The sequence below is a fragment of the Melospiza melodia genome, chromosome 22 (assembly GCF_035770615.1).
Source record: "Melospiza melodia melodia isolate bMelMel2 chromosome 22, bMelMel2.pri, whole genome shotgun sequence".
Classification (NCBI taxonomy): domain Eukaryota; kingdom Metazoa; phylum Chordata; class Aves; order Passeriformes; family Passerellidae; genus Melospiza; species Melospiza melodia.
The window spans coordinates 21,114-90,407 of NC_086215.1; positions in this window are offsets into that span (position 1 = coordinate 21,114).

The following is a 69,294-nucleotide window of genomic DNA, read 5'->3' on the forward strand; positions in this document are numbered from 1 at the left end:
TGGCTAGGAAAAACTGTGCCAGCACAGAAAACATCTCCCATCGTGTTCTAGAAGTTGCACGGATGTCTGCCAAGTGTTTGGCAGGAAGAAAAGAAAAGTTGTCCAAAACAGCTTCCAATCGAATGTTCCTGTGATTGGAAAAGTCAGGAGAGTGCAAAGGTACTGTTTTCTATCAGTTGGCAAGGTGCGCACACAATCCCAGTGTTGTACAGCTTGCTTCTTCACCTTCCCGAAGCTGCCGCTCTCGCCGGCTGCCGGAGCCCAAGAAGCGGCTTCTTCGCGCAAAGACGATTGTGCCGCTCACAGTGCTCTCCTTAGCGCGGCTTCTGCCGAAAGACGCCCGGCAGCGGCTCTTACCTCCGGAGAGCATCCTACCTTCCTCTTTAGCTCCTCTTCTCATCTACACCTCGGCAAAAAGCTTTTCCACTATGTCTGGCTAGGAAAAACTGTGCCAGCACAGAAAACATCTCCCCTCGTGTTCTAGAAGTTGCACGGATGTCTGCCAAGTGTTTGTCAGGAAGAAAAGAAAAGTTGTCCAAAACAGCTTCCAATCGAATGTTCCTGTGATTGGAAAAGTCAGGAGAGTGCAAAGGTACTGTTTTCTATCAGTTGGCAAGGTGCGCACACAATCCCAGTGTTGTACAGCTTGCTTCTTCACCTTCCCGAAGCTGCCGCTCTCGCCGGCTCCCGGAGCCCAAGAAGCGGCTTCTTCGCGCAAAGACGATTGTGCCGCTCACAGCGCTCTCCTTAGCGCGGCTTCTGCCGAAAGACGCCCGGCAGCGGCTCTTACCTCCGGAGAGCATCCTACCTTCCTCTTTAGCTCCTCTTCTCATCTACACCTCGGCAAAAAGCTTTTCCACTATGTCTGGCTAGGAAAAACTGTGCCAGCACAGAAAACATCTCCCATCGTGTTCTAGAAGTTGCACGGATGTCTGCCAAGTGTTTGGCAGGAAGAAAAGAAAAGTTGTCCAAAACAGCTTCCAATCGAATGTTCCTGTGATTGGAAAAGTCAGGAGAGTGCAAAGGTACTGTTTTCTATCAGTTGGCAAGGTGCGCACACAATCCCAGTGTTGTACAGCTTGCTTCTTCACCTTCCCGAAGCTGCCGCTCTCGCCGGCTCCCGGAGCCCAAGAAGCGGCTTCTTCGCGCAAAGACGATTGTGCCGCTCACAGCGCTCTCCTTAGCGCGGCTTCTGCCGAAAGACGCCCGGCAGCGGCTCTTACCTCCGGAGAGCATCCTACCTTCCTCTTTAGCTCCTCTTCTCATCTACACCTCGGCAACAAGCTTTTCCACTATGTCTGGCTAGGAAAAACTGTGCCAGCACAGAAAACATCTCCCATCGTGTTCTAGAAGTTGCACGGATGTCTGCCAAGTGTTTGGCAGGAAGAAAAGAAAAGTTGTCCAAAACAGCTTCCAATCGAATGTTCCTGTGATTGGAAAAGTCAGGAGAGTGCAAAGGTACTGTTTTCTATCAGTTGGCAAGGTGCGCACACAATCCCAGTGTTGTACAGCTTGCTTCTTCACCTTCCCGAAGCTGCCGCTCTCGCCGGCTCCCGGAGCCCAAGAAGCGGCTTCTTCGCGCAAAGACGATTGTGCCGCTCACAGCGCTCTCCTTAGCGCGGCTTCTGCCGAAAGACGCCCGGCAGCGGCTCTTACCTCCGGAGAGCATCCTACCTTCCTCTTTAGCTCCTCTTCTCATCTACACCTCGGCAACAAGCTTTTCCACTATGTCTGGCTAGGAAAAACTGTGCCAGCACAGAAAACATCTCCCCTCGTGTTCTAGAAGTTGCACGGATGTCTGCCAAGTGTTTGGCAGGAAGAAAAGAAAAGTTGTCCAAAACAGCTTCCAATCGAATGTTCCTGTGATTGGAAAAGTCAGGAGAGTGCAAAGGTACTGTTTTCTATCAGTTGGCAAGGTGCGCACACAATCCCAGTGTTGTACAGCTTGCTTCTTCACCTTCCCGAAGCTGCCGCTCTCGCCGGCTGCCGGAGCCCAAGAAGCGGCTTCTTCGCGCAAAGACGATTGTGCCGCTCACAGCGCTCTCCTTAGCGCGGCTTCTGCCGAAAGACGCCCGGCAGCGGCTCTTACCTCCGGAGAGCATCCTACCTTCCTCTTTAGCTCCTCTTCTCATCTACACCTCGGCAACAAGCTTTTCCACTATGTCTGGCTAGGAAAAACTGTGCCAGCACAGAAAACATCTCCCATCGTGTTCTAGAAGTTGCACGGATGTCTGCCAAGTGTTTGTCAGGAAGAAAAGAAAAGTTGTCCAAAACAGCTTCCAATCGAATGTTCCTGTGATTGGAAAAGTCAGGAGAGTGCAAAGGTACTGTTTTCTATCAGTTGGCAAGGTGCGCACACAATCCCAGTGTTGTACAGCTTGCTTCTTCACCTTCCCGAAGCTGCCGCTCTCGCCGGCTCCCGGAGCCCAAGAAGCGGCTTCTTCGCGCAAAGACGATTGTGCCGCTCACAGCGCTCTCCTTAGCGCGGCTTCTGCCGAAAGACGCCCGGCAGCGGCTCTTACCTCCGGAGAGCATCCTACCTTCCTCTTTAGCTCCTCTTCTCATCTACACCTCGGCAACAAGCTTTTCCACTATGTCTGGCTAGGAAAAACTGTGCCAGCACAGAAAACATCTCCCATCGTGTTCTAGAAGTTGCACGGATGTCTGCCAAGTGTTTGGCAGGAAGAAAAGAAAAGTTGTCCAAAACAGCTTCCAATCGAATGTTCCTGTGATTGGAAAAGTCAGGAGAGTGCAAAGGTACTGTTTTCTATCAGTTGGCAAGGTGCGCACACAATCCCAGTGTTGTACAGCTTGCTTCTTCACCTTCCCGAAGCTGCCGCTCTCGCCGGCTCCCGGAGCCCAAGAAGCGGCTTCTTCGCGCAAAGACGATTGTGCCGCTCACAGCGCTCTCCTTAGCGCGGCTTCTGCCGAAAGACGCCCGGCAGCGGCTCTTACCTCCGGAGAGCATCCTACCTTCCTCTTTAGCTCCTCTTCTCATCTACACCTCGGCAAAAAGCTTTTCCACTATGTCTGGCTAGGAAAAACTGTGCCAGCACAGAAAACATCTCCCCTCGTGTTCTAGAAGTTGCACGGATGTCTGCCAAGTGTTTGTCAGGAAGAAAAGAAAAGTTGTCCAAAACAGCTTCCAATCGAATGTTCCAGTGATTGGAAAAGTCAGGAGAGTGCAAAGGTACTGTTTTCTATCAGTTGGCAAGGTGCGCACACAATCCCAGTGTTGTACAGCTTGCTTCTTCACCTTCCCGAAGCTGCCGCTCTCGCCGGCTGCCGGAGCCCAAGAAGCGGCTTCTTCGCGCAAAGACGATTGTGCCGCTCACAGCGCTCTCCTTAGCGCGGCTTCTGCCGAAAGACGCCCGGCAGCGGCTCTTACCTCCGGAGAGCATCCTACCTTCCTCTTTAGCTCCTCTTCTCATCTACACCTCGGCAAAAAGCTTTTCCACTATGTCTGGCTAGGAAAAACTGTGCCAGCACAGAAAACATCTCCCCTCATGTTCTAGAAGTTGCACGGATGTCTGCCAAGTGTTTGGCAGGAAGAAAAGAAAAGTTGTCCAAAACAGCTTCCAATCGAATGTTCCTGTGATTGGAAAAGTCAGGAGAGTGCAAAGGTACTGTTTTCTATCAGTTGGCAAGGTGCGCACACAATCCCAGTGTTGTACAGCTTGCTTCTTCACCTTCCCGAAGCTGCCGCTCTCGCCGGCTGCCGGAGCCCAAGAAGCGGCTTCTTCGCGCAAAGACGATTGTGCCGCTCACAGCGCTCTCCTTAGCGCGGCTTCTGCCGAAAGACGCCCGGCAGCGGCTCTTACCTCCGGAGAGCATCCTACCTTCCTCTTTAGCTCCTCTTCTCATCTACACCTCGGCAACAAGCTTTTCCACTATGTCTGGCTAGGAAAAACTGTGCCAGCACAGAAAACATCTCCCATCGTGTTCTAGAAGTTGCACGGATGTCTGCCAAGTGTTTGGCAGGAAGAAAAGAAAAGTTGTCCAAAACAGCTTCCAATCGAATGTTCCTGTGATTGGAAAAGTCAGGAGAGTGCAAAGGTACTGTTTTCTATCAGTTGGCAAGGTGCGCACACAATCCCAGTGTTGTACAGCTTGCTTCTTCACCTTCCCGAAGCTGCCGCTCTCGCCGGCTCCCGGAGCCCAAGAAGCGGCTTCTTCGCGCAAAGACGATTGTGCCGCTCACAGCGCTCTCCTTAGCGCGGCTTCTGCCGAAAGACGCCCGGCAGCGGCTCTTACCTCCGGAGAGCATCCTACCTTCCTCTTTAGCTCCTCTTCTCATCTACACCTCGGCAACAAGCTTTTCCACTATGTCTGGCTAGGAAAAACTGTGCCAGCACAGAAAACATCTCCCATCGTGTTCTAGAAGTTGCACGGATGTCTGCCAAGTGTTTGGCAGGAAGAAAAGAAAAGTTGTCCAAAACAGCTTCCAATCGAATGTTCCTGTGATTGGAAAAGTCAGGAGAGTGCAAAGGTACTGTTTTCTATCAGTTGGCAAGGTGCGCACACAATCCCAGTGTTGTACAGCTTGCTTCTTCACCTTCCCGAAGCTGCCGCTCTCGCCGGCTGCCGGAGCCCAAGAAGCGGCTTCTTCGCGCAAAGACGATTGTGCCGCTCACAGCGCTCTCCTTAGCGCGGCTTCTGCCGAAAGACGCCCGGCAGCGGCTCTTACCTCCGGAGAGCATCCTACCTTCCTCTTTAGCTCCTCTTCTCATCTACACCTCGGCAAAAAGCTTTTCCACTATGTCTGGCTAGGAAAAACTGTGCCAGCACAGAAAACATCTCCCATCGTGTTCTAGAAGTTGCACGGATGTCTGCCAAGTGTTTGGCAGGAAGAAAAGAAAAGTTGTCCAAAACAGCTTCCAATCGAATGTTCCTGTGATTGGAAAAGTCAGGAGAGTGCAAAGGTACTGTTTTCTATCAGTTGGCAAGGTGCGCACACAATCCCAGTGTTGTACAGCTTGCTTCTTCACCTTCCCGAAGCTGCCGCTCTCGCCGGCTGCCGGAGCCCAAGAAGCGGCTTCTTCGCGCAAAGACGATTGTGCCGCTCACAGTGCTCTCCTTAGCGCGGCTTCTGCCGAAAGACGCCCGGCAGCGGCTCTTACCTCCGGAGAGCATCCTACCTTCCTCTTTAGCTCCTCTTCTCATCTACACCTCGGCAACAAGCTTTTCCACTATGTCTGGCTAGGAAAAACTGTGCCAGCACAGAAAACATCTCCCATCGTGTTCTAGAAGTTGCACGGATGTCTGCCAAGTGTTTGTCAGGAAGAAAAGAAAAGTTGTCCAAAACAGCTTCCAATCGAATGTTCCTGTGATTGGAAAAGTCAGGAGAGTGCAAAGGTACTGTTTTCTATCAGTTGGCAAGGTGCGCACACAATCCCAGTGTTGTACAGCTTGCTTCTTCACCTTCCCGAAGCTGCCGCTCTCGCCGGCTGCCGGAGCCCAAGAAGCGGCTTCTTCGCGCAAAGACGATTGTGCCGCTCACAGTGCTCTCCTTAGCGCGGCTTCTGCCGAAAGACGCCCGGCAGCGGCTCTTACCTCCGGAGAGCATCCTACCTTCCTCTTTAGCTCCTCTTCTCATCTACACCTCGGCAACAAGCTTTTCCACTATGTCTGGCTAGGAAAAACTGTGCCAGCACAGAAAACATCTCCCCTCGTGTTCTAGAAGTTGCACGGATGTCTGCCAAGTGTTTGGCAGGAAGAAAAGAAAAGTTGTCCAAAACAGCTTCCAATCGAATGTTCCTGTGATTGGAAAAGTCAGGAGAGTGCAAAGGTACTGTTTTCTATCAGTTGGCAAGGTGCGCACACAATCCCAGTGTTGTACAGCTTGCTTCTTCACCTTCCCGAAGCTGCCGCTCTCGCCGGCTGCCGGAGCCCAAGAAGCGGCTTCTTCGCGCAAAGACGATTGTGCCGCTCACAGCGCTCTCCTTAGCGCGGCTTCTGCCGAAAGACGCCCGGCAGCGGCTCTTACCTCCGGAGAGCATCCTACCTTCCTCTTTAGCTCCTCTTCTCATCTACACCTCGGCAACAAGCTTTTCCACTATGTCTGGCTAGGAAAAACTGTGCCAGCACAGAAAACATCTCCCATCGTGTTCTAGAAGTTGCACGGATGTCTGCCAAGTGTTTGGCAGGAAGAAAAGAAAAGTTGTCCAAAACAGCTTCCAATCGAATGTTCCTGTGATTGGAAAAGTCAGGAGAGTGCAAAGGTACTGTTTTCTATCAGTTGGCAAGGTGCGCACACAATCCCAGTGTTGTACAGCTTGCTTCTTCACCTTCCCGAAGCTGCCGCTCTCGCCGGCTGCCGGAGCCCAAGAAGCGGCTTCTTCGCGCAAAGACGATTGTGCCGCTCACAGCGCTCTCCTTAGCGCGGCTTCTGCCGAAAGACGCCCGGCAGCGGCTCTTACCTCCGGAGAGCATCCTACCTTCCTCTTTAGCTCCTCTTCTCATCTACACCTCGGCAAAAAGCTTTTCCACTATGTCTGGCTAGGAAAAACTGTGCCAGCACAGAAAACATCTCCCCTCGTGTTCTAGAAGTTGCACGGATGTCTGCCAAGTGTTTGGCAGGAAGAAAAGAAAAGTTGTCCAAAACAGCTTCCAATCGAATGTTCCTGTGATTGGAAAAGTCAGGAGAGTGCAAAGGTACTGTTTTCTATCAGTTGGCAAGGTGCGCACACAATCCCAGTGTTGTACAGCTTGCTTCTTCACCTTCCCGAAGCTGCCGCTCTCGCCGGCTGCCGGAGCCCAAGAAGCGGCTTCTTCGCGCAAAGACGATTGTGCCGCTCACAGCGCTCTCCTTAGCGCGGCTTCTGCCGAAAGACGCCCGGCAGCGGCTCTTACCTCCGGAGAGCATCCTACCTTCCTCTTTAGCTCCTCTTCTCATCTACACCTCGGCAACAAGCTTTTCCACTATGTCTGGCTAGGAAAAACTGTGCCAGCACAGAAAACATCTCCCCTCGTGTTCTAGAAGTTGCACGGATGTCTGCCAAGTGTTTGGCAGGAAGAAAAGAAAAGTTGTCCAAAACAGCTTCCAATCGAATGTTCCTGTGATTGGAAAAGTCAGGAGAGTGCAAAGGTACTGTTTTCTATCAGTTGGCAAGGTGCGCACACAATCCCAGTGTTGTACAGCTTGCTTCTTCACCTTCCCGAAGCTGCCGCTCTCGCCGGCTGCCGGAGCCCAAGAAGCGGCTTCTTCGCGCAAAGACGATTGTGCCGCTCACAGTGCTCTCCTTAGCGCGGCTTCTGCCGAAAGACGCCCGGCAGCGGCTCTTACCTCCGGAGAGCATCCTACCTTCCTCTTTAGCTCCTCTTCTCATCTACACCTCGGCAACAAGCTTTTCCACTATGTCTGGCTAGGAAAAACTGTGCCAGCACAGAAAACATCTCCCCTCGTGTTCTAGAAGTTGCACGGATGTCTGCCAAGTGTTTGTCAGGAAGAAAAGAAAAGTTGTCCAAAACAGCTTCCAATCGAATGTTCCTGTGATTGGAAAAGTCAGGAGAGTGCAAAGGTACTGTTTTCTATCAGTTGGCAAGGTGCGCACACAATCCCAGTGTTGTACAGCTTGCTTCTTCACCTTCCCGAAGCTGCCGCTCTCGCCGGCTGCCGGAGCCCAAGAAGCGGCTTCTTCGCGCAAAGACGATTGTGCCGCTCACAGCGCTCTCCTTAGCGCGGCTTCTGCCGAAAGACGCCCGGCAGCGGCTCTTACCTCCGGAGAGCATCCTACCTTCCTCTTTAGCTCCTCTTCTCATCTACACCTCGGCAAAAAGCTTTTCCACTATGTCTGGCTAGGAAAAACTGTGCCAGCACAGAAAACATCTCCCCTCGTGTTCTAGAAGTTGCACGGATGTCTGCCAAGTGTTTGGCAGGAAGAAAAGAAAAGTTGTCCAAAACAGCTTCCAATCGAATGTTCCTGTGATTGGAAAAGTCAGGAGAGTGCAAAGGTACTGTTTTCTATCAGTTGGCAAGGTGCGCACACAATCCCAGTGTTGTACAGCTTGCTTCTTCACCTTCCCGAAGCTGCCGCTCTCGCCGGCTGCCGGAGCCCAAGAAGCGGCTTCTTCGCGCAAAGACGATTGTGCCGCTCACAGCGCTCTCCTTAGCGCGGCTTCTGCCGAAAGACGCCCGGCAGCGGCTCTTACCTCCGGAGAGCATCCTACCTTCCTCTTTAGCTCCTCTTCTCATCTACACCTCGGCAAAAAGCTTTTCCACTATGTCTGGCTAGGAAAAACTGTGCCAGCACAGAAAACATCTCCCATCGTGTTCTAGAAGTTGCACGGATGTCTGCCAAGTGTTTGGCAGGAAGAAAAGAAAAGTTGTCCAAAACAGCTTCCAATCGAATGTTCCTGTGATTGGAAAAGTCAGGAGAGTGCAAAGGTACTGTTTTCTATCAGTTGGCAAGGTGCGCACACAATCCCAGTGTTGTACAGCTTGCTTCTTCACCTTCCCGAAGCTGCCGCTCTCGCCGGCTGCCGGAGCCCAAGAAGCGGCTTCTTCGCGCAAAGACGATTGTGCCTCTCACAGCGCTCTCCTTAGCGCGGCTTCTGCCGAAAGACGCCCGGCAGCGGCTCTTACCTCCGGAGAGCATCCTACCTTCCTCTTTAGCTCCTCTTCTCATCTACACCTCGGCAACAAGCTTTTCCACTATGTCTGGCTAGGAAAAACTGTGCCAGCACAGAAAACATCTCCCATCGTGTTCTAGAAGTTGCACGGATGTCTGCCAAGTGTTTGGCAGGAAGAAAAGAAAAGTTGTCCAAAACAGCTTCCAATCGAATGTTCCTGTGATTGGAAAAGTCAGGAGAGTGCAAAGGTACTGTTTTCTATCAGTTGGCAAGGTGCGCACACAATCCCAGTGTTGTACAGCTTGCTTCTTCACCTTCCCGAAGCTGCCGCTCTCGCCGGCTGCCGGAGCCCAAGAAGCGGCTTCTTCGCGCAAAGACGATTGTGCCGCTCACAGCGCTCTCCTTAGCGCGGCTTCTGCCGAAAGACGCCCGGCAGCGGCTCTTACCTCCGGAGAGCATCCTACCTTCCTCTTTAGCTCCTCTTCTCATCTACACCTCGGCAAAAAGCTTTTCCACTATGTCTGGCTAGGAAAAACTGTGCCAGCACAGAAAACATCTCCCCTCGTGTTCTAGAAGTTGCACGGATGTCTGCCAAGTGTTTGGCAGGAAGAAAAGAAAAGTTGTCCAAAACAGCTTCCAATCGAATGTTCCTGTGATTGGAAAAGTCAGGAGAGTGCAAAGGTACTGTTTTCTATCAGTTGGCAAGGTGCGCACACAATCCCAGTGTTGTACAGCTTGCTTCTTCACCTTCCCGAAGCTGCCGCTCTCGCCGGCTGCCGGAGCCCAAGAAGCGGCTTCTTCGCGCAAAGACGATTGTGCCGCTCACAGCGCTCTCCTTAGCGCGGCTTCTGCCGAAAGACGCCCGGCAGCGGCTCTTACCTCCGGAGAGCATCCTACCTTCCTCTTTAGCTCCTCTTCTCATCTACACCTCGGCAACAAGCTTTTCCACTATGTCTGGCTAGGAAAAACTGTGCCAGCACAGAAAACATCTCCCCTCGTGTTCTAGAAGTTGCACGGATGTCTGCCAAGTGTTTGTCAGGAAGAAAAGAAAAGTTGTCCAAAACAGCTTCCAATCGAATGTTCCTGTGATTGGAAAAGTCAGGAGAGTGCAAAGGTACTGTTTTCTATCAGTTGGCAAGGTGCGCACACAATCCCAGTGTTGTACAGCTTGCTTCTTCACCTTCCCGAAGCTGCCGCTCTCGCCGGCTGCCGGAGCCCAAGAAGCGGCTTCTTCGCGCAAAGACGATTGTGCCGCTCACAGTGCTCTCCTTAGCACGGCTTCTGCCGAAAGACGCCCGGCAGCGGCTCTTACCTCCGGAGAGCATCCTACCTTCCTCTTTAGCTCCTCTTCTCATCTACACCTCGGCAACAAGCTTTTCCACTATGTCTGGCTAGGAAAAACTGTGCCAGCACAGAAAACATCTCCCCTCGTGTTCTAGAAGTTGCACGGATGTCTGCCAAGTGTTTGTCAGGAAGAAAAGAAAAGTTGTCCAAAACAGCTTCCAATCGAATGTTCCTGTGATTGGAAAAGTCAGGAGAGTGCAAAGGTACTGTTTTCTATCAGTTGGCAAGGTGCGCACACAATCCCAGTGTTGTACAGCTTGCTTCTTCACCTTCCCGAAGCTGCCGCTCTCGCCGGCTGCCGGAGCCCAAGAAGCGGCTTCTTCGCGCAAAGACGATTGTGCCGCTCACAGCGCTCTCCTTAGCGCGGCTTCTGCCGAAAGACGCCCGGCAGCGGCTCTTACCTCCGGAGAGCATCCCACCTTCCTCTTTAGCTCCTCTTCTCATCTACACCTCGGCAAAAAGCTTTTCCACTATGTCTGGCTAGGAAAAACTGTGCCAGCACAGAAAACATCTCCCCTCGTGTTCTAGAAGTTGCACGGATGTCTGCCAAGTGTTTGGCAGGAAGAAAAGAAAAGTTGTCCAAAACAGCTTCCAATCGAATGTTCCTGTGATTGGAAAAGTCAGGAGAGTGCAAAGGTACTGTTTTCTATCAGTTGGCAAGGTGCGCACACAATCCCAGTGTTGTACAGCTTGCTTCTTCACCTTCCCGAAGCTGCCGCTCTCGCCGGCTCCCAGAGCCCAAGAAGCGGCTTCTTCGCGCAAAGACGATTGTGCCGCTCACAGCGCTCTCCTTAGCGCGGCTTCTGCCGAAAGACGCCCGGCAGCGGCTCTTACCTCCGGAGAGCATCCTACCTTCCTCTTTAGCTCCTCTTCTCATCTACACCTCGGCAACAAGCTTTTCCACTATGTCTGGCTAGGAAAAACTGTGCCAGCACAGAAAACATCTCCCATCGTGTTCTAGAAGTTGCACGGATGTCTGCCAAGTGTTTGGCAGGAAGAAAAGAAAAGTTGTCCAAAACAGCTTCCAATCGAATGTTCCTGTGATTGGAAAAGTCAGGAGAGTGCAAAGGTACTGTTTTCTATCAGTTGGCAAGGTGCGCACACAATCCCAGTGTTGTACAGCTTGCTTCTTCACCTTCCCGAAGCTGCCGCTCTCGCCGGCTGCCGGAGCCCAAGAAGCGGCTTCTTCGCGCAAAGACGATTGTGCCGCTCACAGCGCTCTCCTTAGCGCGGCTTCTGCCGAAAGACGCCCGGCAGCGGCTCTTACCTCCGGAGAGCATCCTACCTTCCTCTTTAGCTCCTCTTCTCATCTACACCTCGGCAAAAAGCTTTTCCACTATGTCTGGCTAGGAAAAACTGTGCCAGCACAGAAAACATCTCCCCTCGTGTTCTAGAAGTTGCACGGATGTCTGCCAAGTGTTTGGCAGGAAGAAAAGAAAAGTTGTCCAAAACAGCTTCCAATCGAATGTTCCTGTCATTGGAAAAGTCAGGAGAGTGCAAAGGTACTGTTTTCTATCAGTTGGCAAGGTGCGCACACAATCCCAGTGTTGTACAGCTTGCTTCTTCACCTTCCCGAAGCTGCCGCTCTCGCCGGCTGCCGGAGCCCAAGAAGCGGCTTCTTCGCGCAAAGACGATTGTGCCGCTCACAGCGCTCTCCTTAGCGCGGCTTCTGCCGAAAGACGCCCGGCAGCGGCTCTTACCTCCGGAGAGCATCCTACCTTCCTCTTTAGCTCCTCTTCTCATCTACACCTCGGCAACAAGCTTTTCCACTATGTCTGGCTAGGAAAAACTGTGCCAGCACAGAAAACATCTCCCCTCGTGTTCTAGAAGTTGCACGGATGTCTGCCAAGTGTTTGTCAGGAAGAAAAGAAAAGTTGTCCAAAACAGCTTCCAATCGAATGTTCCTGTGATTGGAAAAGTCAGGAGAGTGCAAAGGTACTGTTTTCTATCAGTTGGCAAGGTGCGCACACAATCCCAGTGTTGTACAGCTTGCTTCTTCACCTTCCCGAAGCTGCCGCTCTCGCCGGCTGCCGGAGCCCAAGAAGCGGCTTCTTCGCGCAAAGACGATTGTGCCGCTCACAGTGCTCTCCTTAGCGCGGCTTCTGCCGAAAGACGCCCGGCAGCGGCTCTTACCTCCGGAGAGCATCCTACCTTCCTCTTTAGCTCCTCTTCTCATCTACACCTCGGCAAAAAGCTTTTCCACTATGTCTGGCTAGGAAAAACTGTGCCAGCACAGAAAACATCTCCCCTCGTGTTCTAGAAGTTGCACGGATGTCTGCCAAGTGTTTGGCAGGAAGAAAAGAAAAGTTGTCCAAAACAGCTTCCAATCGAATGTTCCTGTGATTGGAAAAGTCAGGAGAGTGCAAAGGTACTGTTTTCTATCAGTTGGCAAGGTGCGCACACAATCCCAGTGTTGTACAGCTTGCTTCTTCACCTTCCCGAAGCTGCCGCTCTCGCCGGCTGCCGGAGCCCAAGAAGCGGCTTCTTCGCGCAAAGACGATTGTGCCGCTCACAGCGCTCTCCTTAGCGCGGCTTCTGCCGAAAGACGCCCGGCAGCGGCTCTTACCTCCGGAGAGCATCCTACCTTCCTCTTTAGCTCCTCTTCTCATCTACACCTCGGCAACAAGCTTTTCCACTATGTCTGGCTAGGAAAAACTGTGCCAGCACAGAAAACATCTCCCATCGTGTTCTAGAAGTTGCACGGATGTCTGCCAAGTGTTTGGCAGGAAGAAAAGAAAAGTTGTCCAAAACAGCTTCCAATCGAATGTTCCTGTGATTGGAAAAGTCAGGAGAGTGCAAAGGTACTGTTTTCTATCAGTTGGCAAGGTGCGCACACAATCCCAGTGTTGTACAGCTTGCTTCTTCACCTTCCCGAAGCTGCCGCTCTCGCCGGCTGCCGGAGCCCAAGAAGCGGCTTCTTCGCGCAAAGACGATTGTGCCGCTCACAGTGCTCTCCTTAGCGCGGCTTCTGCCGAAAGACGCCCGGCAGCGGCTCTTACCTCCGGAGAGCATCCTACCTTCCTCTTTAGCTCCTCTTCTCATCTACACCTCGGCAAAAAGCTTTTCCACTATGTCTGGCTAGGAAAAACTGTGCCAGCACAGAAAACATCTCCCCTCGTGTTCTAGAAGTTGCACGGATGTCTGCCAAGTGTTTGGCAGGAAGAAAAGAAAAGTTGTCCAAAACAGCTTCCAATCGAATGTTCCTGTGATTGGAAAAGTCAGGAGAGTGCAAAGGTACTGTTTTCTATCAGTTGGCAAGGTGCGCACACAATCCCAGTGTTGTACAGCTTGCTTCTTCACCTTCCCGAAGCTGCCGCTCTCGCCGGCTGCCGGAGCCCAAGAAGCGGCTTCTTCGCGCAAAGACGATTGTGCCGCTCACAGCGCTCTCCTTAGCGCGGCTTCTGCCGAAAGACGCCCGGCAGCGGCGCTTACCTCCGGAGAGCATCCTACCTTCCTCTTTAGCTCCTCTTCTCATCTACACCTCGGCAACAAGCTTTTCCACTATGTCTGGCTAGGAAAAACTGTGCCAGCACAGAAAACATCTCCCCTCGTGTTCTAGAAGTTGCACGGATGTCTGCCAAGTGTTTGGCAGGAAGAAAAGAAAAGTTGTCCAAAACAGCTTCCAATCGAATGTTCCTGTGATTGGAAAAGTCAGGAGAGTGCAAAGGTACTGTTTTCTATCAGTTGGCAAGGTGCGCACACAATCCCAGTGTTGTACAGCTTGCTTCTTCACCTTCCCGAAGCTGCCGCTCTCGCCGGCTCCCGGAGCCCAAGAAGCGGCTTCTTCGCGCAAAGACGATTGTGCCGCTCACAGCGCTCTCCTTAGCGCGGCTTCTGCCGAAAGACGCCCGGCAGCGGCTCTTACCTCCGGAGAGCATCCTACCTTCCTCTTTAGCTCCTCTTCTCATCTACACCTCGGCAAAAAGCTTTTCCACTATGTCTGGCTAGGAAAAACTGTGCCAGCACAGAAAACATCTCCCATCGTGTTCTAGAAGTTGCACGGATATCTGCCAAGTGTTTGGCAGGAAGAAAAGAAAAGTTGTCCAAAACAGCTTCCAATCGAATGTTCCTGTGATTGGAAAAGTCAGGAGAGTGCAAAGGTACTGTTTTCTATCAGTTGGCAAGGTGCGCACACAATCCCAGTGTTGTACAGCTTGCTTCTTCACCTTCCCGAAGCTGCCGCTCTCGCCGGCTGCCGGAGCCCAAGAAGCGGCTTCTTCGCGCAAAGACGATTGTGCCGCTCACAGCGCTCTCCTTAGCGCGGCTTCTGCCGAAAGACGCCCGGCAGCGGCTCTTACCTCCGGAGAGCATCCTACCTTCCTCTTTAGCTCCTCTTCTCATCTACACCTCGGCAACAAGCTTTTCCACTATGTCTGGCTAGGAAAAACTGTGCCAGCACAGAAAACATCTCCCATCGTGTTCTAGAAGTTGCACGGATGTCTGCCAAGTGTTTGGCAGGAAGAAAAGAAAAGTTGTCCAAAACAGCTTCCAATCGAATGTTCCTGTGATTGGAAAAGTCAGGAGAGTGCAAAGGTACTGTTTTCTATCAGTTGGCAAGGTGCGCACACAATCCCAGTGTTGTACAGCTTGCTTCTTCACCTTCCCGAAGCTGCCGCTCTCGCCGGCTGCCGGAGCCCAAGAAGCGGCTTCTTCGCGCAAAGACGATTGTGCCGCTCACAGTGCTCTCCTTAGCGCGGCTTCTGCCGAAAGACGCCCGGCAGCGGCTCTTACCTCCGGAGAGCATCCTACCTTCCTCTTTAGCTCCTCTTCTCATCTACACCTCGGCAACAAGCTTTTCCACTATGTCTGGCTAGGAAAAACTGTGCCAGCACAGAAAACATCTCCCATCGTGTTCTAGAAGTTGCACGGATGTCTGCCAAGTGTTTGGCAGGAAGAAAAGAAAAGTTGTCCAAAACAGCTTCCAATCGAATGTTCCTGTGATTGGAAAAGTCAGGAGAGTGCAAAGGTACTGTTTTCTATCAGTGGGCAAGGTGCGCACACAATCCCAGTGTTGTACAGCTTGCTTCTTCACCTTCCCGAAGCTGCCGCTCTCGCCGGCTCCCGGAGCCCAAGAAGCGGCTTCTTCGCGCAAAGACGATTGTGCCGCTCACAGTGCTCTCCTTAGCGCGGCTTCTGCCGAAAGACGCCCGGCAGCGGCTCTTACCTCCGGAGAGCATCCTACCTTCCTCTTTAGCTCCTCTTCTCATCTACACCTCGGCAAAAAGCTTTTCCACTATGTCTGGCTAGGAAAAACTGTGCCAGCACAGAAAACATCTCCCATCGTGTTCTAGAAGTTGCACGGATGTCTGCCAAGTGTTTGGCAGGAAGAAAAGAAAAGTTGTCCAAAACAGCTTCCAATTGAATGTTCCTGTGATTGGAAAAGTCAGGAGAGTGCAAAGGTACTGTTTTCTATCAGTTGGCAAGGTGCGCACACAATCCCAGTGTTGTACAGCTTGCTTCTTCACCTTCCCGAAGCTGCCGCTCTCGTCGGCTGCCGGAGCCCAAGAAGCGGCTTCTTCGCGCAAAGACGATTGTGCCGCTCACAGCGCTCTCCTTAGCGCGGCTTCTGCCGAAAGACGCCCGGCAGCGGCTCTTACCTCCGGAGAGCATCCTACCTTCCTCTTTAGCTCCTCTTCTCATCTACACCTCGGCAACAAGCTTTTCCACTATGTCTGGCTAGGAAAAACTGTGCCAGCACAGAAAACATCTCCCATCGTGTTCTAGAAGTTGCACGGATGTCTGCCAAGTGTTTGGCAGGAAGAAAAGAAAAGTTGTCCAAAACAGCTTCCAATCGAATGTTCCTGTGATTGGAAAAGTCAGGAGAGTGCAAAGGTACTGTTTTCTATCAGTGGGCAAGGTGCGCACACAATCCCAGTGTTGTACAGCTTGCTTCTTCACCTTCCCGAAGCTGCCGCTCTCGCCGGCTGCCGGAGCCCAAGAAGCGGCTTCTTCGCGCAAAGACGATTGTGCCGCTCACAGTGCTCTCCTTAGCGCGGCTTCTGCCGAAAGACGCCCGGCAGCGGCTCTTACCTCCGGAGAGCATCCTACCTTCCTCTTTAGCTCCTCTTCTCATCTACACCTCGGCAACAAGCTTTTCCACTATGTCTGGCTAGGAAAAACTGTGCCAGCACAGAAAACATCTCCCCTCGTGTTCTAGAAGTTGCACGGATGTCTGCCAAGTGTTTGGCAGGAAGAAAAGAAAAGTTGTCCAAAACAGCTTCCAATCGAATGTTCCTGTGATTGGAAAAGTCAGGAGAGTGCAAAGGTACTGTTTTCTATCAGTTGGCAAGGTGCGCACACAATCCCAGTGTTGTACAGCTTGCTTCTTCACCTTCCCGAAGCTGCCGCTCTCGCCGGCTGCCGGAGCCCAAGAAGCGGCTTCTTCGCGCAAAGACGATTGTGCCGCTCACAGTGCTCTCCTTAGCGCGGCTTCTGCCGAAAGACGCCCGGCAGCGGCTCTTACCTCCGGAGAGCATCCTACCTTCCTCTTTAGCTCCTCTTCTCATCTACACCTCGGCAACAAGCTTTTCCACTATGTCTGGCTAGGAAAAACTGTGCCAGCAGAGAAAACATATCCCATCGTGTTCTAAAAGTTGCACGGATGTCTGCCAAGTGTTTGGCAGGAAGAAAAGAAAAGTTGTCCAAAACAGCTTCCAATCGAATGTTCCTGTGATTGGAAAAGTCAGGAGAGTGCAAAGGTACTGTTTTCTATCAGTTGGCAAGGTGCGCACACAATCCCAGTGTTGTACAGCTTGCTTCTTCACCTTCCCGAAGCTGCCGCTCTCGCCGGCTGCCGGAGCCCAAGAAGCGGCTTCTTCGCGCAAAGACGATTGTGCCGCTCACAGCGCTCTCCTTAGCGCGGCTTCTGCCGAAAGACGCCCGGCAGCGGCTCTTACCTCCGGAGAGCATCCTACCTTCGTCTTTAGCTCCTCTTCTCATCTACACCTCGGCAACAAGCTTTTCCACTATGTCTGGCTAGGAAAAACTGTGCCAGCACAGAAAACATCTCCCATCGTGTTCTAGAAGTTGCACGGATGTCTGCCAAGTGTTTGTCAGGAAGAAAAGAAAAGTTGTCCAAAACAGCTTCCAATCGAATGTTCCTGTGATTGGAAAAGTCAGGAGAGTGCAAAGGTACTGTTTTCTATCAGTTGGCAAGGTGCGCACACAATCCCAGTGTTGTACAGCTTGCTTCTTCACCTTCCCGAAGCTGCCGCTCTCGCCGGCTGCCGGAGCCCAAGAAGCGGCTTCTTCGCGCAAAGACGATTGTGCCGCTCACAGTGCTCTCCTTAGCGCGGCTTCTGCCGAAAGACGCCCGGCAGCGGCTCTTACCTCCGGAGAGCATCCTACCTTCCTCTTTAGCTCCTCTTCTCATCTACACCTCGGCAACAAGCTTTTCCACTATGTCTGGCTAGGAAAAACTGTGCCAGCACAGAAAACATCTCCCATCGTGTTCTAGAAGTTGCACGGATGTCTGCCAAGTGTTTGGCAGGAAGAAAAGAAAAGTTGTCCAAAACAGCTTCCAATCGAATGTTCCTGTGATTGGAAAAGTCAGGAGAGTGCAAAGGTACTGTTTTCTATCAGTGGGCAAGGTGCGCACACAATCCCAGTGTTGTACAGCTTGCTTCTTCACCTTCCCGAAGCTGCCGCTCTCGCCGGCTCCCGGAGCCCAAGAAGCGGCTTCTTCGCGCAAAGACGATTGTGCCGCTCACAGTGCTCTCCTTAGCGCGGCTTCTGCCGAAAGACGCCCGGCAGCGGCTCTTACCTCCGGAGAGCATCCTACCTTCCTCTTTAGCTCCTCTTCTCATCTACACCTCGGCAACAAGCTTTTCCACTATGTCTGGCTAGGAAAAACTGTGCCAGCACAGAAAACATCTCCCCTCGTGTTCTAGAAGTTGCACGGATGTCTGCCAAGTGTTTGGCAGGAAGAAAAGAAAAGTTGTCCAAAACAGCTTCCAATCGAATGTTCCTGTGATTGGAAAAGTCAGGAGAGTGCAAAGGTACTGTTTTCTATCAGTTGGCAAGGTGCGCACACAATCCCAGTGTTGTACAGCTTGCTTCTTCACCTTCCCGAAGCTGCCGCTCTCGCCGGCTGCCGGAGCCCAAGAAGCGGCTTCTTCGCGCAAAGACGATTGTGCCGCTCACAGTGCTCTCCTTAGCGCGGCTTCTGCCGAAAGACGCCCGGCAGCGGCTCTTACCTCCGGAGAGCATCCTACCTTCCTCTTTAGCTCCTCTTCTCATCTACACCTCGGCAACAAGCTTTTCCACTATGTCTGGCTAGGAAAAACTGTGCCAGCACAGAAAACATATCCCATCGTGTTCTAAAAGTTGCACGGATGTCTGCCAAGTGTTTGGCAGGAAGAAAAGAAAAGTTGTCCAAAACAGCTTCCAATCGAATGTTCCTGTGATTGGAAAAGTCAGGAGAGTGCAAAGGTACTGTTTTCTATCAGTTGGCAAGGTGCGCACACAATCCCAGTGTTGTACAGCTTGCTTCTTCACCTTCCCGAAGCTGCCGCTCTCGCCGGCTCCCGGAGCCCAAGAAGCGGCTTCTTCGCGCAAAGACGATTGTGCCGCTCACAGTGCTCTCCTTAGCGCGGCTTCTGCCGAAAGACGCCCGGCAGCGGCTCTTACCTCCGGAGAGCATCCTACCTTCCTCTTTAGCTCCTCTTCTCATCTACACCTCGGCAACAAGCTTTTCCACTATGTCTGGCTAGGAAAAACTGTGCCAGCACAGAAAACATCTCCCATCGTGTTCTAGAAGTTGCACGGATGTCTGCCAAGTGTTTGGCAGGAAGAAAAGAAAAGTTGTCCAAAACAGCTTCCAATCGAATGTTCCTGTGATTGGAAAAGTCAGGAGAGTGCAAAGGTACTGTTTTCTATCAGTTGGCAAGGTGCGCACACAATCCCAGTGTTGTACAGCTTGCTTCTTCACCTTCCCGAAGCTGCCGCTCTCGCCGGCTGCCGGAGCCCAAGAAGCGGCTTCTTCGCGCAAAGACGATTGTGCCGCTCACAGTGCTCTCCTTAGCGCGGCTTCTGCCGAAAGACGCCCGGCAGCGGCTCTTACCTCCGGAGAGCATCCTACCTTCCTCTTTAGCTCCTCTTCTCATCTACACCTCGGCAAAAAGCTTTTCCACTATGTCTGGCTAGGAAAAACTGTGCCAGCACAGAAAACATCTCCCCTCGTGTTCTAGAAGTTGCACGGATGTCTGCCAAGTGTTTGGCAGGAAGAAAAGAAAAGTTGTCCAAAACAGCTTCCAATCGAATGTTCCTGTGATTGGAAAAGTCAGGAGAGTGCAAAGGTACTGTTTTCTATCAGTTGGCAAGGTGCGCACACAATCCCAGTGTTGTACAGCTTGCTTCTTCACCTTCCCGAAGCTGCCGCTCTCGCCGGCTCCCGGAGCCCAAGAAGCGGCTTCTTCGCGCAAAGACGATTGTGCCGCTCACAGCGCTCTCCTTAGCGCGGCTTCTGCCGAAAGACGCCCGGCAGCGGCTCTTACCTCCGGAGAGCATCCTACCTTCCTCTTTAGCTCCTCTTCTCATCTACACCTCGGCAACAAGCTTTTCCACTATGTCTGGCTAGGAAAAACTGTGCCAGCACAGAAAACATCTCCCCTCGTGTTCTAGAAGTTGCACGGATGTCTGCCAAGTGTTTGGCAGGAAGAAAAGAAAAGTTGTCCAAAACAGCTTCCAATCGAATGTTCCTGTGATTGGAAAAGTCAGGAGAGTGCAAAGGTACTGTTTTCTATCAGTTGGCAAGGTGCGCACACAATCCCAGTGTTGTACAGCTTGCTTCTTTACCTTCCCGAAGCTGCCGCTCTCGCCGGCTGCCGGAGCCCAAGAAGCGGCTTCTTCGCGCAAAGACGATTGTGCCGCTCACAGTGCTCTCCTTAGCGCGGCTTCTGCCGAAAGACGCCCGGCAGCGGCTCTTACCTCCGGAGAGCATCCTACCTTCCTCTTTAGCTCCTCTTCTCATCTACACCTCGGCAACAAGCTTTTCCACTATGTCTGGCTAGGAAAAACTGTGCCAGCACAGAAAACATCTCCCCTCGTGTTCTAGAATTTGCACGGATGTCTGCCAAGTGTTTGGCAGGAAGAAAAGAAAAGTTGTCCAAAACAGCTTCCAATCGAATGTTCCTGTGATTGGAAAAGTCAGGAGAGTGCAAAGGTACTGTTTTCTATCAGTTGGCAAGGTGCGCACACAATCCCAGTGTTGTACAGCTTGCTTCTTCACCTTCCTGAAGCTGCCGCTCTCGCCGGCTGCCGGAGCCCAAGAAGCGGCTTCTTCGCGCAAAGACGATTGTGCCGCTCACAGTGCTCTCCTTAGCGCGGCTTCTGCCGAAAGACGCCCGGCAGCGGCTCTTACCTCCGGAGAGCATCCTACCTTCCTCTTTAGCTCCTCTTCTCATCTACACCTCGGCAAAAAGCTTTTCCACTATGTCTGGCTAGGAAAAACTGTGCCAGCACAGAAAACATCTCCCCTCGTGTTCTAGAAGTTGCACGGATGTCTGCCAAGTGTTTGGCAGGAAGAAAAGAAAAGTTGTCCAAAACAGCTTCCAATCGAATGTTCCTGTGATTGGAAAAGTCAGGAGAGTGCAAAGGTACTGTTTTCTATCAGTTGGCAAGGTGCGCACACAATCCCAGTGTTGTACAGCTTGCTTCTTCACCTTCCCGAAGCTGCCGCTCTCGCCGGCTGCCGGAGCCCAAGAAGCGGCTTCTTCGCGCAAAGACGATTGTGCCGCTCACAGCGCTCTCCTTAGCGCGGCTTCTGCCGAAAGACGCCCGGCAGCGGCTCTTACCTCCGGAGAGCATCCTACCTTCCTCTTTAGCTCCTCTTCTCATCTACACCTCGGCAAAAAGCTTTTCCACTATGTCTGGCTAGGAAAAACTGTGCCAGCACAGAAAACATCTCCCATCGTGTTCTAGAAGTTGCACGGATGTCTGCCAAGTGTTTGGCAGGAAGAAAAGAAAAGTTGTCCAAAACAGCTTCCAATCGAATGTTCCTGTGATTGGAAAAGTCAGGAGAGTGCAAAGGTACTGTTTTCTATCAGTTGGCAAGGTGCGCACACAATCCCAGTGTTGTACAGCTTGCTTCTTCACCTTCCCGAAGCTGCCGCTCTCGCCGGCTGCCGGAGCCCAAGAAGCGGCTTCTTCGCGCAAAGACGATTGTGCCGCTCACAGCGCTCTCCTTAGCGCGGCTTCTGCCGAAAGACGCCCGGCAGCGGCTCTTACCTCCGGAGAGCATCCTACCTTCCTCTTTAGCTCCTCTTCTCATCTACACCTCGGCAACAAGCTTTTCCACTATGTCTGGCTAGGAAAAACTGTGCCAGCACAGAAAACATCTCCCATCGTGTTCTAGAAGTTGCACGGATGTCTGCCAAGTGTTTGGCAGGAAGAAAAGAAAAGTTGTCCAAAACAGCTTCCAATCGAATGTTCCTGTGATTGGAAAAGTCAGGAGAGTGCAAAGGTACTGTTTTCTATCAGTTGGCAAGGTGCGCACACAATCCCAGTGTTGTACAGCTTGCTTCTTCACCTTCCCGAAACTGCCGCTCTCGCCGGCTGCCGGAGCCCAAGAAGCGGCTTCTTCGCGCAAAGACGATTGTGCCGCTCACAGCGCTCTCCTTAGCGCGGCTTCTGCCGAAAGACGCCCGGCAGCGGCTCTTACCTCCGGAGAGCATCCTACCTTCCTCTTTAGCTCCTCTTCTCATCTACACCTCGGCAACAAGCTTTTCCACTATGTCTGGCTAGGAAAAACTGTGCCAGCACAGAAAACATCTCCCCTCGTGTTCTAGAAGTTGCACGGATGTCTGCCAAGTGTTTGGCAGGAAGAAAAGAAAAGTTGTCCAAAACAGCTTCCAATCGAATGTTCCTGTGATTGGAAAAGTCAGGAGAGTGCAAAGGTACTGTTTTCTATCAGTTGGCAAGGTGCGCACACAATCCCAGTGTTGTACAGCTTGCTTCTTCACCTTCCCGAAGCTGCCGCTCTCGCCGGCTGCCGGAGCCCAAGAAGCGGCTTCTTCGCGCAAAGACGATTGTGCCGCTCACAGCGCTCTCCTTAGCGCGGCTTCTGCCGAAAGACGCCCGGCAGCGGCTCTTACCTCCGGAGAGCATCCTACCTTCCTCTTTAGCTCCTCTTCTCATCTACACCTCGGCAAAAAGCTTTTCCACTATGTCTGGCTAGGAAAAACTGTGCCAGCACAGAAAACATCTCCCATCGTGTTCTAGAAGTTGCACGGATGTCTGCCAAGTGTTTGGCAGGAAGAAAAGAAAAGTTGTCCAAAACAGCTTCCAATCGAATGTTCCTGTGATTGGAAAAGTCAGGAGAGTGCAAAGGTACTGTTTTCTATCAGTTGGCAAGGTGCGCACACAATCCCAGTGTTGTACAGCTTGCTTCTTCACCTTCCCGAAGCTGCCGCTCTCGCTGGCTGCCGGAGCCCAAGAAGCGGCTTCTTCGCGCAAAGACGATTGTGCCGCTCACAGTGCTCTCCTTAGCGCGGCTTCTGCCGAAAGACGCCCGGCAGCGGCTCTTACCTCCGGAGAGCATCCTACCTTCCTCTTTAGCTCCTCTTCTCATCTACACCTCGGCAACAAGCTTTTCCACTATGTCTGGCTAGGAAAAACTGTGCCAGCACAGAAAACATCTCCCCTCGTGTTCTAGAAGTTGCACGGATGTCTGCCAAGTGTTTGGCAGGAAGAAAAGAAAAGTTGTCCAAAACAGCTTCCAATCGAATGTTCCTGTGATTGGAAAAGTCAGGAGAGTGCAAAGGTACTGTTTTCTATCAGTTGGCAAGGTGCGCACACAATCCCAGTGTTGTACAGCTTGCTTCTTCACCTTCCCGAAGCTGCCGCTCTCGCCGGCTGCCGGAGCCCAAGAAGCGGCTTCTTCGCGCAAAGACGATTGTGCCGCTCACAGTGCTCTCCTTAGTGCGGCTTCTGCCGAAAGACGCCCGGCAGCGGCTCTTACCTCCGGAGAGCATCCTACCTTCCTCTTTAGCTCCTCTTCTCATCTACACCTCGGCAACAAGCTTTTCCACTATGTCTGGCTAGGAAAAACTGTGCCAGCACAGAAAACATCTCCCATCGTGTTCTAGAAGTTGCACGGATGTCTGCCAAGTGTTTGGCAGGAAGAAAAGAAAAGTTGTCCAAAACAGCTTCCAATCGAATGTTCCTGTGATTGGAAAAGTCAGGAGAGTGCAAAGGTACTGTTTTCTATCAGTTGGCAAGGTGCGCACACAATCCCAGTGTTGTACAGCTTGCTTCTTCACCTTCCCGAAGCTGCCGCTCTCGCCGGCTGCCGGAGCCCAAGAAGCGGCTTCTTCGCGCAAAGACGATTGTGCCGCTCACAGTGCTCTCCTTAGCGCGGCTTCTGCCGAAAGACGCCCGGCAGCGGCTCTTACCTCCGGAGAGCATCCTACCTTCCTCTTTAGCTCCTCTTCTCATCTACACCTCGGCAAAAAGCTTTTCCACTATGTCTGGCTAGGAAAAACTGTGCCAGCACAGAAAACATCTCCCCTCGTGTTCTAGAAGTTGCACGGATGTCTGCCAAGTGTTTGGCAGGAAGAAAAGAAAAGTTGTCCAAAACAGCTTCCAATCGAATGTTCCTGTGATTGGAAAAGTCAGGAGAGTGCAAAGGTACTGTTTTCTATCAGTTGGCAAGGTGCGCACACAATCCCAGTGTTGTACAGCTTGCTTCTTCACCTTCCCGAAGCTGCCGCTCTCGCCGGCTGCCGGAGCCCAAGAAGCGGCTTCTTCGCGCAAAGACGATTGTGCCGCTCACAGCGCTCTCCTTAGTGCGGCTTCTGCCGAAAGACGCCCGGCAGCGGCTCTTACCTCCGGAGAGCATCCTACCTTCCTCTTTAGCTCCTCTTCTCATCTACACCTCGGCAAAAAGCTTTTCCACTATGTCTGGCTAGGAAAAACTGTGCCAGCACAGAAAACATCTCCCCTCGTGTTCTAGAAGTTGCACGGATGTCTGCCAAGTGTTTGGCAGGAAGAAAAGAAAAGTTGTCCAAAACAGCTTCCAATCGAATGTTCCTGTGATTGGAAAAGTCAGGAGAGTGCAAAGGTACTGTTTTCTATCAGTTGGCAAGGTGCGCACACAATCCCAGTGTTGTACAGCTTGCTTCTTTACCTTCCCGAAGCTGCCGCTCTCGCCGGCTGCCGGAGCCCAAGAAGCGGCTTCTTCGCGCAAAGACGATTGTGCCGCTCACAGTGCTCTCCTTAGCGCGGCTTCTGCCGAAAGACGCCCGGCAGCGGCTCTTACCTCCGGAGAGCATCCTACCTTCCTCTTTAGCTCCTCTTCTCATCTACACCTCGGCAACAAGCTTTTCCACTATGTCTGGCTAGGAAAAACTGTGCCAGCACAGAAAACATCTCCCATCGTGTTCTAGAAGTTGCACGGATGTCTGCCAAGTGTTTGTCAGGAAGAAAAGAAAAGTTGTCCAAAACAGCTTCCAATCGAATGTTCCTGTGATTGGAAAAGTCAGGAGAGTGCAAAGGTACTGTTTTCTATCAGTTGGCAAGGTGCGCACACAATCCCAGTGTTGTACAGCTTGCTTCTTCACCTTCCTGAAGCTGCCGCTCTCGCCGGCTGCCGGAGCCCAAGAAGCGGCTTCTTCGCGCAAAGACGATTGTGCCGCTCACAGCGCTCTCCTTAGCGCGGCTTCTGCCGAAAGACGCCCGGCAGCGGCTCTTACCTCCGGAGAGCATCCTACCTTCCTCTTTAGCTCCTCTTCTCATCTACACCTCGGCAACAAGCTTTTCCACTATGTCTGGCTAGGAAAAACTGTGCCAGCACAGAAAACATCTCCCCTCGTGTTCTAGAAGTTGCACGGATGTCTGCCAAGTGTTTGGCAGGAAGAAAAGAAAAGTTGTCCAAAACAGCTTCCAATCGAATGTTCCTGTGATTGGAAAAGTCAGGAGAGTGCAAAGGTACTGTTTTCTATCAGTTGGCAAGGTGCGCACACAATCCCAGTGTTGTACAGCTTGCTTCTTCACCTTCCCGAAGCTGCCGCTCTCGCCGGCTCCCGGAGCCCAAGAAGCGGCTTCTTCGCGCAAAGACGATTGTGCCGCTCACAGCGCTCTCCTTAGCGCGGCTTCTGCCGAAAGACGCCCGGCAGCGGCTCTTACCTCCGGAGAGCATCCTACCTTCCTCTTTAGCTCCTCTTCTCATCTACACCTCGGCAACAAGCTTTTCCACTATGTCTGGCTAGGAAAAACTGTGCCAGCACAGAAAACATCTCCCCTCGTGTTCTAGAAGTTGCACGGATGTCTGCCAAGTGTTTGGCAGGAAGAAAAGAAAAGTTGTCCAAAACAGCTTCCAATCGAATGTTCCTGTGATTGGAAAAGTCAGGAGAGTGCAAAGGTACTGTTTTCTATCAGTTGGCAAGGTGCGCACACAATCCCAGTGTTGTACAGCTTGCTTCTTCACCTTCCCGAAGCTGCCGCTCTCGCTGGCTGCCGGAGCCCAAGAAGCGGCTTCTTCGCGCAAAGATGATTGTGCCGCTCACAGCGCTCTCCTTAGCGCGGCTTCTGCCGAAAGACGCCCGGCAGCGGCTCTTACCTCCGGAGAGCATCCTACCTTCCTCTTTAGCTCCTCTTCTCATCTACACCTCGGCAAAAAGCTTTTCCACTATGTCTGGCTAGGAAAAACTGTGTCAGCACAGAAAACATCTCCCATCGTATTCTAGAAGTTGCACGGATGTCTGCCAAGTGTTTGGCAGGAAGAAAAGAAAAGTTGTCCAAAACAGCTTCCAATCGAATGTTCCTGTGATTGGAAAAGTCAGGAGAGTGCAAAGGTACTGTTTTCTATCAGTTGGCAAGGTGCGCACACAATCCCAGTGTTGTACAGCTTGCTTCTTCACCTTCCCGAAGCTGCCGCTCTCGCCGGCTCCCGGAGCCCAAGAAGCGGCTTCTTCGCGCAAAGACGATTGTGCCGCTCACAGCGCTTTCCTTAGCGCGGCTTCTGCCGAAAGACGCCCGGCAGCGGCTCTTACCTCCGGAGAGCATCCTACCTTCCTCTTTAGCTCCTCTTCTCATCTACACCTCGGCAACAAGCTTTTCCACTATGTCTGGCTAGGAAAAACTGTGCCAGCACAGAAAACATCTCCCATCGTGTTCTAGAAGTTGCACGGATGTCTGCCAAGTGTTTGTCAGGAAGAAAAGAAAAGTTGTCCAAAACAGCTTCCAATCGAATGTTCCTGTGATTGGAAAAGTCAGGAGAGTGCAAAGGTACTGTTTTCTATCAGTTGGCAAGGTGCGCACACAATCCCAGTGTTGTACAGCTTGCTTCTTCACCTTCCCGAAGCTGCCGCTCTCGCCGGCTGCCGGAGCCCAAGAAGCGGCTTCTTCGCCCAAAGACGATTGTGCCGCTCACAGTGCTCTCCTTAGCGCGGCTTCTGCCGAAAGACGCCCGGCAGCGGCTCTTACCTCCGGAGAGCATCCTACCTTCCTCTTTAGCTCCTCTTCTCATCTACACCTCGGCAACAAGCTTTTCCACTATGTCTGGCTAGGAAAAACTGTGCCAGCACAGAAAACATCTCCCCTCGTGTTCTAGAAGTTGCACGGATGTCTGCCAAGTGTTTGTCAGGAAGAAAAGAAAAGTTGTCCAAAACAGCTTCCAATCGAATGTTCCTGTGATTGGAAAAGTCAGGAGAGTGCAAAGGTACTGTTTTCTATCAGTTGGCAAGGTGCGCACACAATCCCAGTGTTGTACAGCTTGCTTCTTCACCTTCCCGAAGCTGCCGCTCTCGCCGGCTGCCGGAGCCCAAGAAGCGGCTTCTTCGCGCAAAGACGATTGTGCCGCTCACAGTGCTCTCCTTAGCGCGGCTTCTGCCGAAAGACGCCCGGCAGCGGCTCTTACCTCCGGAGAGCATCCTACCTTCCTCTTTAGCTCCTCTTCTCATCTACACCTCGGCAAAAAGCTTTTCCACTATGTCTGGCTAGGAAAAACTGTGCCAGCACAGAAAACATCTCCCCTCGTGTTCTAGAAGTTGCACGGATGTCTGCCAAGTGTTTGGCAGGAAGAAAAGAAAAGTTGTCCAAAACAGCTTCCAATCGAATGTTCCTGTGATTGGAAAAGTCAGGAGAGTGCAAAGGTACTGTTTTCTATCAGTTGGCAAGGTGCGCACACAATCCCAGTGTTGTACAGCTTGCTTCTTTACCTTCCCGAAGCTGCCGCTCTCGCCGGCTGCCGGAGCCCAAGAAGCGGCTTCTTCGCGCAAAGACGATTGTGCCGCTCACAGTGCTCTCCTTAGCGCGGCTTCTGCCGAAAGACGCCCGGCAGCGGCTCTTACCTCCGGAGAGCATCCTACCTTCCTCTTTAGCTCCTCTTCTCATCTACACCTCGGCAACAAGCTTTTCCACTATGTCTGGCTAGGAAAAACTGTGCCAGCACAGAAAACATCTCCCATCGTGTTCTAGAAGTTGCACGGATGTCTGCCAAGTGTTTGTCAGGAAGAAAAGAAAAGTTGTCCAAAACAGCTTCCAATCGAATGTTCCTGTGATTGGAAAAGTCAGGAGAGTGCAAAGGTACTGTTTTCTATCAGTTGGCAAGGTGCGCACACAATCCCAGTGTTGTACAGCTTGCTTCTTCACCTTCCTGAAGCTGCCGCTCTCGCCGGCTGCCGGAGCCCAAGAAGCGGCTTCTTCGCGCAAAGACGATTGTGCCGCTCACAGTGCTCTCCTTAGCGCGGCTTCTGCCGAAAGACGCCCGGCAGCGGCTCTTACCTCCGGAGAGCATCCTACCTTCCTCTTTAGCTCCTCTTCTCATCTACACCTCGGCAACAAGCTTTTCCACTATGTCTGGCTAGGAAAAACTGTGCCAGCACAGAAAACATCTCCCATCGTGTTCTAGAAGTTGCACGGATGTCTGCCAAGTGTTTGGCAGGAAGAAAAGAAAAGTTGTCCAAAACAGCTTCCAATCGAATGTTCCTGTGATTGGAAAAGTCAGGAGAGTGCAAAGGTACTGTTTTCTATCAGTTGGCAAGGTGCGCACACAATCCCAGTGTTGTACAGCTTGCTTCTTCACCTTCCCGAAGCTGCCGCTCTCGCCGGCTGCCGGAGCCCAAGAAGCGGCTTCTTCGCGCAAAGACGATTGTGCCGCTCACAGCGCTCTCCTTAGCGCGGCTTCTGCCGAAAGACGCCCGGCAGCGGCTCTTACCTCCGGAGAGCATCCTACCTTCCTCTTTAGCTCCTCTTCTCATCTACACCTCGGCAAAAAGCTTTTCCACTATGTCTGGCTAGGAAAAACTGTGCCAGCACAGAAAACATCTCCCCTCGTGTTCTAGAAGTTGCACGGATGTCTGCCAAGTGTTTGGCAGGAAGAAAAGAAAAGTTGTCCAAAACAGCTTCCAATCGAATGTTCCTGTGATTGGAAAAGTCAGGAGAGTGCAAAGGTACTGTTTTCTATCAGTTGGCAAGGTGCACACACAATCCCAGTGTTGTACAGCTTGCTTCTTCACCTTCCCGAAGCTGCCGCTCTCGCCGGCTGCCGGAGCCCAAGAAGCGGCTTCTTCGCGCAAAGACGATTGTGCCGCTCACAGCGCTCTCCTTAGCGCGGCTTCTGCCGAAAGACGCCCGGCAGCGGCTCTTACCTCCGGAGAGCATCCTACCTTCCTCTTTAGCTCCTCTTCTCATCTACACCTCGGCAACAAGCTTTTCCACTATGTCTGGCTAGGAAAAACTGTGCCAGCACAGAAAACATCTCCCATCGTGTTCTAGAAGTTGCACGGATGTCTGCCAAGTGTTTGTCAGGAAGAAAAGAAAAGTTGTCCAAAACAGCTTCCAATCGAATGTTCCTGTGATTGGAAAAGTCAGGAGAGTGCAAAGGTACTGTTTTCTATCAGTTGGCAAGGTGCGCACACAATCCCAGTGTTGTACAGCTTGCTTCTTCACCTTCCTGAAGCTGCCGCTCTCGCCGGCTGCCGGAGCCCAAGAAGCGGCTTCTTCGCGCAAAGACGATTGTGCCGCTCACAGTGCTCTCCTTAGCGCGGCTTCTGCCGAAAGACGCCCGGCAGCGGCTCTTACCTCCGGAGAGCATCCTACCTTCCTCTTTAGCTCCTCTTCTCATCTACACCTCGGCAACAAGCTTTTCCACTATGTCTGGCTAGGAAAAACTGTGCCAGCACAGAAAACATCTCCCCTCGTGTTCTAGAAGTTGCACGGATGTCTGCCAAGTGTTTGGCAGGAAGAAAAGAAAAGTTGTCCAAAACAGCTTCCAATCGAATGTTCCTGTGATTGGAAAAGTCAGGAGAGTGCAAAGGTACTGTTTTCTATCAGTTGGCAAGGTGCGCACACAATCCCAGTGTTGTACAGCTTGCTTCTTCACCTTCCCGAAGCTGCCGCTCTCGCCGGCTGCCGGAGCCCAAGAAGCGGCTACTTCGCGCAAAGACGATTGTGCCGCTCACAGCGCTCTCCTTAGCGCGGCTTCTGCCGAAAGACGCCCGGCAGCGGCTCTTACCTCCGGAGAGCATCCTACCTTCCTCTTTAGCTCCTCTTCTCATCTACACCTCGGCAAAAAGCTTTTCCACTATGTCTGGCTAGGAAAAACTGTGCCAGCACAGAAAACATCTCCCCTCGTGTTCTAGAAGTTGCACGGATGTCTGCCAAGTGTTTGTCAGGAAGAAAAGAAAAGTTGTCCAAAACAGCTTCCAATCGAATGTTCCTGTGATTGGAAAAGTCAGGAGAGTGCAAAGGTACTGTTTTCTATCAGTTGGCAAGGTGCACACACAATCCCAGTGTTGTACAGCTTGCTTCTTCACCTTCCCGAAGCTGCCGCTCTCGCCGGCTGCCGGAGCCCAAGAAGCGGCTTCTTCGCGCAAAGACGATTGTGCCGCTCACAGCGCTCTCCTTAGCGCGGCTTCTGCCGAAAGACGCCCGGCAGCGGCTCTTACCTCCGGAGAGCATCCTACCTTCCTCTTTAGCTCCTCTTCTCATCTACACCTCGGCAACAAGCTTTTCCACTATGTCTGGCTAGGAAAAACTGTGCCAGCACAGAAAACATCTCCCATCGTGTTCTAGAAGTTGCACGGATGTCTGCCAAGTGTTTGTCAGGAAGAAAAGAAAAGTTGTCCAAAACAGCTTCCAATCGAATGTTCCTGTGATTGGAAAAGTCAGGAGAGTGCAAAGGTACTGTTTTCTATCAGTTGGCAAGGTGCGCACACAATCCCAGTGTTGTACAGCTTGCTTCTTCACCTTCCTGAAGCTGCCGCTCTCGCCGGCTGCCGGAGCCCAAGAAGCGGCTTCTTCGCGCAAAGACGATTGTGCCGCTCACAGTGCTCTCCTTAGCGCGGCTTCTGCCGAAAGACGCCCGGCAGCGGCTCTTACCTCCGGAGAGCATCCTACCTTCGTCTTTAGCTCCTCTTCTCATCTACACCTCGGCAACAAGCTTTTCCACTATGTCTGGCTAGGAAAAACTGTGCCAGCACAGAAAACATCTCCCCTCATGTTCTAGAAGTTGCACGGATGTCTGCCAAGTGTTTGGCAGGAAGAAAAGAAGAGTTGTCCAAAACAGCTTCCAATCGAATGTTCCTGTGATTGGAAAAGTCAGGAGAGTGCAAAGGTACTGTTTTCTATCAGTTGGCAAGGTGCGCACACAATCCCAGTGTTGTACAGCTTGCTTCTTCACCTTCCCGAAGCTGCCGCTCTCGCCGGCTCCCGGAGCCCAAGAAGCGGCTTCTTCGCGCAAAGACGATTGTGCCGCTCACAGCGCTCTCCTTAGCGCGGCTTCTGCCGAAAGACGCCCGGCAGCGGCTCTTACCTCCGGAGAGCATCCTACCTTCCTCTTTAGCTCCTCTTCTCATCTACACCTCGGCAACAAGCTTTTCCACTATGTCTGGCTAGGAAAAACTGTGCCAGCACAGAAAACATCTCCCCTCGTGTTCTAGAAGTTGCACGGATGTCTGCCAAGTGTTTGGCAGGAAGAAAAGAAAAGTTGTCCAAAACAGCTTCCAATCGAATGTTCCTGTGATTGGAAAAGTCAGGAGAGTGCAAAGGTACTGTTTTCTATCAGTTGGCAAGGTGCGCACACAATCCCAGTGTTGTACAGCTTGCTTCTTCACCTTCCCGAAGCTGCCGCTCTCGCCGGCTGCCGGAGCCCAAGAAGCGGCTTCTTCGCGCAAAGACGATTGTGCCGCTCACAGTGCTCTCCTTAGCGCGGCTTCTGCCGAAAGACGCCCGGCAGCGGCTCTTACCTCCGGAGAGCATCCTACCTTCCTCTTTAGCTCCTCTTCTCATCTACACCTCGGCAACAAGCTTTTCCACTATGTCTGGCTAGGAGAAACTGTGCCAGCACAGAAAACATCTCCCATCGTGTTCTAGAAGTTGCACGGATGTCTGCCAAGTGTTTGGCAGGAAGAAAAGAAAAGTTGTCCAAAACAGCTTCCAATCGAATGTTCCTGTGATTGGAAAAGTCAGGAGAGTGCAAAGGTACTGTTTTCTATCAGTTGGCAAGGTGCGCACACAATCCCAGTGTTGTACAGCTTGCTTCTTCACCTTCCCGAAGCTGCCGCTGTCGCCGGCTCCCGGAGCCCAAGAAGCGGCTTCTTCGCGCAAAGACGATTGTGCCGCTCACAGCGCTCTCCTTAGCGCGGCTTCTGCCGAAAGACGCCCGGCAGCGGCTCTTACCTCCGGAGAGCATCCTACCTTCCTCTTTAGCTCCTCTTCTCATCTACACCTCGGCAACAAGCTTTTCCACTATGTCTGGCTAGGAAAAACTGTGCCAGCACAGAAAACATCTCCCATCGTGTTCTAGAAGTTGCACGGATGTCTGCCAAGTGTTTGGCAGGAAGAAAAGAAAAGTTGTCCAAAACAGCTTCCAATCGAATGTTCCTGTGATTGGAAAAGTCAGGAGAGTGCAAAGGTACTGTTTTCTATCAGTTGGCAAGGTGCGCACACAATCCCAGTGTTGTACAGCTTGCTTCTTCACCTTCCCGAAGCTGCCGCTCTCGCCGGCTCCCGGAGCCCAAGAAGCGGCTTCTTCGCGCAAAGACGATTGTGCCGCTCACAGTGCTCTCCTTAGCGCGGCTTCTGCCGAAAGACGCCCGGCAGCGGCTCTTACCTCCGGAGAGCATCCTACCTTCCTCTTTAGCTCCTCTTCTCATCTACACCTCGGCAAAAAGCTTTTCCACTATGTCTGGCTAGGAAAAACTGTGCCAGCACAGAAAACATCTCCCCTCGTGTTCTAGAAGTTGCACGGATGTCTGCCAAGTGTTTGGCAGGAAGAAAAGAAAAGTTGTCCAAAACAGCTTCCAATCGAATGTTCCTGTGATTGGAAAAGTCAGGAGAGTGCAAAGGTACTGTTTTCTATCAGTTGGCAAGGTGCGCACACAATCCCAGTGTTGTACAGCTTGCTTCTTCACCTTCCCGAAGCTGCCGCTCTCGCCGGCTCCCGGAGCCCAAGAAGCGGCTTCTTCGCGCAAAGACGATTGTGCCGCTCACAGCGCTCTCCTTAGCGCGGCTTCTGCCGAAAGACGCCCGGCAGCGGCTCTTACCTCCGGAGAGCATCCTACCTTCCTCTTTAGCTCCTCTTCTCATCTACACCTCGGCAAAAAGCTTTTCCACTATGTCTGGCTAGGAAAAACTGTGCCAGCACAGAAAACATCTCCCATCGTGTTCTAGAAGTTGCACGGATGTCTGCCAAGTGTTTGGCAGGAAGAAAAGAAAAGTTGTCCAAAACAGCTTCCAATCGAATGTTCCTGTGATTGGAAAAGTCAGGAGAGTGCAAAGGTACTGTTTTCTATCAGTTGGCAAGGTGCGCACACAATCCCAGTGTTGTACAGCTTGCTTCTTCACCTTCCCGAAGCTGCCGCTCTCGCCGGCTGCCGGAGCCCAAGAAGCGGCTTCTTCGCGCAAAGACGATTGTGCCGCTCACAGCGCTCTCCTTAGCGCGGCTTCTGCCGAAAGACGCCCGGCAGCGGCTCTTACCTCCGGAGAGCATCCTACCTTCCTCTTTAGCTCCTCTTCTCATCTACACCTCGGCAACAAGCTTTTCCACTATGTCTGGCTAGGAAAAACTGTGCCAGCACAGAAAACATCTCCCATCGTGTTCTAGAAGTTGCACGGATGTCTGCCAAGTGTTTGGCAGGAAGAAAAGAAAAGTTGTCCAAAACAGCTTCCAATCGAATGTTCCTGTGATTGGAAAAGTCAGGAGAGTGCAAAGGTACTGTTTTCTATCAGTTGGCAAGGTGCGCACACAATCCCAGTGTTGTACAGCTTGCTTCTTCACCTTCCCGAAGCTGCCGCTCTCGCCGGCTGCCGGAGCCCAAGAAGCGGCTTCTTCGCGCAAAGACGATTGTGCCGCTCACAGCGCTCTCCTTAGTGCGGCTTCTGCCGAAAGACGCCCGGCAGCGGCTCTTACCTCCGGAGAGCATCCTACCTTCCTCTTTAGCTCCTCTTCTCATCTACACCTCGGCAAAAAGCTTTTCCACTATGTCTGGCTAGGAAAAACTGTGCCAGCACAGAAAACATCTCCCATCGTGTTCTAGAAGTTGCACGGATGTCTGCCAAGTGTTTGTCAGGAAGAAAAGAAAAGTTGTCCAAAACAGCTTCCAATCGAATGTTCCTGTGATTGGAAAAGTCAGGAGAGTGCAAAGGTACTGTTTTCTATCAGTTGGCAAGGTGCACACACAATCCCAGTGTTGTACAGCTTGCTTCTTCACCTTCCCGAAGCTGCCGCTCTCGCCGGCTGCCGGAGCCCAAGAAGCGGCTTCTTCGCGCAAAGACGATTGTGCCGCTCACAGCGCTCTCCTTAGCGCGGCTTCTGCCGAAAGACGCCCGGCAGCGGCTCTTACCTCCGGAGAGCATCCTACCTTCCTCTTTAGCTCCTCTTCTCATCTACACCTCGGCAAAAAGCTTTTCCACTATGTCTGGCTAGGAAAAACTGTGCCAGCACAGAAAACATCTCCCATCGTGTTCTAGAAGTTGCACGGATGTCTGCCAAGTGTTTGGCAGGAAGAAAAGAAAAGTTGTCCAAAACAGCTTCCAATCGAATGTTCCTGTGATTGGAAAAGTCAGGAGAGTGCAAAGGTACTGTTTTCTATCAGTTGGCAAGGTGCGCACACAATCCCAGTGTTGTACAGCTTGCTTCTTCACCTTCCCGAAGCTGCCGCTCTCGCCGGCTGCCGGAGCCCAAGAAGCGGCTTCTTCGCGCAAAGACGATTGTGCCGCTCACAGTGCTCTCCTTAGCGCGGCTTCTGCCGAAAGACGCCCGGCAGCGGCTCTTACCTCCGGAGAGCATCCTACCTTCCTCTTTAGCTCCTCTTCTCATCTACACCTCGGCAACAAGCTTTTCCACTATGTCTGGCTAGGAAAAACTGTGCCAGCACAGAAAACATCTCCCCTCGTGTTCTAGAAGTTGCACGGATGTCTGCCAAGTGTTTGGCAGGAAGAAAAGAAAAGTTGTCCAAAACAGCTTCCAATCGAATGTTCCTGTGATTGGAAAAGTCAGGAGAGTGCAAAGGTACTGTTTTCTATCAGTTGGCAAGGTGCGCACACAATCCCAGTGTTGTACAGCTTGCTTCTTCACCTTCCCGAAGCTGCCGCTCTCGCCGGCTGCCGGAGCCCAAGAAGCGGCTTCTTCGCGCAAAGACGATTGTGCCGCTCACAGTGCTCTCCTTAGCGCGGCTTCTGCCGAAAGACGCCCGGCAGCGGCTCTTACCTCCGGAGAGCATCCTACCTTCCTCTTTAGCTCCTCTTCTCATCTACACCTCGGCAACAAGCTTTTCCACTATGTCTGGCTAGGAAAAACTGTGCCAGCACAGAAAACATCTCCCCTCGTGTTCTAGAAGTTGCACGGATGTCTGCCAAGTGTTTGGCAGGAAGAAAAGAAAAGTTGTCCAAAACAGCTTCCAATCGAATGTTCCTGTGATTGGAAAAGTCAGGAGAGTGCAAAGGTACTGTTTTCTATCAGTTGGCAAGGTGCGCACACAATCCCAGTGTTGTACAGCTTGCTTCTTCACCTTCCCGAAGCTGCCGCTCTCGCCGGCTGCCGGAGCCCAAGAAGCGGCTTCTTCGCGCAAAGATGATTGTGCCGCTCACAGCGCTCTCCTTAGCGCGGCTTCTGCCGAAAGACGCCCGGCAGCGGCTCTTACCTCCGGAGAGCATCCTACCTTCCTCTTTAGCTCCTCTTCTCATCTACACCTCGGCAAAAAGCTTTTCCACTATGTCTGGCTAGGAAAAACTGTGTCAGCACAGAAAACATCTCCCATCGTGTTCTAGAAGTTGCACGGATGTCTGCCAAGTGTTTGGCAGGAAGAAAAGAAAAGTTGTCCAAAACAGCTTCCAATCGAATGTTCCTGTGATTGGAAAAGTCAGGAGAGTGCAAAGGTACTGTTTTCTATCAGTTGGCAAGGTGCGCACACAATCCCAGTGTTGTACAGCTTGCTTCTTCACCTTCCCGAAGCTGCCGCTCTCGCCGGCTGCCGGAGCCCAAGAAGCGGCTTCTTCGCGCAAAGACGATTGTGCCGCTCACAGTGCTCTCCTTAGCGCGGCTTCTGCCGAAAGACGCCCGGCAGCGGCTCTTACCTCCGGAGAGCATCCTACCTTCCTCTTTAGCTCCTCTTCTCATCTACACCTCGGCAACAAGCTTTTCCACTATGTCTGGCTAGGAGAAACTGTGCCAGCACAGAAAACATCTCCCATCGTGTTCTAGAAGTTGCACGGATGTCTGCCAAGTGTTTGGCAGGAAGAAAAGAAAAGTTGTCCAAAACAGCTTCCAATCGAATGTTCCTGTGATTGGAAAAGTCAGGAGAGTGCAAAGGTACTGTTTTCTATCAGTTGGCAAGGTGCGCACACAATCCCAGTGTTGTACAGCTTGCTTCTTCACCTTCCCGAAGCTGCCGCTGTCGCCGGCTCCCGGAGCCCAAGAAGCGGCTTCTTCGCGCAAAGACGATTGTGCCGCTCACAGCGCTCTCCTTAGCGCGGCTTCTGCCGAAAGACGCCCGGCAGCGGCTCTTACCTCCGGAGAGCATCCTACCTTCCTCTTTAGCTCCTCTTCTCATCTACACCTCGGCAACAAGCTTTTCCACTATGTCTGGCTAGGAAAAACTGTGCCAGCACAGAAAACATCTCCCATCGTGTTCTAGAAGTTGCACGGATGTCTGCCAAGTGTTTGGCAGGAAGAAAAGAAAAGTTGTCCAAAACAGCTTCCAATCGAATGTTCCTGTGATTGGAAAAGTCAGGAGAGTGCAAAGGTACTGTTTTCTATCAGTTGGCAAGGTGCGCACACAATCCCAGTGTTGTACAGCTTGCTTCTTCACCTTCCCGAAGCTGCCGCTCTCGCCGGCTCCCGGAGCCCAAGAAGCGGCTTCTTCGCGCAAAGACGATTGTGCCGCTCACAGTGCTCTCCTTAGCGCGGCTTCTGCCGAAAGACGCCCGGCAGCGGCTCTTACCTCCGGAGAGCATCCTACCTTCCTCTTTAGCTCCTCTTCTCATCTACACCTCGGCAAAAAGCTTTTCCACTATGTCTGGCTAGGAAAAACTGTGCCAGCACAGAAAACATCTCCCCTCGTGTTCTAGAAGTTGCACGGATGTCTGCCAAGTGTTTGGCAGGAAGAAAAGAAAAGTTGTCCAAAACAGCTTCCAATCGAATGTTCCTGTGATTGGAAAAGTCAGGAGAGTGCAAAGGTACTGTTTTCTATCAGTTGGCAAGGTGCGCACACAATCCCAGTGTTGTACAGCTTGCTTCTTCACCTTCCCGAAGCTGCCGCTCTCGCCGGCTCCCGGAGCCCAAGAAGCGGCTTCTTCGTGCAAAGACGATTGTGCCGCTCACAGCGCTCTCCTTAGCGCGGCTTCTGCCGAAAGACGCCCGGCAGCGGCTCTTACCTCCGGAGAGCATCCTACCTTCCTCTTTAGCTCCTCTTCTCATCTACACCTCGGCAAAAAGCTTTTCCACTATGTCTGGCTAGGAAAAACTGTGCCAGCACAGAAAACATCTCCCATCGTGTTCTAGAAGTTGCACGGATGTCTGCCAAGTGTTTGGCAGGAAGAAAAGAAAAGTTGTCCAAAACAGCTTCCAATCGAATGTTCCTGTGATTGGAAAAGTCAGGAGAGTGCAAAGGTACTGTTTTCTATCAGTTGGCAAGGTGCGCACACAATCCCAGTGTTGTACAGCTTGCTTCTTCACCTTCCCGAAGCTGCCGCTCTCGCCGGCTGCCGGAGCCCAAGAAGCGGCTTCTTCGCGCAAAGACGATTGTGCCGCTCACAGCGCTCTCCTTAGCGCGGCTTCTGCCGAAAGACGCCCGGCAGCGGCTCTTACCTCCGGAGAGCATCCTACCTTCCTCTTTAGCTCCTCTTCTCATCTACACCTCGGCAACAAGCTTTTCCACTATGTCTGGCTAGGAAAAACTGTGCCAGCACAGAAAACATCTCCCATCGTGTTCTAGAAGTTGCACGGATGTCTGCCAAGTGTTTGGCAGGAAGAAAAGAAAAGTTGTCCAAAACAGCTTCCAATCGAATGTTCCTGTGATTGGAAAAGTCAGGAGAGTGCAAAGGTACTGTTTTCTATCAGTTGGCAAGGTGCGCACACAATCCCAGTGTTGTACAGCTTGCTTCTTCACCTTCCCGAAGCTGCCGCTCTCGCCGGCTGCCGGAGCCCAAGAAGCGGCTTCTTCGCGCAAAGACGATTGTGCCGCTCACAGCGCTCTCCTTAGTGCGGCTTCTGCCGAAAGACGCCCGGCAGCGGCTCTTACCTCCGGAGAGCATCCTACCTTCCTCTTTAGCTCCTCTTCTCATCTACACCTCGGCAAAAAGCTTTTCCACTATGTCTGGCTAGGAAAAACTGTGCCAGCACAGAAAACATCTCCCATCGTGTTCTAGAAGTTGCACGGATGTCTGCCAAGTGTTTGTCAGGAAGAAAAGAAAAGTTGTCCAAAACAGCTTCCAATCGAATGTTCCTGTGATTGGAAAAGTCAGGAGAGTGCAAAGGTACTGTTTTCTATCAGTTGGCAAGGTGCACACACAATCCCAGTGTTGTACAGCTTGCTTCTTCACCTTCCCGAAGCTGCCGCTCTCGCCGGCTGCCGGAGCCCAAGAAGCGGCTTCTTCGCGCAAAGACGATTGTGCCGCTCACAGCGCTCTCCTTAGCGCGGCTTCTGCCGAAAGACGCCCGGCAGCGGCTCTTACCTCCGGAGAGCATCCTACCTTCCTCTTTAGCTCCTCTTCTCATCTACACCTCGGCAAAAAGCTTTTCCACTATGTCTGGCTAGGAAAAACTGTGCCAGCACAGAAAACATCTCCCATCGTGTTCTAGAAGTTGCACGGATGTCTGCCAAGTGTTTGGCAGGAAGAAAAGAAAAGTTGTCCAAAACAGCTTCCAATCGAATGTTCCTGTGATTGGAAAAGTCAGGAGAGTGCAAAGGTACTGTTTTCTATCAGTTGGCAAGGTGCGCACACAATCCCAGTGTTGTACAGCTTGCTTCTTCACCTTCCCGAAGCTGCCGCTCTCGCCGGCTGCCGGAGCCCAAGAAGCGGCTTCTTCGCGCAAAGACGATTGTGCCGCTCACAGTGCTCTCCTTAGCGCGGCTTCTGCCGAAAGACGCCCGGCAGCGGCTCTTACCTCCGGAGAGCATCCTACCTTCCTCTTTAGCTCCTCTTCTCATCTACACCTCGGCAACAAGCTTTTCCACTATGTCTGGCTAGGAAAAACTGTGCCAGCACAGAAAACATCTCCCCTCGTGTTCTAGAAGTTGCACGGATGTCTGCCAAGTGTTTGGCAGGAAGAAAAGAAAAGTTGTCCAAAACAGCTTCCAATCGAATGTTCCTGTGATTGGAAAAGTCAGGAGAGTGCAAAGGTACTGTTTTCTATCAGTTGGCAAGGTGCGCACACAATCCCAGTGTTGTACAGCTTGCTTCTTCACCTTCCCGAAGCTGCCGCTCTCGCCGGCTGCCGGAGCCCAAGAAGCGGCTTCTTCGCGCAAAGACGATTGTGCCGCTCACAGTGCTCTCCTTAGCGCGGCTTCTGCCGAAAGACGCCCGGCAGCGGCTCTTACCTCCGGAGAGCATCCTACCTTCCTCTTTAGCTCCTCTTCTCATCTACACCTCGGCAACAAGCTTTTCCACTATGTCTGGCTAGGAAAAACTGTGCCAGCACAGAAAACATCTCCCCTCGTGTTCTAGAAGTTGCACGGATGTCTGCCAAGTGTTTGGCAGGAAGAAAAGAAAAGTTGTCCAAAACAGCTTCCAATCGAATGTTCCTGTGATTGGAAAAGTCAGGAGAGTGCAAAGGTACTGTTTTCTATCAGTTGGCAAGGTGCGCACACAATCCCAGTGTTGTACAGCTTGCTTCTTCACCTTCCCGAAGCTGCCGCTCTCGCCGGCTGCCGGAGCCCAAGAAGCGGCTTCTTCGCGCAAAGATGATTGTGCCGCTCACAGCGCTCTCCTTAGCGCGGCTTCTGCCGAAAGACGCCCGGCAGCGGCTCTTACCTCCGGAGAGCATCCTACCTTCCTCTTTAGCTCCTCTTCTCATCTACACCTCGGCAAAAAGCTTTTCCACTATGTCTGGCTAGGAAAAACTGTGTCAGCACAGAAAACATCTCCCCTCGTGTTCTAGAAGTTGCACGGATGTCTGCCAAGTGTTTGGCAGGAAGAAAAGAAAAGTTGTCCAAAACAGCTTCCAATCGAATGTTCCTGTGATTGGAAAAGTCAGGAGAGTGCAAAGGTACTGTTTTCTATCAGTTGGCAAGGTGCGCACACAATCCCAGTGTTGTACAGCTTGCTTCTTCACCTTCCCGAAGCTGCCGCTCTCGCCGGCTGCCGGAGCCCAAGAAGCGGCTTCTTCGCGCAAAGACGATTGTGCCGCTCACAGCGCTCTCCTTAGCGCGGCTTCTGCCGAAAGACGCCCGGCAGCGGCTCTTACCTCCGGAGAGCATCCCACCTTCCTCTTTAGCTCCTCTTCTCATCTACACCTCGGCAAAAAGCTTTTCCACTATGTCTGGCTAGGAGAAACTGTGCCAGCACAGAAAACATCTCCCATCGTGTTCTAGAAGTTGCACGGATGTCTGCCAAGTGTTTGTCAGGAAGAAAAGAAAAGTTGTCCAAAACAGCTTCCAATCGAATGTTCCTGTGATTGGAAAAGTCAGGAGAGTGCAAAGGTACTGTTTTCTATCAGTTGGCAAGGTGCGCACACAATCCCAGTGTTGTACAGCTTGCTTCTTCACCTTCCCGAAGCTGCCGCTCTCGCCGGCTGCCGGAGCCCAAGAAGCGGCTTCTTCGCGCAAAGACGATTGTGCCGCTCACAGCGCTCTCCTTAGCGCGGCTTCTGCCGAAAGACGCCCGGCAGCGGCTCTTACCTCCGGAGAGCATCCTACCTTCCTCTTTAGCTCCTCTTCTCATCTACACCTCGGCAACAAGCTTTTCCACTATGTCTGGCTAGGAAAAACTGTGCCAGCACAGAAAACATCTCCCCTCGTGTTCTAGAAGTTGCACGGATGTCTGCCAAGTGTTTGGCAGGAAGAAAAGAAAAGTTGTCCAAAACAGCTTCCAATCGAATGTTCCTGTGATTGGAAAAGTCAGGAGAGTGCAAAGGTACTGTTTTCTATCAGTTGGCAAGGTGCGCACACAATCCCAGTGTTGTACAGCTTGCTTCTTCACCTTCCCGAAGCTGCCGCTCTCGCCGGCTCCCGGAGCCCAAGAAGCGGCTTCTTCGCGCAAAGACGATTGTGCCGCTCACAGCGCTCTCCTTAGCGCGGCTTCTGCCGAAAGACGCCCGGCAGCGGCTCTTACCTCCGGAGAGCATCCTACCTTCCTCTTTAGCTCCTCTTCTCATCTACACCTCGGCAACAAGCTTTTCCACTATGTCTGGCTAGGAAAAACTGTGCCAGCACAGAAAACATCTCCCATCGTGTTCTAGAAGTTGCACGGATGTCTGCCAAGTGTTTGGCAGGAAGAAAAGAAAAGTTGTCCAAAACAGCTTCCAATCGAATGTTCCTGTGATTGGAAAAGTCAGGAGAGTGCAAAGGTACTGTTTTCTATCAGTTGGCAAGGTGCGCACACAATCCCAGTGTTGTACAGCTTGCTTCTTCACCTTCCCGAAGCTGCCGCTCTCGCCGGCTCCCGGAGCCCAAGAAGCGGCTTCTTCGCGCAAAGACGATTGTGCCGCTCACAGTGCTCTCCTTAGCGCGGCTTCTGCCGAAAGACGCCCGGCAGCGGCTCTTACCTCCGGAGAGCATCCTACCTTCCTCTTTAGCTCCTCTTCTCATCTACACCTCGGCAACAAGCTTTTCCACTATGTCTGGCTAGGAAAAACTGTGCCAGCACAGAAAACATCTCCCATCGTGTTCTAGAAGTTGCACGGATGTCTGCCAAGTGTTTGGCAGGAAGAAAAGAAAAGTTGTCCAAAACAGCTTCCAATCGAATGTTCCTGTGATTGGAAAAGTCAGGAGAGTGCAAAGGTACTGTTTTCTATCAGTTGGCAAGGTGCGCACACAATCCCAGTGTTGTACAGCTTGCTTCTTCACCTTCCCGAAGCTGCCGCTCTCGCCGGCTCCCGGAGCCCAAGAAGCGGCTTCTTCGCGCAAAGACGATTGTGCCGCTCACAGCGCTCTCCTTAGCGCGGCTTCTGCCGAAAGACGCCCGGCAGCGGCTCTTACCTCCGGAGAGCATCCTACCTTCCTCTTTAGCTCCTCTTCTCATCTACACCTCGGCAACAAGCTTTTCCACTATGTCTGGCTAGGAAAAACTGTGCCAGCACAGAAAACATCTCCCATCGTGTTCTAGAAGTTGCACGGATGTCTGCCAAGTGTTTGGCAGGAAGAAAAGAAAAGTTGTCCAAAACAGCTTCCAATCGAATGTTCCTGTGATTGGAAAAGTCAGGAGAGTGCAAAGGTACTGTTTTCTATCAGTTGGCAAGGTGCGCACACAATCCCAGTGTTGTACAGCTTGCTTCTTCACCTTCCCGAAGCTGCCGCTCTCGCCGGCTCCCGGAGCCCAAGAAGCGGCTTCTTCGCGCAAAGACGATTGTGCCGCTCACAGTGCTCTCCTTAGCGCGGCTTCTGCCGAAAGACGCCCGGCAGCGGCTCTTACCTCCGGAGAGCATCCTACCTTCCTCTTTAGCTCCTCTTCTCATCTACACCTCGGCAACAAGCTTTTCCACTATGTCTGGCTAGGAAAAACTGTGCCAGCACAGAAAACATCTCCCATCGTGTTCTAGAAGTTGCACGGATGTCTGCCAAGTGTTTGGCAGGAAGAAAAGAAAAGTTGTCCAAAACAGCTTCCAATCGAATGTTCCTGTGATTGGAAAAGTCAGGAGAGTGCAAAGGTACTGTTTTCTATCAGTTGGCAAGGTGCGCACACAATCCCAGTGTTGTACAGCTTGCTTCTTCACCTTCCCGAAGCTGCCGCTCTCGCCGGCTGCCGGAGCCCAAGAAGCGGCTTCTTCGCGCAAAGACGATTGTGCCGCTCACAGCGCTCTCCTTAGCGCGGCTTCTGCCGAAAGACGCCCGGCAGCGGCTCTTACCTCCGGAGAGCATCCTACCTTCCTCTTTAGCTCCTCTTCTCATCTACACCTCGGCAACAAGCTTTTCCACTATGTCTGGCTAGGAAAAACTGTGCCAGCACAGAAAACATCTCCCATCGTGTTCTAGAAGTTGCACGGATGTCTGCCAAGTGTTTGGCAGGAAGAAAAGAAAAGTTGTCCAAAACAGCTTCCAATCGAATGTTCCTGTGATTGGAAAAGTCAGGAGAGTGCAAAGGTACTGTTTTCTATCAGTTGGCAAGGTGCGCACACAATCCCAGTGTTGTACAGCTTGCTTCTTCACCTTCCCGAAGCTGCCGCTCTCGCCGGCTGCCGGAGCCCAAGAAGCGGCTTCTTCGCGCAAAGACGATTGTGCCGCTCACAGTGCTCTCCTTAGCGCGGCTTCTGCCGAAAGACGCCCGGCAGCGGCTCTTACCTCCGGAGAGCATCCTACCTTCCTCTTTAGCTCCTCTTCTCATCTACACCTCGGCAACAAGCTTTTCCACTATGTCTGGCTAGGAAAAACTGTGCCAGCACAGAAAACATCTCCCCTCGTGTTCTAGAAGTTGCACGGATGTCTGCCAAGTGTTTGGCAGGAAGAAAAGAAAAGTTGTCCAAAACAGCTTCCAATCGAATGTTCCTGTGATTGGAAAAGTCAGGAGAGTGCAAAGGTACTGTTTTCTATCAGTTGGCAAGGTGCGCACACAATCCCAGTGTTGTACAGCTTGCTTCTTCACCTTCCCGAAGCTGCCGCTCTCGCCGGCTGCCGGAGCCCAAGAAGCGGCTTCTTCGCGCAAAGACGATTGTGCCGCTCACAGCGCTCTCCTTAGCGCGGCTTCTGCCGAAAGACGCCCGGCAGCGGCTCTTACCTCCGGAGAGCATCCCACCTTCCTCTTTAGCTCCTCTTCTCATCTACACCTCGGCAAAAAGCTTTTCCACTATGTCTGGCTAGGAGAAACTGTGCCAGCACAGAAAACATCTCCCATCGTGTTCTAGAAGTTGCACGGATGTCTGCCAAGTGTTTGTCAGGAAGAAAAGAAAAGTTGTCCAAAACAGCTTCCAATCGAATGTTCCTGTGATTGGAAAAGTCAGGAGAGTGCAAAGGTACTGTTTTCTATCAGTTGGCAAGGTGCGCACACAATCCCAGTGTTGTACAGCTTGCTTCTTCACCTTCCCGAAGCTGCCGCTCTCGCCGGCTGCCGGAGCCCAAGAAGCGGCTTCTTCGCGCAAAGACGATTGTGCCGCTCACAGCGCTCTCCTTAGCGCGGCTTCTGCCGAAAGACGCCCGGCAGCGGCTCTTACCTCCGGAGAGCATCCTACCTTCCTCTTTAGCTCCTCTTCTCATCTACACCTCGGCAACAAGCTTTTCCACTATGTCTGGCTAGGAAAAACTGTGCCAGCACAGAAAACATCTCCCCTCGTGTTCTAGAAGTTGCACGGATGTCTGCCAAGTGTTTGGCAGGAAGAAAAGAAAAGTTGTCCAAAACAGCTTCCAATCGAATGTTCCTGTGATTGGAAAAGTCAGGAGAGTGCAAAGGTACTGTTTTCTATCAGTTGGCAAGGTGCGCACACAATCCCAGTGTTGTACAGCTTGCTTCTTCACCTTCCCGAAGCTGCCGCTCTCGCCGGCTCCCGGAGCCCAAGAAGCGGCTTCTTCGCGCAAAGACGATTGTGCCGCTCACAGCGCTCTCCTTAGCGCGGCTTCTGCCGAAAGACGCCCGGCAGCGGCTCTTACCTCCGGAGAGCATCCTACCTTCCTCTTTAGCTCCTCTTCTCATCTACACCTCGGCAACAAGCTTTTCCACTATGTCTGGCTAGGAAAAACTGTGCCAGCACAGAAAACATCTCCCATCGTGTTCTAGAAGTTGCACGGATGTCTGCCAAGTGTTTGGCAGGAAGAAAAGAAAAGTTGTCCAAAACAGCTTCCAATCGAATGTTCCTGTGATTGGAAAAGTCAGGAGAGTGCAAAGGTACTGTTTTCTATCAGTTGGCAAGGTGCGCACACAATCCCAGTGTTGTACAGCTTGCTTCTTCACCTTCCCGAAGCTGCCGCTCTCGCCGGCTCCCGGAGCCCAAGAAGCGGCTTCTTCGCGCAAAGACGATTGTGCCGCTCACAGTGCTCTCCTTAGCGCGGCTTCTGCCGAAAGACGCCCGGCAGCGGCTCTTACCTCCGGAGAGCATCCTACCTTCCTCTTTAGCTCCTCTTCTCATCTACACCTCGGCAACAAGCTTTTCCACTATGTCTGGCTAGGAAAAACTGTGCCAGCACAGAAAACATCTCCCATCGTGTTCTAGAAGTTGCACGGATGTCTGCCAAGTGTTTGGCAGGAAGAAAAGAAAAGTTGTCCAAAACAGCTTCCAATCGAATGTTCCTGTGATTGGAAAAGTCAGGAGAGTGCAAAGGTACTGTTTTCTATCAGTTGGCAAGGTGCGCACACAATCCCAGTGTTGTACAGCTTGCTTCTTCACCTTCCCGAAGCTGCCGCTCTCGCCGGCTCCCGGAGCCCAAGAAGCGGCTTCTTCGCGCAAAGACGATTGTGCCGCTCACAGCGCTCTCCTTAGCGCGGCTTCTGCCGAAAGACGCCCGGCAGCGGCTCTTACCTCCGGAGAGCATCCTACCTTCCTCTTTAGCTCCTCTTCTCATCTACACCTCGGCAACAAGCTTTTCCACTATGTCTGGCTAGGAAAAACTGTGCCAGCACAGAAAACATCTCCCATCGTGTTCTAGAAGTTGCACGGATGTCTGCCAAGTGTTTGGCAGGAAGAAAAGAAAAGTTGTCCAAAACAGCTTCCAATCGAATGTTCCTGTGATTGGAAAAGTCAGGAGAGTGCAAAGGTACTGTTTTCTATCAGTTGGCAAGGTGCGCACACAATCCCAGTGTTGTACAGCTTGCTTCTTCACCTTCCCGAAGCTGCCGCTCTCGCCGGCTCCCGGAGCCCAAGAAGCGGCTTCTTCGCGCAAAGACGATTGTGCCGCTCACAGTGCTCTCCTTAGCGCGGCTTCTGCCGAAAGACGCCCGGCAGCGGCTCTTACCTCCGGAGAGCATCCTACCTTCCTCTTTAGCTCCTCTTCTCATCTACACCTCGGCAACAAGCTTTTCCACTATGTCTGGCTAGGAAAAACTGTGCCAGCACAGAAAACATCTCCCATCGTGTTCTAGAAGTTGCACGGATGTCTGCCAAGTGTTTGGCAGGAAGAAAAGAAAAGTTGTCCAAAACAGCTTCCAATCGAATGTTCCTGTGATTGGAAAAGTCAGGAGAGTGCAAAGGTACTGTTTTCTATCAGTTGGCAAGGTGCGCACACAATCCCAGTGTTGTACAGCTTGCTTCTTCACCTTCCCGAAGCTGCCGCTCTCGCCGGCTGCCGGAGCCCAAGAAGCGGCTTCTTCGCGCAAAGACGATTGTGCCGCTCACAGCGCTCTCCTTAGCGCGGCTTCTGCCGAAAGACGCCCGGCAGCGGCTCTTACCTCCGGAGAGCATCCTACCTTCCTCTTTAGCTCCTCTTCTCATCTACACCTCGGCAACAAGCTTTTCCACTATGTCTGGCTAGGAAAAACTGTGCCAGCACAGAAAACATCTCCCATCGTGTTCTAGAAGTTGCACGGATGTCTGCCAAGTGTTTGGCAGGAAGAAAAGAAAAGTTGTCCAAAACAGCTTCCAATCGAATGTTCCTGTGATTGGAAAAGTCAGGAGAGTGCAAAGGTACTGTTTTCTATCAGTTGGCAAGGTGCGCACACAATCCCAGTGTTGTACAGCTTGCTTCTTCACCTTCCCGAAGCTGCCGCTCTCACCGGCTGCCGGAGCCCAAGAAGCGGCTTCTTCGCGCAAAGACGATTGTGCCGCTCACAGTGCTCTCCTTAGCGCGGCTTCTGCCGAAAGACGCCCGGCAGCGGCTCTTACCTCCGGAGAGCATCCTACCTTCCTCTTTAGCTCCTCTTCTCATCTACACCTCGGCAACAAGCTTTTCCACTATGTCTGGCTAGGAAAAACTGTGCCAGCACAGAAAACATCTCCCCTCGTGTTCTAGAAGTTGCACGGATGTCTGCCAAGTGTTTGGCAGGAAGAAAAGAAAAGTTGTCCAAAACAGCTTCCAATCGAATGTTCCTGTGATTGGAAAAGTCAGGAGAGTGCAAAGGTACTGTTTTCTATCAGTTGGCAAGGTGCGCACACAATCCCAGTGTTGTACAGCTTGCTTCTTCACCTTCCCGAAGCTGCCGCTCTCGCCGGCTGCCGGAGCCCAAGAAGCGGCTTCTTCGCGCAAAGACGATTGTGCCGCTCACAGCGCTCTCCTTAGCGCGGCTTCTGCCGAAAGACGCCCGGCAGCGGCTCTTACCTCCGGAGAGCATCCTACCTTCCTCTTTAGCTCCTCTTCTCATCTACACCTCGGCAACAAGCTTTTCCACTATGTCTGGCTAGGAAAAACTGTGCCAGCACAGAAAACATCTCCCATCGTGTTCTAGAAGTTGCACGGATGTCTGCCAAGTGTTTGGCAGGAAGAAAAGAAAAGTTGTCCAAAACAGCTTCCAATCGAATGTTCCTGTGATTGGAAAAGTCAGGAGAGTGCAAAGGTACTGTTTTCTATCAGTTGGCAAGGTGCGCACACAATCCCAGTGTTGTACAGCTTGCTTCTTCACCTTCCCGAAGCTGCCGCTCTCGCCGGCTGCCGGAGCCCAAGAAGCGGCTTCTTCGCGCAAAGACGATTGTGCCGCTCACAGTGCTCTCCTTAGCGCGGCTTCTGCCGAAAGACGCCCGGCAGCGGCTCTTACCTCCGGAGAGCATCCTACCTTCCTCTTTAGCTCCTCTTCTCATCTACACCTCGGCAACAAGCTTTTCCACTATGTCTGGCTAGGAAAAACTGTGCCAGCACAGAAAACATCTCCCATCGTGTTCTAGAAGTTGCACGGATGTCTGCCAAGTGTTTGGCAGGAAGAAAAGAAAAGTTGTCCAAAACAGCTTCCAATCGAATGTTCCTGTGATTGGAAAAGTCAGGAGAGTGCAAAGGTACTGTTTTCTATCAGTTGGCAAGGTGCGCACACAATCCCAGTGTTGTACAGCTTGCTTCTTCACCTTCCCGAAGCTGCCGCTCTCGCCGGCTGCCGGAGCCCAAGAAGCGGCTTCTTCGCGCAAAGACGATTGTGCCGCTCACAGTGCTCTCCTTAGCGCGGCTTCTGCCGAAAGACGCCCGGCAGCGGCTCTTACCTCCGGAGAGCATCCTACCTTCCTCTTTAGCTCCTCTTCTCATCTACACCTCGGCAACAAGCTTTTCCACTATGTCTGGCTAGGAAAAACTGTGCCAGCACAGAAAACATCTCCCCTCGTGTTCTAGAAGTTGCACGGATGTCTGCCAAGTGTTTGGCAGGAAGAAAAGAAAAGTTGTCCAAAACAGCTTCCAATCGAATGTTCCTGTGATTGGAAAAGTCAGGAGAGTGCAAAGGTACTGTTTTCTATCAGTTGGCAAGGTGCGCACACAATCCCAGTGTTGTACAGCTTGCTTCTTCACCTTCCCGAAGCTGCCGCTCTCGCCGGCTGCCGGAGCCCAACAAGCGGCTTCTTCGCGCAAAGACGATTGTGCCGCTCACAGTGCTCTCCTTAGCGCGGCTTCTGCCGAAAGACGCCCGGCAGCGGCTCTTACCTCCGGAGAGCATCCTACCTTCCTCTTTAGCTCCTCTTCTCATCTACACCTCGGCAAAAAGCTTTTCCACTATGTCTGGCTAGGAAAAACTGTGCCAGCACAGAAAACATCTCCCATCGTGTTCTAGAAGTTGCACGGATGTCTGCCAAGTGTTTGTCAGGAAGAAAAGAAAAGTTGTCCAAAACAGCTTCCAATCGAATGTTCCTGTGATTGGAAAAGTCAGGAGAGTGCAAAGGTACTGTTTTCTATCAGTGGGCAAGGTGCGCACACAATCCCAGTGTTGTACAGCTTGCTTCTTCACCTTCCCGAAGCTGCCGCTCTCGCCGGCTGCCGGAGCCCAAGAAGCGGCTTCTTCGCGCAAAGACGATTGTGCCGCTCACAGCGCTCTCCTTAGCGCGGCTTCTGCCGAAAGACGCCCGGCAGCGGCTCTTACCTCCGGAGAGCATCCTACCTTCCTCTTTAGCTCCTCTTCTCATCTACACCTCGGCAACAAGCTTTTCCACTATGTCTGGCTAGGAAAAACTGTGCCAGCACAGAAAACATCTCCCATCGTGTTCTAGAAGTTGCACGGATGTCTGCCAAGTGTTTGGCAGGAAGAAAAGAAAAGTTGTCCAAAACAGCTTCCAATCGAATGTTCCTGTGATTGGAAAAGTCAGGAGAGTGCAAAGGTACTGTTTTCTATCAGTTGGCAAGGTGCGCACACAATCCCAGTGTTGTACAGCTTGCTTCTTCACCTTCCCGAAGCTGCCGCTCTCGCCGGCTCCCGGAGCCCAAGAAGCGGCTTCTTCGCGCAAAGACGATTGTGCCGCTCACAGCGCTCTCCTTAGCGCGGCTTCTGCCGAAAGACGCCCGGCAGCGGCTCTTACTTCCGGAGAGCATCCTACCTTCCTCTTTAGCTCCTCTTCTCAACTACACCTCGGCAAAAAGCTTTTCCACTATGTCTGGCTAGGAAAAACTGTGCCAGCACAGAAAACATCTCCCCTCGTGTTCTAGAAGTTGCACGGATGTCTGCCAAGTGTTTGGCAGGAAGAAAAGAAAAGTTGTCCAAAACAGCTTCCAATCGAATGTTCCTGTGATTAGAAAAGTCAGGAGAGTGCAAAGGTACTGTTTTCTATCAGTTGGCAAGGTGCGCACACAATCCCAGTGTTGTACAGCTTGCTTCTTCACCTTCCCGAAGCTGCCGCTCTCGCCGGCTGCCGGAGCCCAAGAAGCGGCTTCTTCGCGCAAAGACGATTGTGCCGCTCACAGCGCTCTCCTTAGCGCGGCTTCTGCCGAAAGACGCCCGGCAGCGGCTCTTACCTCCGGAGAGCATCCTACCTTCCTCTTTAGCTCCTCTTCTCATCTACACCTCGGCAACAAGCTTTTCCACTATGTCTGGCTAGGAAAAACTGTGCCAGCACAGAAAACATCTCCCATCGTGTTCTAGAAGTTGCACGGATGTCTGCCAAGTGTTTGGCAGGAAGAAAAGAAAAGTTGTCCAAAACAGCTTCCAATCGAATGTTCCTGTGATTGGAAAAGTCAGGAGAGTGCAAAGGTACTGTTTTCTATCAGTTGGCAAGGTGCGCACACAATCCCAGTGTTGTACAGCTTGCTTCTTCACCTTCCCGAAGCTGCCGCTCTCGCCGGCTGCCGGAGCCCAAGAAGCGGCTTCTTCGCGCAAAGACGATTGTGCCGCTCACAGCGCTCTCCTTAGCGCGGCTTCTGCCGAAAGACGCCCGGCAGCGGCTCTTACCTCCGGAGAGCATCCCACCTTCCTCTTTAGCTCCTCTTCTCATCTACACCTCGGCAACAAGCTTTTCCACTATGTCTGGCTAGGAAAAACTGTGCCAGCACAGAAAACATCTCCCATCGTGTTCTAGAAGTTGCACGGATGTCTGCCAAGTGTTTGGCAGGAAGAAAAGAAAAGTTGTCCAAAACAGCTTCCAATCGAATGTTCCTGTGATTGGAAAAGTCAGGAGAGTGCAAAGGTACTGTTTTCTATCAGTTGGCAAGGTGCGCACACAATCCCAGTGTTGTACAGCTTGCTTCTTCACCTTCCCGAAGCTGCCGCTCTCGCCGGCTGCCGGAGCCCAACAAGCGGCTTCTTCGCGCAAAGACGATTGTGCCGCTCACAGCGCTCTCCTTAGCGCGGCTTCTGCCGAAAGACGCCCGGCAGCGGCTCTTACCTCCGGAGAGCATCCTACCTTCCTCTTTAGCTCCTCTTCTCATCTACACCTCGGCAAAAAGCTTTTCCACTATGTCTGGCTAGGAAAAACTGTGCCAGCACAGAAAACATCTCCCATCGTGTTCTAGAAGTTGCACGGATGTCTGCCAAGTGTTTGGCAGGAAGAAAAGAAAAGTTGTCCAAAACAGCTTCCAATCGAATGTTCCTGTGATTGGAAAAGTCAGGAGAGTGCAAAGGTACTGTTTTCTATCAGTTGGCAAGGTGGGCACACAATCCCAGTGTTGTACAGCTTGCTTCTTCACCTTCCCGAAGCTGCCGCTCTCGCCGGCTGCCGGAGCCCAAGAAGCGGCTTCTTCGCGCAAAGACGATTGTGCCGCTCACAGCGCTCTCCTTAGCGCGGCTTCTGCCGAAAGACGCCCGGCAGCGGCTCTTACCTCCGGAGAGCATCCTACCTTCCTCTTTAGCTCCTCTTCTCATCTACACCTCGGCAACAAGCTTTTCCACTATGTCTGGCTAGGAAAAACTGTGCCAGCACAGAAAACATCTCCCATCGTGTTCTAGAAGTTGCACGGATGTCTGCCAAGTGTTTGGCAGGAAGAAAAGAAAAGTTGTCCAAAACAGCTTCCAATCGAATGTTCCTGTGATTGGAAAAGTCAGGAGAGTGCAAAGGTACTGTTTTCTATCAGTTGGCAAGGTGCGCACACAATCCCAGTGTTGTACAGCTTGCTTCTTCACCTTCCCGAAGCTGCCGCTCTCGCCGGCTGCCGGAGCCCAAGAAGCGGCTTCTTCGCGCAAAGACGATTGTGCCGCTCACAGTGCTCTCCTTAGCGCGGCTTCTGCCGAAAGACGCCCGGCAGCGGCTCTTACCTCCGGAGAGCATCCTACCTTCCTCTTTAGCTCCTCTTCTCATCTACACCTCGGCAACAAGCTTTTCCACTATGTCTGGCTAGGAAAAACTGTGCCAGCACAGAAAACATCTCCCCTCGTGTTCTAGAAGTTGCACGGATGTCTGCCAAGTGTTTGGCAGGAAGAAAAGAAAAGTTGTCCAAAACAGCTTCCAATCGAATGTTCCTGTGATTGGAAAAGTCAGGAGAGTGCAAAGGTACTGTTTTCTATCAGTTGGCAAGGTGCGCACACAATCCCAGTGTTGTACAGCTTGCTTCTTCACCTTCCCGAAGCTGCCGCTCTCGCCGGCTGCCGGAGCCCAAGAAGCGGCTTCTTCGCGCAAAGACGATTGTGCCGCTCACAGTGCTCTCCTTAGCGCGGCTTCTGCCGAAAGACGCCCGGCAGCGGCTCTTACCTCCGGAGAGCATCCTACCTTCCTCTTTAGCTCCTCTTCTCATCTACACCTCGGCAACAAGCTTTTCCACTATGTCTGGCTAGGAAAAACTGTGCCAGCACAGAAAACATCTCCCCTCGTGTTCTAGAAGTTGCACGGATGTCTGCCAAGTGTTTGGCAGGAAGAAAAGAAAAGTTGTCCAAAACAGCTTCCAATCGAATGTTCCTGTGATTGGAAAAGTCAGGAGAGTGCAAAGGTACTGTTTTCTATCAGTTGGCAAGGTGCGCACACAATCCCAGTGTTGTACAGCTTGCTTCTTCACCTTCCCGAAGCTGCCGCTCTCGCCGGCTGCCGGAGCCCAAGAAGCGGCTTCTTCGCGCAAAGACGATTGTGCCGCTCACAGTGCTCTCCTTAGCGCGGCTTCTGCCGAAAGACGCCCGGCAGCGGCTCTTACCTCCGGAGAGCATCCTACCTTCCTCTTTAGCTCCTCTTCTCATCTACACCTCGGCAACAAGCTTTTCCACTATGTCTGGCTAGGAAAAACTGTGCCAGCACAGAAAACATCTCCCATCGTGTTCTAGAAGTTGCACGGATGTCTGCCAAGTGTTTGGCAGGAAGAAAAGAAAAGTTGTCCAAAACAGCTTCCAATCGAATGTTCCTGTGATTGGAAAAGTCAGGAGAGTGCAAAGGTACTGTTTTCTATCAGTTGGCAAGGTGCGCACACAATCCCAGTGTTGTACAGCTTGCTTCTTCACCTTCCCGAAGCTGCCGCTCTCGCCGGCTGCCGGAGCCCAAGAAGCGGCTTCTTCGCGCAAAGACGATTGTGCCGCTCACAGCGCTCTCCTTAGCGCGGCTTCTGCCGAAAGACGCCCGGCAGCGGCTCTTACCTCCGGAGAGCATCCTACCTTCCTCTTTAGCTCCTCTTCTCATCTACACCTCGGCAAAAAGCTTTTCCACTATGTCTGGCTAGGAAAAACTGTGCCAGCACAGAAAACATCTCCCATCGTGTTCTAGAAGTTGCACGGATGTCTGCCAAGTGTTTGGCAGGAAGAAAAGAAAAGTTGTCCAAAACAGCTTCCAATCGAATGTTCCTGTGATTGGAAAAGTCAGGAGAGTGCAAAGGTACTGTTTTCTATCAGTTGGCAAGGTGCGCACACAATCCCAGTGTTGTACAGCTTGCTTCTTCACCTTCCCGAAGCTGCCGCTCTCGCCGGCTGCCGGAGCCCAAGAAGCGGCTTCTTCGCGCAAAGACGATTGTGCCGCTCACAGTGCTCTCCTTAGCGCGGCTTCTGCCGAAAGACGCCCGGCAGCGGCTCTTACCTCCGGAGAGCATCCTACCTTCCTCTTTAGCTCCTCTTCTCATCTACACCTCGGCAACAAGCTTTTCCACTATGTCTGGCTAGGAAAAACTGTGCCAGCACAGAAAACATCTCCCCTCGTGTTCTAGAAGTTGCACGGATGTCTGCCAAGTGTTTGGCAGGAAGAAAAGAAAAGTTGTCCAAAACAGCTTCCAATCGAATGTTCCTGTGATTGGAAAAGTCAGGAGAGTGCAAAGGTACTGTTTTCTATCAGTTGGCAAGGTGCGCACACAATCCCAGTGTTGTACAGCTTGCTTCTTCACCTTCCCGAAGCTGCCGCTCTCGCCGGCTGCCGGAGCCCAAGAAGCGGCTTCTTCGCGCAAAGACGATTGTGCCGCTCACAGTGCTCTCCTTAGCGCGGCTTCTGCCGAAAGACGCCCGGCAGCGGCTCTTACCTCCGGAGAGCATCCTACCTTCCTCTTTAGCTCCTCTTCTCATCTACACCTCGGCAACAAGCTTTTCCACTATGTCTGGCTAGGAAAAACTGTGCCAGCACAGAAAACATCTCCCCTCGTGTTCTAGAAGTTGCACGGATGTCTGCCAAGTGTTTGGCAGGAAGAAAAGAAAAGTTGTCCAAAACAGCTTCCAATCGAATGTTCCTGTGATTGGAAAAGTCAGGAGAGTGCAAAGGTACTGTTTTCTATCAGTTGGCAAGGTGCGCACACAATCCCAGTGTTGTACAGCTTGCTTCTTCACCTTTCCCGAAGCTGCCGCTCTCGCCGGCTGCCGGAGCCCAAGAAGCGGCTTCTTCGCGCAAAGACGATTGTGCCGCTCACAGTGCTCTCCTTAGCGCGGCTTCTGCCGAAAGACGCCCGGCAGCGGCTCTTACCTCCGGAGAGCATCCTACCTTCCTCTTTAGCTCCTCTTCTCATCTACACCTCGGCAACAAGCTTTTCCACTATGTCTGGCTAGGAAAAACTGTGCCAGCACAGAAAACATCTCCCATCGTGTTCTAGAAGTTGCACGGATGTCTGCCAAGTGTTTGGCAGGAAGAAAAGAAAAGTTGTCCAAAACAGCTTCCAATCGAATGTTCCTGTGATTGGAAAAGTCAGGAGAGTGCAAAGGTACTGTTTTCTATCAGTTGGCAAGGTGCGCACACAATCCCAGTGTTGTACAGCTTGCTTCTTCACCTTCCCGAAGCTGCCGCTCTCGCCGGCTGCCGGAGCCCAAGAAGCGGCTTCTTCGCGCAAAGACGATTGTGCCGCTCACAGCGCTCTCCTTAGCGCGGCTTCTGCCGAAAGACGCCCGGCAGCGGCTCTTACCTCCGGAGAGCATCCTACCTTCCTCTTTAGCTCCTCTTCTCATCTACACCTCGGCAAAAAGCTTTTCCACTATGTCTGGCTAGGAAAAACTGTGCCAGCACAGAAAACATCTCCCATCGTGTTCTAGAAGTTGCACGGATGTCTGCCAAGTGTTTGGCAGGAAGAAAAGAAAAGTTGTCCAAAACAGCTTCCAATCGAATGTTCCTGTGATTGGAAAAGTCAGGAGAGTGCAAAGGTACTGTTTTCTATCAGTTGGCAAGGTGCGCACACAATCCCAGTGTTGTACAGCTTGCTTCTTCACCTTCCCGAAGCTGCCGCTCTCGCCGGCTGCCGGAGCCCAAGAAGCGGCTTCTTCGCGCAAAGACGATTGTGCCGCTCACAGTGCTCTCCTTAGCGCGGCTTCTGCCGAAAGACGCCCGGCAGCGGCTCTTACCTCCGGAGAGCATCCTACCTTCCTCTTTAGCTCCTCTTCTCATCTACACCTCGGCAACAAGCTTTTCCACTATGTCTGGCTAGGAAAAACTGTGCCAGCACAGAAAACATCTCCCCTCGTGTTCTAGAAGTTGCACGGATGTCTGCCAAGTGTTTGGCAGGAAGAAAAGAAAAGTTGTCCAAAACAGCTTCCAATCGAATGTTCCTGTGATTGGAAAAGTCAGGAGAGTGCAAAGGTACTGTTTTCTATCAGTTGGCAAGGTGCGCACACAATCCCAGTGTTGTACAGCTTGCTTCTTCACCTTCCCGAAGCTGCCGCTCTCGCCGGCTGCCGGAGCCCAAGAAGCGGCTTCTTCGCGCAAAGACGATTGTGCCGCTCACAGCGCTCTCCTTAGCGCGGCTTCTGCCGAAAGACGCCCGGCAGCGGCTCTTACCTCCGGAGAGCATCCTACCTTCCTCTTTAGCTCCTCTTCTCATCTACACCTCGGCAAAAGCTTTTCCACTATGTCTGGCTAGGAAAAACTGTGCCAGCACAGAAAACATCTCCCATCGTGTTCTAGAAGTTGCACGGATGTCTGCCAAGTGTTTGGCAGGAAGAAAAGAAAAGTTGTCCAAAACAGCTTCCAATCGAATGTTCCTGTGATTGGAAAAGTCAGGAGAGTGCAAAGGTACTGTTTTCTATCAGTTGGCAAGGTGCGCACACAATCCCAGTGTTGTACAGCTTGCTTCTTCACCTTCCCGAAGCTGCCGCTCTCGCCGGCTGCCGGAGCCCAAGAAGCGGCTTCTTCGCGCAAAGACGATTGTGCCGCTCACAGCGCTCTCCTTAGCGCGGCTTCTGCCGAAAGACGCCCGGCAGCGGCTCTTACCTCCGGAGAGCATCCTACCTTCCTCTTTAGCTCCTCTTCTCATCTACACCTCGGCAAAAAGCTTTTCCACTATGTCTGGCTAGGAAAAACTGTGCCAGCACAGAAAACATCTCCCATCGTGTTCTAGAAGTTGCACGGATGTCTGCCAAGTGTTTGGCAGGAAGAAAAGAAAAGTTGTCCAAAACAGCTTCCAATCGAATGTTCCTGTGATTGGAAAAGTCAGGAGAGTGCAAAGGTACTGTTTTCTATCAGTTGGCAAGGTGCGCACACAATCCCAGTGTTGTACAGCTTGCTTCTTCACCTTCCCGAAGCTGCCGCTCTCGCCGGCTGCCGGAGCCCAAGAAGCGGCTTCTTCGCGCAAAGACGATTGTGCCGCTCACAGTGCTCTCCTTAGCGCGGCTTCTGCCGAAAGACGCCCGGCAGCGGCTCTTACCTCCGGAGAGCATCCTACCTTCCTCTTTAGCTCCTCTTCTCATCTACACCTCGGCAACAAGCTTTTCCACTATGTCTGGCTAGGAAAAACTGTGCCAGCACAGAAAACATCTCCCATCGTGTTCTAGAAGTTGCACGGATGTCTGCCAAGTGTTTGGCAGGGAAGAAAAGTTGTCCAAAACAGCTTCCAATCGAATGTTCCTGTGATTGGAAAAGTCAGGAGAGTGCAAAGGTACTGTTTTCTATCAGTTGGCAAGGTGCGCACACAATCCCAGTGTTGTACAGCTTGCTTCTTCACCTTCCCGAAGCTGCCGCTCTCGCCGGCTGCCGGAGCCCAAGAAGCGGCTTCTTCGCGCAAAGACGATTGTGCCGCTCACAGCGCTCTCCTTAGCGCGGCTTCTGCCGAAAGACGCCCGGCAGCGGCTCTTACCTCCGGAGAGCATCCTACCTTCCTCTTTAGCTCCTCTTCTCATCTACACCTCGGCAACAAGCTTTTCCACTATGTCTGGCTAGGAAAAACTGTGCCAGCACAGAAAACATCTCCCATCGTGTTCTAGAAGTTGCACGGATGTCTGCCAAGTGTTTGGCAGGAAGAAAAGAAAAGTTGTCCAAAACAGCTTCCAATCGAATGTTCCTGTGATTGGAAAAGTCAGGAGAGTGCAAAGGTACTGTTTTCTATCAGTTGGCAAGGTGCGCACACAATCCCAGTGTTGTACAGCTTGCTTCTTCACCTTCCCGAAGCTGCCGCTCTCGCCGGCTGCCGGAGCCCAAGAAGCGGCTTCTTCGCGCAAAGACGATTGTGCCGCTCACAGTGCTCTCCTTAGCGCGGCTTCTGCCGAAAGACGCCCGGCAGCGGCTCTTACCTCCGGAGAGCATCCTACCTTCCTCTTTAGCTCCTCTTCTCATCTACACCTCGGCAACAAGCTTTTCCACTATGTCTGGCTAGGAAAAACTGTGCCAGCACAGAAAACATCTCCCATCGTGTTCTAGAAGTTGCACGGATGTCTGCCAAGTGTTTGGCAGGAAGAAAAGAAAAGTTGTCCAAAACAGCTTCCAATCGAATGTTCCTGTGATTGGAAAAGTCAGGAGAGTGCAAAGGTACTGTTTTCTATCAGTTGGCAAGGTGCGCACACAATCCCAGTGTTGTACAGCTTGCTTCTTCACCTTCCCGAAGCTGCCGCTCTCGCCGGCTGCCGGAGCCCAAGAAGCGGCTTCTTCGCGCAAAGACGATTGTGCCGCTCACAGCGCTCTCCTTAGCGCGGCTTCTGCCGAAAGACGCCCGGCAGCGGCTCTTACCTCCGGAGAGCATCCTACCTTCCTCTTTAGCTCCTCTTCTCATCTACACCTCGGCAACAAGCTTTTCCACTATGTCTGGCTAGGAAAAACTGTGCCAGCACAGAAAACATCTCCCATCGTGTTCTAGAAGTTGCACGGATGTCTGCCAAGTGTTTGGCAGGAAGAAAAGAAAAGTTGTCCAAAACAGCTTCCAATCGAATGTTCCTGTGATTGGAAAAGTCAGGAGAGTGCAAAGGTACTGTTTTCTATCAGTTGGCAAGGTGCGCACACAATCCCAGTGTTGTACAGCTTGCTTCTTCACCTTCCCGAAGCTGCCGCTCTCGCCGGCTGCCGGAGCCCAAGAAGCGGCTTCTTCGCGCAAAGACGATTGTGCCGCTCACAGCGCTCTCCTTAGCGCGGCTTCTGCCGAAAGACGCCCGGCAGCGGCTCTTACCTCCGGAGAGCATCCTACCTTCCTCTTTAGCTCCTCTTCTCATCTACACCTCGGCAAAAAGCTTTTCCACTATGTCTGGCTAGGAAAAACTGTGCCAGCACAGAAAACATCTCCCATCGTGTTCTAGAAGTTGCACGGATGTCTGCCAAGTGTTTGTCAGGAAGAAAAGAAAAGTTGTCCAAAACAGCTTCCAATCGAATGTTCCTGTGATTGGAAAAGTCAGGAGAGTGCAAAGGTACTGTTTTCTATCAGTTGGCAAGGTGCGCACACAATCCCAGTGTTGTACAGCTTGCTTCTTCACCTTCCCGAAGCTGCCGCTCTCGCCGGCTGCCGGAGCCCAAGAAGCGGCTTCTTCGCGCAAAGACGATTGTGCCGCTCACAGCGCTCTCCTTAGCGCGGCTTCTGCCGAAAGACGCCCGGCAGCGGCTCTTACCTCCGGAGAGCATCCTACCTTCCTCTTTAGCTCCTCTTCTCATCTACACCTCGGCAACAAGCTTTTCCACTATGTCTGGCTAGGAAAAACTGTGCCAGCACAGAAAACATCTCCCATCGTGTTCTAGAAGTTGCACGGATGTCTGCCAAGTGTTTGGCAGGAAGAAAAGGAAAGTTGTCCAAAAACCAATCGAATGTTCCTGTGATTGAAAAGTCAGGAGAGTGCAAAGGTACTGTTTTCTATCAGTTGGCAAGGTGCGCACACAATCCCAGTGTTGTACAGCTTGCTTCTTCACCTTCCCGAAGCTGCCGCTCTCGCCGGCTGCCGGAGCCCAAGAAGCGGCTTCTTCACGCAAAGACGATTGTGCCGCTCACAGTGCTCTCCTTAGCGCGGCTTCTGCCGAAAGACGCCCGGCAGCGGCTCTTACCTCCGGAGAGCATCCTACCTTCCTCTTTAGCTCCTCTTCTCATCTACACCTCGGCAACAAGCTTTTCCACTATGTCTGGCTAGGAAAAACTGTGCCAGCACAGAAAACATCTCCCATCGTGTTCTAGAAGTTGCACGGATGTCTGCCAAGTGTTTGGCAGGAAGAAAAGAAAAGTTGTCCAAAACAGCTTCCAATCGAATGTTCCTGTGATTGGAAAAGTCAGGAGAGTGCAAAGGTACTGTTTTCTATCAGTTGGCAAGGTGCGCACACAATCCCAGTGTTGTACAGCTTGCTTCTTCACCTTCCCGAAGCTGCCGCTCTCGCCGGCTGCCGGAGCCCAAGAAGCGGCTTCTTCGCGCAAAGACGATTGTGCCGCTCACAGTGCTCTCCTTAGCGCGGCTTCTGCCGAAAGACGCCCGGCAGCGGCTCTTACCTCCGGAGAGCATCCTACCTTCCTCTTTAGCTCCTCTTCTCATCTACACCTCGGCAACAAGCTTTTCCACTATGTCTGGCTAGGAAAAACTGTGCCAGCACAGAAAACATCTCCCATCGTGTTCTAGAAGTTGCACGGATGTCTGCCAAGTGTTTGGCAGGAAGAAAAGAAAAGTTGTCCAAAACAGCTTCCAATCGAATGTTCCTGTGATTGGAAAAGTCAGGAGAGTGCAAAGGTACTGTTTTCTATCAGTTGGCAAGGTGCGCACACAATCCCAGTGTTGTACAGCTTGCTTCTTCACCTTCCCGAAGCTGCCGCTCTCGCCGGCTGCCGGAGCCCAAGAAGCGGCTTCTTCGCGCAAAGACGATTGTGCCGCTCACAGCGCTCTCCTTAGCGCGGCTTCTGCCGAAAGACGCCCGGCAGCGGCTCTTACCTCCGGAGAGCATCCTACCTTCCTCTTTAGCTCCTCTTCTCATCTACACCTCGGCAACAAGCTTTTCCACTATGTCTGGCTAGGAAAAACTGTGCCAGCACAGAAAACATCTCCCATCGTGTTCTAGAAGTTGCACGGATGTCTGCCAAGTGTTTGGCAGGAAGAAAAGAAAAGTTGTCCAAAACAGCTTCCAATCGAATGTTCCTGTGATTGGAAAAGTCAGGAGAGTGCAAAGGTACTGTTTTCTATCAGTTGGCAAGGTGCGCACACAATCCCAGTGTTGTACAGCTTGCTTCTTCACCTTCCCGAAGCTGCCGCTCTCGCCGGCTGCCGGAGCCCAAGAAGCGGCTTCTTCGCGCAAAGACGATTGTGCCGCTCACAGCGCTCTCCTTAGCGCGGCTTCTGCCGAAAGACGCCCGGCAGCGGCTCTTACCTCCGGAGAGCATCCTACCTTCCTCTTTAGCTCCTCTTCTCATCTACACCTCGGCAAAAAGCTTTTCCACTATGTCTGGCTAGGAAAAACTGTGCCAGCACAGAAAACATCTCCCATCGTGTTCTAGAAGTTGCACGGATGTCTGCCAAGTGTTTGGCAGGAAGAAAAGAAAAGTTGTCCAAAACAGCTTCCAATCGAATGTTCCTGTGATTGGAAAAGTCAGGAGAGTGCAAAGGTACTGTTTTCTATCAGTTGGCAAGGTGCGCACACAATCCCAGTGTTGTACAGCTTGCTTCTTCACCTTCCCGAAGCTGCCGCTCTCGCCGGCTGCCGGAGCCCAAGAAGCGGCTTCTTCGCGCAAAGACGATTGTGCCGCTCACAGTGCTCTCCTTAGCGCGGCTTCTGCCGAAAGACGCCCGGCAGCGGCTCTTACCTCCGGAGAGCATCCTACCTTCCTCTTTAGCTCCTCTTCTCATCTACACCTCGGCAACAAGCTTTTCCACTATGTCTGGCTAGGAAAAACTGTGCCAGCACAGAAAACATCTCCCCTCGTGTTCTAGAAGTTGCACGGATGTCTGCCAAGTGTTTGGCAGGAAGAAAAGAAAAGTTGTCCAAAACAGCTTCCAATCGAATGTTCCTGTGATTGGAAAAGTCAGGAGAGTGCAAAGGTACTGTTTTCTATCAGTTGGCAAGGTGCGCACACAATCCCAGTGTTGTACAGCTTGCTTCTTCACCTTCCGAAGCTGCCGCTCTCGCCGGCTGCCGGAGCCCAAGAAGCGGCTTCTTCGCGCAAAGACGATTGTGCCGCTCACAGTGCTCTCCTTAGCGCGGCTTCTGCCGAAAGACGCCCGGCAGCGGCTCTTACCTCCGGAGAGCATCCTACCTTCCTCTTTAGCTCCTCTTCTCATCTACACCTCGGCAACAAGCTTTTCCACTATGTCTGGCTAGGAAAAACTGTGCCAGCACAGAAAACATCTCCCCTCGTGTTCTAGAAGTTGCACGGATGTCTGCCAAGTGTTTGGCAGGAAGAAAAGAAAAGTTGTCCAAAACAGCTTCCAATCGAATGTTCCTGTGATTGGAAAAGTCAGGAGAGTGCAAAGGTACTGTTTTCTATCAGTTGGCAAGGTGCGCACACAATCCCAGTGTTGTACAGCTTGCTTCTTCACCTTCCCGAAGCTGCCGCTCTCGCCGGCTGCCGGAGCCCAAGAAGCGGCTTCTTCGCGCAAAGACGATTGTGCCGCTCACAGCGCTCTCCTTAGCGCGGCTTCTGCCGAAAGACGCCCGGCAGCGGCTCTTACCTCCGGAGAGCATCCTACCTTCCTCTTTAGCTCCTCTTCTCATCTACACCTCGGCAAAAAGCTTTTCCACTATGTCTGGCTAGGAAAAACTGTGCCAGCACAGAAAACATCTCCCCTCGTGTTCTAGAAGTTGCACGGATGTCTGCCAAGTGTTTGGCAGGAAGAAAAGAAAAGTTGTCCAAAACAGCTTCCAATCGAATGTTCCTGTGATTGGAAAAGTCAGGAGAGTGCAAAGGTACTGTTTTCTATCAGTTGGCAAGGTGCGCACACAATCCCAGTGTTGTACAGCTTGCTTCTTCACCTTCCCGAAGCTGCCGCTCTCGCCGGCTGCCGGAGCCCAAGAAGCGGCTTCTTCGCGCAAAGACGATTGTGCCGCTCACAGCGCTCTCCTTAGCGCGGCTTCTGCCGAAAGACGCCCGGCAGCGGCTCTTACCTCCGGAGAGCATCCTACCTTCCTCTTTAGCTCCTCTTCTCATCTACACCTCGGCAAAAAGCTTTTCCACTATGTCTGGCTAGGAAAAACTGTGCCAGCACAGAAAACATCTCCCTCGTGTTCTAGAAGTTGCACGGATGTCTGCCAAGTGTTTGGCAGGAAGAAAAGAAAAGTTGTCCAAAACAGCTTCCAATCGAATGTTCCTGTGATTGGAAAAGTCAGGAGAGTGCAAAGGTACTGTTTTCTATCAGTTGGCAAGGTGCGCACACAATCCCAGTGTTGTACAGCTTGCTTCTTCACCTTCCCGAAGCTGCCGCTCTCGCCGGCTGCCGGAGCCCAAGAAGCGGCTTCTTCGCGCAAAGACGATTGTGCCGCTCACAGTGCTCTCCTTAGCGCGGCTTCTGCCGAAAGACGCCCGGCAGCGGCTCTTACCTCCGGAGAGCATCCTACCTTCCTCTTTAGCTCCTCTTCTCATCTACACCTCGGCAACAAGCTTTTCCACTATGTCTGGCTAGGAAAAACTGTGCCAGCACAGAAAACATCTCCCATCGTGTTCTAGAAGTTGCACGGATGTCTGCCAAGTGTTTGGCAGGAAGAAAAGAAAAGTTGTCCAAAACAGCTTCCAATCGAATGTTCCTGTGATTGGAAAAGTCAGGAGAGTGCAAAGGTACTGTTTTCTATCAGTTGGCAAGGTGCGCACACAATCCCAGTGTTGTACAGCTTGCTTCTTCACCTTCCCGAAGCTGCCGCTCTCGCCGGCTGCCGGAGCCCAAGAAGCGGCTTCTTCGCGCAAAGACGATTGTGCCGCTCACAGTGCTCTCCTTAGCGCGGCTTCTGCCGAAAGACGCCCGGCAGCGGCTCTTACCTCCGGAGAGCATCCTACCTTCCTCTTTAGCTCCTCTTCTCATCTACACCTCGGCAAAAAGCTTTTCCACTATGTCTGGCTAGGAAAAACTGTGCCAGCACAGAAAACATCTCCCTCGTGTTCTAGAAGTTGCACGGATGTCTGCCAAGTGTTTGGCAGGAAGAAAAGAAAAGTTGTCCAAAACAGCTTCCAATCGAATGTTCCTGTGATTGGAAAAGTCAGGAGAGTGCAAAGGTACTGTTTTCTATCAGTTGGCAAGGTGCGCACACAATCCCAGTGTTGTACAGCTTGCTTCTTCACCTCCCGAAGCTGCCGCTCTCGCCGGCTGCCGGAGCCCAAGAAGCGGCTTCTTCGCGCAAAGACGATTGTGCCGCTCACAGCGCTCTCCTTAGCGCGGCTTCTGCCGAAAGACGCCCGGCAGCGGCTCTTACCTCCGGAGAGCATCCTACCTTCCTCTTTAGCTCCTCTTCTCATCTACACCTCGGCAAAAAGCTTTTCCACTATGTCTGGCTAGGAAAAACTGTGCCAGCACAGAAAACATCTCCCATCGTGTTCTAGAAGTTGCACGGATGTCTGCCAAGTGTTTGGCAGGAAGAAAAGAAAAGTTGTCCAAAACAGCTTCCAATCGAATGTTCCTGTGATTGGAAAAGTCAGGAGAGTGCAAAGGTACTGTTTTCTATCAGTTGGCAAGGTGCGCACACAATCCCAGTGTTGTACAGCTTGCTTCTTCACCTTCCCGAAGCTGCCGCTCTCGCCGGCTGCCGGAGCCCAAGAAGCGGCTTCTTCGCGCAAAGACGATTGTGCCGCTCACAGCGCTCTCCTTAGCGCGGCTTCTGCCGAAAGACGCCCGGCAGCGGCTCTTACCTCCGGAGAGCATCCTACCTTCCTCTTTAGCTCCTCTTCTCATCTACACCTCGGCAACAAGCTTTTCCACTATGTCTGGCTAGGAAAAACTGTGCCAGCACAGAAAACATCTCCCATCGTGTTCTAGAAGTTGCACGGATGTCTGCCAAGTGTTTGGCAGGAAGAAAAGAAAAGTTGTCCAAAACAGCTTCCAATCGAATGTTCCTGTGATTGGAAAAGTCAGGAGAGTGCAAAGGTACTGTTTTCTATCAGTTGGCAAGGTGCGCACACAATCCCAGTGTTGTACAGCTTGCTTCTTCACCTTCCCGAAGCTGCCGCTCTCGCCGGCTGCCGGAGCCCAAGAAGCGGCTTCTTCGCGCAAAGACGATTGTGCCGCTCACAGTGCTCTCCTTAGCGCGGCTTCTGCCGAAAGACGCCCGGCAGCGGCTCTTACCTCCGGAGAGCATCCTACCTTCCTCTTTAGCTCCTCTTCTCATCTACACCTCGGCAACAAGCTTTTCCACTATGTCTGGCTAGGAAAAACTGTGCCAGCACAGAAAACATCTCCCCTCGTGTTCTAGAAGTTGCACGGATGTCTGCCAAGTGTTTGGCAGGAAGAAAAGAAAAGTTGTCCAAAACAGCTTCCAATCGAATGTTCCTGTGATTGGAAAAGTCAGGAGAGTGCAAAGGTACTGTTTTCTATCAGTTGGCAAGGTGCGCACACAATCCCAGTGTTGTACAGCTTGCTTCTTCACCTTCCCGAAGCTGCCGCTCTCGCCGGCTGCCGGAGCCCAAGAAGCGGCTTCTTCGCGCAAAGACGATTGTGCCGCTCACAGCGCTCTCCTTAGCGCGGCTTCTGCCGAAAGACGCCCGGCAGCGGCTCTTACCTCCGGAGAGCATCCTACCTTCCTCTTTAGCTCCTCTTCTCATCTACACCTCGGCAAAAAGCTTTTCCACTATGTCTGGCTAGGAAAAACTGTGCCAGCACAGAAAACATCTCCCCTCGTGTTCTAGAAGTTGCACGGATGTCTGCCAAGTGTTTGGCAGGAAGAAAAGAAAAGTTGTCCAAAACAGCTTCCAATCGAATGTTCCTGTGATTGGAAAAGTCAGGAGAGTGCAAAGGTACTGTTTTCTATCAGTTGGCAAGGTGCGCACACAATCCCAGTGTTGTACAGCTTGCTTCTTCACCTTCCCGAAGCTGCCGCTCTCGCCGGCTCCCGGAGCCCAAGAAGCGGCTTCTTCGCGCAAAGACGATTGTGCCGCTCACAGCGCTCTCCTTAGCGCGGCTTCTGCCGAAAGACGCCCGGCAGCGGCTCTTACCTCCGGAGAGCATCCTACCTTCCTCTTTAGCTCCTCTTCTCATCTACACCTCGGCAACAAGCTTTTCCACTATGTCTGGCTAGGAAAAACTGTGCCAGCACAGAAAACATCTCCCATCGTGTTCTAGAAGTTGCACGGATGTCTGCCAAGTGTTTGGCAGGAAGAAAAGAAAAGTTGTCCAAAACAGCTTCCAATCGAATGTTCCTGTGATTGGAAAAGTCAGGAGAGTGCAAAGGTACTGTTTTCTATCAGTTGGCAAGGTGCGCACACAATCCCAGTGTTGTACAGCTTGCTTCTTCACCTTCCCGAAGCTGCCGCTCTCGCCGGCTGCCGGAGCCCAAGAAGCGGCTTCTTCGCGCAAAGACGATTGTGCCGCTCACAGCGCTCTCCTTAGCGCGGCTTCTGCCGAAAGACGCCCGGCAGCGGCTCTTACCTCCGGAGAGCATCCTACCTTCCTCTTTAGCTCCTCTTCTCATCTACACCTCGGCAAAAAGCTTTTCCACTATGTCTGGCTAGGAAAAACTGTGCCAGCACAGAAAACATCTCCCATCGTGTTCTAGAAGTTGCACGGATGTCTGCCAAGTGTTTGGCAGGAAGAAAAGAAAAGTTGTCCAAAACAGCTTCCAATCGAATGTTCCTGTGATTGGAAAAGTCAGGAGAGTGCAAAGGTACTGTTTTCTATCAGTTGGCAAGGTGCGCACACAATCCCAGTGTTGTACAGCTTGCTTCTTCACCTTCCCGAAGCTGCCGCTCTCGCCGGCTGCCGGAGCCCAAGAAGCGGCTTCTTCGCGCAAAGACGATTGTGCCGCTCACAGTGCTCTCCTTAGCGCGGCTTCTGCCGAAAGACGCCCGGCAGCGGCTCTTACCTCCGGAGAGCATCCTACCTTCCTCTTTAGCTCCTCTTCTCATCTACACCTCGGCAAAAAGCTTTTCCACTATGTCTGGCTAGGAAAAACTGTGCCAGCACAGAAAACATCTCCCATCGTGTTCTAGAAGTTGCACGGATGTCTGCCAAGTGTTTGGCAGGAAGAAAAGAAAAGTTGTCCAAAACAGCTTCCAATCGAATGTTCCTGTGATTGGAAAAGTCAGGAGAGTGCAAAGGTACTGTTTTCTATCAGTTGGCAAGGTGCGCACACAATCCCAGTGTTGTACAGCTTGCTTCTTCACCTTCCCGAAGCTGCCGCTCTCGCCGGCTGCCGGAGCCCAAGAAGCGGCTTCTTCGCGCAAAGATGATTGTGCCGCTCACAGTGCTCTCCTTAGCGCGGCTTCTGCCGAAAGACGCCCGGCAGCGGCTCTTACCTCCGGAGAGCATCCTACCTTCCTCTTTAGCTCCTCTTCTCATCTACACCTCGGCAACAAGCTTTTCCACTATGTCTGGCTAGGAAAAACTGTGCCAGCACAGAAAACATCTCCCCTCGTGTTCTAGAAGTTGCACGGATGTCTGCCAAGTGTTTGGCAGGAAGAAAAGAAAAGTTGTCCAAAACAGCTTCCAATCGAATGTTCCTGTGATTGGAAAAGTCAGGAGAGTGCAAAGGTACTGTTTTCTATCAGTTGGCAAGGTGCGCACACAATCCCAGTGTTGTACAGCTTGCTTCTTCACCTTCCCGAAGCTGCCGCTCTCGCCGGCTCCCGGAGCCCAAGAAGCGGCTTCTTCGCGCAAAGACGATTGTGCCGCTCACAGCGCTCTCCTTAGCGCGACTTCTGCCGAAAGACGCCCGGCAGCGGCTCTTACCTCCGGAGAGCATCCTACCTTCCTCTTTAGCTCCTCTTCTCATCTACACCTCGGCAAAAAGCTTTTCCACTATGTCTGGCTAGGAAAAACTGTGCCAGCACAGAAAACATCTCCCATCGTGTTCTAGAAGTTGCACGGATGTCTGCCAAGTGTTTGGCAGGAAGAAAAGAAAAGTTGTCCAAAACAGCTTCCAATCGAATGTTCCTGTGATTGGAAAAGTCAGGAGAGTGCAAAGGTACTGTTTTCTATCAGTTGGCAAGGTGCGCACACAATCCCAGTGTTGTACAGCTTGCTTCTTCACCTTCCCGAAGCTGCCGCTCTCGCCGGCTGCCGGAGCCCAAGAAGCGGCTTCTTCGCGCAAAGACGATTGTGCCGCTCACAGCGCTCTCCTTAGCGCGGCTTCTGCCGAAAGACGCCCGGCAGCGGCTCTTACCTCCGGAGAGCATCCTACCTTCCTCTTTAGCTCCTCTTCTCATCTACACCTCGGCAACAAGCTTTTCCACTATGTCTGGCTAGGAAAAACTGTGCCAGCACAGAAAACATCTCCCCTCGTGTTCTAGAAGTTGCACGGATGTCTGCCAAGTGTTTGGCAGGAAGAAAAGAAAAGTTGTCCAAAACAGCTTCCAATCGAATGTTCCTGTGATTGGAAAAGTCAGGAGAGTGCAAAGGTACTGTTTTCTATCAGTTGGCAAGGTGCGCACACAATCCCAGTGTTGTACAGCTTGCTTCTTCACCTTCCCGAAGCTGCCGCTCTCGCCGGCTGCCGGAGCCCAAGAAGCGGCTTCTTCGCGCAAAGACGATTGTGCCGCTCACAGCGCTCTCCTTAGCGCGGCTTCTGCCGAAAGACGCCCGGCAGCGGCTCTTACCTCCGGAGAGCATCCTACCTTCCTCTTTAGCTCCTCTTCTCATCTACACCTCGGCAAAAAGCTTTTCCACTATGTCTGGCTAGGAAAAACTGTGCCAGCACAGAAAACATCTCCCCTCGTGTTCTAGAAGTTGCACGGATGTCTGCCAAGTGTTTGGCAGGAAGAAAAGAAAAGTTGTCCAAAACAGCTTCCAATCGAATGTTCCTGTGATTGGAAAAGTCAGGAGAGTGCAAAGGTACTGTTTTCTATCAGTTGGCAAGGTGCGCACACAATCCCAGTGTTGTACAGCTTGCTTCTTCACCTTCCCGAAGCTGCCGCTCTCGCCGGCTCCCGGAGCCCAAGAAGCGGCTTCTTCGCGCAAAGACGATTGTGCCGCTCACAGCGCTCTCCTTAGCGCGGCTTCTGCCGAAAGACGCCCGGCAGCGGCTCTTACCTCCGGAGAGCATCCTACCTTCCTCTTTAGCTCCTCTTCTCATCTACACCTCGGCAACAAGCTTTTCCACTATGTCTGGCTAGGAAAAACTGTGCCAGCACAGAAAACATCTCCCATCGTGTTCTAGAAGTTGCACGGATGTCTGCCAAGTGTTTGGCAGGAAGAAAAGAAAAGTTGTCCAAAACAGCTTCCAATCGAATGTTCCTGTGATTGGAAAAGTCAGGAGAGTGCAAAGGTACTGTTTTCTATCAGTTGGCAAGGTGCGCACACAATCCCAGTGTTGTACAGCTTGCTTCTTCACCTTCCCGAAGCTGCCGCTCTCGCCGGCTGCCGGAGCCCAAGAAGCGGCTTCTTCGCGCAAAGACGATTGTGCCGCTCACAGCGCTCTCCTTAGCGCGGCTTCTGCCGAAAGACGCCCGGCAGCGGCTCTTACCTCCGGAGAGCATCCTACCTTCCTCTTTAGCTCCTCTTCTCATCTACACCTCGGCAAAAAGCTTTTCCACTATGTCTGGCTAGGAAAAACTGTGCCAGCACAGAAAACATCTCCCATCGTGTTCTAGAAGTTGCACGGATGTCTGCCAAGTGTTTGGCAGGAAGAAAAGAAAAGTTGTCCAAAACAGCTTCCAATCGAATGTTCCTGTGATTGGAAAAGTCAGGAGAGTGCAAAGGTACTGTTTTCTATCAGTTGGCAAGGTGCGCACACAATCCCAGTGTTGTACAGCTTGCTTCTTCACCTTCCCGAAGCTGCCGCTCTCGCCGGCTGCCGGAGCCCAAGAAGCGGCTTCTTCGCGCAAAGACGATTGTGCCGCTCACAGCGCTCTCCTTAGCGCGGCTTCTGCCGAAAGACGCCCGGCAGCGGCTCTTACCTCCGGAGAGCATCCTACCTTCCTCTTTAGCTCCTCTTCTCATCTACACCTCGGCAACAAGCTTTTCCACTATGTCTGGCTAGGAAAAACTGTGCCAGCACAGAAAACATCTCCCATCGTGTTCTAGAAGTTGCACGGATGTCTGCCAAGTGTTTGGCAGGAAGAAAAGAAAAGTTGTCCAAAACAGCTTCCAATCGAATGTTCCTGTGATTGGAAAAGTCAGGAGAGTGCAAAGGTACTGTTTTCTATCAGTTGGCAAGGTGCGCACACAATCCCAGTGTTGTACAGCTTGCTTCTTCACCTTCCCGAAGCTGCCGCTCTCGCCGGCTCCCGGAGCCCAAGAAGCGGCTTCTTCGCGCAAAGACGATTGTGCCGCTCACAGCGCTCTCCTTAGCGCGGCTTCTGCCGAAAGACGCCCGGCAGCGGCTCTTACCTCCGGAGAGCATCCTACCTTCCTCTTTAGCTCCTCTTCTCATCTACACCTCGGCAAAAAGCTTTTCCACTATGTCTGGCTAGGAAAAACTGTGCCAGCACAGAAAACATCTCCCATCGTGTTCTAGAAGTTGCACGGATGTCTGCCAAGTGTTTGGCAGGAAGAAAAGAAAAGTTGTCCAAAACAGCTTCCAATCGAATGTTCCTGTGATTGGAAAAGTCAGGAGAGTGCAAAGGTACTGTTTTCTATCAGTTGGCAAGGTGCGCACACAATCCCAGTGTTGTACAGCTTGCTTCTTCACCTTCCCGAAGCTGCCGCTCTCGCCGGCTGCCGGAGCCCAAGAAGCGGCTTCTTCGCGCAAAGACGATTGTGCCGCTCACAGCGCTCTCCTTAGCGCGGCTTCTGCCGAAAGACGCCCGGCAGCGGCTCTTACCTCCGGAGAGCATCCTACCTTCCTCTTTAGCTCCTCTTCTCATCTACACCTCGGCAACAAGCTTTTCCACTATGTCTGGCTAGGAAAAACTGTGCCAGCACAGA